This window comes from Ixodes scapularis, unplaced genomic scaffold (genome assembly GCF_016920785.2).
Source record: "Ixodes scapularis isolate PalLabHiFi unplaced genomic scaffold, ASM1692078v2 ptg000178l_1__unscaffolded, whole genome shotgun sequence".
NCBI classification, from domain to species: Eukaryota; Metazoa; Arthropoda; class Arachnida; order Ixodida; family Ixodidae; genus Ixodes; species Ixodes scapularis.
In genome coordinates this window covers 460,910-532,998 of record NW_024609927.1, presented here as the reverse complement: position 1 = coordinate 532,998, position 72,089 = coordinate 460,910, and the positions used below count along the sequence as shown (strand labels likewise).

The following is a 72,089-nucleotide window of genomic DNA, read 5'->3' as shown; positions in this document are numbered from 1 at the left end:
CTGAAAGCTTTTCTGACTCAGTGGCAGTTGTAATAGACGCATATTATTGTTACCATGAAACACAAGTGTGATTAAGCCCAAATTCAGTTGAAGGTTATTCAAACAATCAGGCAGAAAACTTTAGGTATTTTGTGTACTCACTCAGGGGGGGTCCTCCGCACCACCTCATTGGTTGTTGCGTTGAAATTTATACTTCGCTTCCAATAAGATCAGCGATATCAGAACCCTCGGCGCTAGCATTGTAGCATCTGGAAACATGTGAGAAATGAGCTCCGTCAACCGACGCTCATGCCTTTAAGTGTTGGCGCTTCCGGAAAGGCGTGCAGCTGCGAAAACACGTAGCTGCACGGCTTTCCGATAGGAGGCTGAATCTACTGGCAGTCATGTGCCACGGGTGTGGAACTGAAATGATCTCCGGTGAGTTATTACAAATTCGGTACTGCATATTTTCGCACCTTTACATTTCCGCGTTTTCACAAAAGAGAGAACACAGATTTGAAAGCTGCCAAATGTGCTCATATCTTGGCATCGCGACAGAAATTATATATATATATAGACTGCAGGTGCCCCTGTGTTTCATGTTTGACAGGTTTCTTCAGTGTAACAATGGCGTATCCTAGAAAATAAATCTTCGGTACCTTGTGGTGTCCTGCTTACAAGCGAATGTCACAATTAATGTGATGTACACACTGTTGAATACTCTGCTGCGCATAGACCACATATTTCTACAAACCACACAAAATCACACTTGACAGAGACGTCCTCCACCGTTGTTTAAAATTTATTACTGTAGGAAAACACATTCAAATGTTTCCTAGTTCTTTTTCACTGTCCCGCAGCTCTCCCCACAAACCAGCACGAGATCCTCAATTTTGCAGATAAAGAAAGCGGCACACAAGCACAGTAGAATCTTCGATGCGGAGGGCTTGGCTGAGGGAGAAAGACGGTCCACTAAAGCTATTTATACAGGGTGTGCAGGCCACTTCTGTCCACCATAGGAAGAGGGCATATATACTTCCGTTTCTGATGTGTTTACCTCGTGTTCGAATGGGCGCGCGACTACGCCTGGTTTATTGGAGATCAATTTCACGAGAGCTACGTTCTAGAAATGACAGTGTGTCGTTCTTTTAAGTGGCCGATCGGTACCGGCACCATCAAATGCCACAATTGAAGTTAGTTTGATTATCTCGAAGCGAGGGACGCAACAAATGCCGACCGGGCTAGATGATCTAAGAACAGCGGCTTTGACAGATTGTGCTAGCCTGCTTCGATGTCATACCGAAGAAGCCACAACAGACAGTGATGTCCATACACACCCCCGAGGGGTGTGTACCCCCCCCCCCCCTTGTTTTCCTGAAGGCACCTCCTTTATTCGCAGCGACTCCTCTATTCTCAATGCCGCTCCTCCACCCCCCCCCCCCCCCCCCCCCCCCGCCCTAAAATTTGAGACACATCCCTTCCTTAATTTAAATTTCTGGGGAAGCCCCTGGAACCAGACAAGCTCGAAATTGCGGCGCACCGACGGGCCCACCTCCGTACAACGCTGGGCAATTACGGCACGTACAAATGCAGTGTCACCGTGATTTGGGAAAGAAACTTTGAATACTAAAGCTACCAAGTCAAAACACTCAATGTGCATTACAGAGGGAGGCGTCGCGCCAGAGGAAGCGTAATAAAAAGAAGAAAAGAATTTCGTAACATTGCTTGCTAAAATTTATTCACTGCTCGGTCAGCCCTACGGGGAAGCTGCGAGCGTATCTTCGGCACTTGCGGGAGGTAAGTGCCCGCCACCAATATCTTGCCATTTATAAAGTAATTGAACGATTCTCAATTGTCTAGGTTTCTAGTCGTTCACAGATATATGAACAAGGGTAGTCGATCAGGTACACCAAAGATGCGCCCACAATACCTTCGGCAGACTGTACGAAAAAAAAAAATCAGGCGCTCTTCGTTCTTACGAAATTGATCAAGAAGGCACGTCGATCCCGGAAAAGTAAATTTTAGAAAGTACAGGACTTAGTGCTCGTGGGCTAGATTTTTAACAACGTTCTTGCCACTTCCTGCGTCTCCTCAAAAACAAAAATAATAACCAATTTCAAATACGATACCCTCAAAAGTAATAAAAATTACAGGAGGACACTCAATACGGCTTACATATATGAAGGCGAAAGCCCGCGGGCGGAACGTTTTTGCGTAACGTTCTACATGTATTAATCTTTAGGACCACGTCAATGATGACGTCGAGGACGACGTCCTGGAGATCGCCGCCAAGTACGGCGCCTAGGACGACCCCCACCACGACGTCGAGAACGACGCTAAGGACGGCGCTTAGGACGATGTCGTGGATGAAATGCTAGAGGACGACATCAAGAACGACGTATAGGACGACCTTTAGGACGACCCCAAGGACAACGTCTATAAATACCTTAAGGACAACGTCTAGTACGACGTAGAGAAAGACGCCTAGAGGACGACCTCTGGAAAGTCGTCTAGGAGGACGTTGAGAATTATGCCTATAGGAGAACACTAAAGGAGCTGTGGCGAATTTGCGTATAGGCGGCCACGTGTGTCTGCGGAAGCCACCGTAGATGGAGACGCTGCGTCCGATGTCGAGGCCGTAGGTGTAGACGCGGTCGCCTCACAGTCCATCGCACGAGGCACACAGCGAGCATTGATAAAGTCCGAAGCGCACCTTTAGTCCATGGTGGTGACGTCACGCTCCCACACTTGAGCGTGAGCATCGGCAGCGCGCGCTTGATGACGTATATTTATAGCCATCGTTAGGAAACAACCACCCCGCTTTTTCTCGTGATGGGACCAAAAAGTCCTCCTAGAAGTCAAGGACGGCCTCTAGGACGACCTGAAGGACGACGCCAAGGGCAGCCTCGTACTTGAGCATACGATTGAGCGGCGTGTGCCGCTCAATCATATTTTATGGCCATATACGCCGCTTTTTCGCTCAATGGGACAAGTGAGACAAGTGAGGCTGCCATGTAAGACAAACACAAGGCGCACTCTTATCTGTAGTTCACTTGAAAATAACTCTTACTATATATAAATCTCATCGGCCAGTCTAGTCATCATGACATTGGAGCGCAGGAGATTTGATAAAATCAAACCCTTTGTTTGAAACGGCGATTGATGCCTCATTCACACAATTTTTACCCTTCACCCGAATTTCAATTGCCTCATACAGTTTTCTGCTTGTTTTATCTTTATATCTAGCAAAACTCTTAACATCATGCGACACAAGTAAACACGAGCATCTACGAGAGTGAAGGGTGAGAGGGTCACAAAGGCAAGCTCGCGTATAAACTGGGTGCTCAAGCGCACGGTTATTGATATATCTTCATGCCTATCCAATATACAACCCCCCTCCCACTTTCTCGAGGGACAAAGGTATCTGATACAAAAAGCTTGTTCCTCCCAGAACTTCCGGAAATTATTTGTTTTTGATTAGCTCCACACACCCTATATTATGCGTCATATCGGAGGGCGCTTCGTCACGGGATTCAGTGTTTAAAGAAAACGCGAAAGACAATACACCTGCTCGATTGTTTTTTGTTATATGGTAAGGTGTTTAAACCGTTGAACGTGGCTCGAACAGTTATTTACTATCTATTGTAATTATATGATTCATAATAAATTCATCGGCTTAAAAATGGGTTCCGTTTAATTTTCCGGAAAAAAACAAACGAAGCATATTCCGCTAAACGTAGCGAAGAAATATTCCGCGATTGAGCGGAGCACCACAACTCAGTGGTTTAAACTGTCGGGACAACAGCAAGCATTTTTTAATTTATTACTTTCAAAGCGAACGCAGACCTGCAGGCTCTTAACTTTCGTGTTAAAGGCCGCCGTACAGTTCGCGCTTTCCACTTTTTTTGCGTTTCCTCCTCTCCTGCCCTCTTTTCCTTCCTTCACCGCCCTCCCCCACCTGTTTACCGCAATACCCCGAGGGGACAACACGGAGAATGGATTAGGAGACGCCTCCGTTAATCCGGCTTAACCCGCCGAAGAGGGGGCCTGCTGCTTGAATAAAAATTATTTCGCTCCTCGAAAAAAAAAAAAAAAAAAAAAAAAAAAAAACGCCGCGGGCAGCGACCGTGTGCGCTTTGCCGGATGCGCAACGCTCCTTCCGCCTTGAACAAGCTTGTATGCATTGGACTAACATTTTTTGAAGTGCGGCAGGTTTAGTGTAGGTCCTATCATATGGTCCTGCAAGACTTCCCTGTCCGGCACAAGCTAGCCAATAATTCAAGAACATAACAACGGCAGCGTAGTCAAACAGTGTAAAATAAAATGTATATAATATTTCTAAGAACACCGTTGTCTTCACTGCTTGGCTTTCAAATTCTTAGCGCTGCCAATAATCGTAATCAAACTATTTTTATGATTGCAGACAACTCGTCGTGCATCGACCCCAAGATTACGCTTACGTGAAACATGATTCGGCGCGGGAGCGGCTCGAGTCACCGTAAATATTTTTTTTTTTCAACGTGGATTTTGCTTTTTTAATTTAGCTGAGGCACCACTGGCAGAACACGAATCGCATACTTGGAAGGTATATACCGTCTGAAAACTCATATAGCTGGTTCAGTGAATGCAATACTATCGCATTCGTTGAAGCTTGATTTGTTGATTCGAACTTCAACAAATCACACGCACCCATTCTCCCTATTCCTGTTTACCCACTCATAGTCGTTCCCTCACGATGCAATACGAGTACAAGTAACTGCAGTTCATGCATTGTTGACGTTAATTCGACAGCCATGATCACACGGTTTTTAGAAGCGCTATAGAACGAGAACAAGCGTCGAATTCCGGTACACTGATTCATTTCTGTCTCACCGCCGTGACGCCACACGAGAAAAGCGATTTCGTTCTGTCTGTGAAATTAGGAACACAGAAATCAAGCTATAATCCCGGTAATAAAACAAAGCGAAATGGATCTCTGCAGCCAATACCCAACCGTTTGCGAGGTGACTAGGCGAAAGCATATATTACCTCCGTGCCTTTACCCTCTGCACACTGCCAGAGAGAGTCATACAAACTCCTTGGAGCTATTGTCAACACGATTGCGTTTGCAAGCCTCTAGTTTGACTCGGCTGGGATTCGTCCCTTTCATAGCTCTTTATGAAACGAGAAAGGTAGATACTTTTCTACATTGGGTGGGTTTTCCCGGGGCCTCCAGTTATTTACGGCCAAAATCACACTGGGGGCGCTTCAGCAATGTTCACTCTGGTCGACACACGTGCACACTAAAAATGCCAGTCGTCTGCCTTCCCAAAAGGTACTTGAAGAGCCAATCATAGAGACCGACGGATAACGAAGCCGAAATTATGCTTATACCACAAAAAAATTATAACACAAATTTGGCCTCGTCATTCCCAAACTGGTTGCCGGACGAAATTCTCTATGCGTATTGTAAGCCAGGGTTGGTAATAGTAACATAAGATACGTACGGCAGAATTCCCTGCCATAAATAAAATGATTTGGATAACGCTAATGTAACGCGGAATAGGTGCAAAGAGTTTTGCAAAAGAGAGCGTAAACCGAAAAAAAGAAAAAACAAAAAGGCAGAAGAAAAGGAGAAGTAATAATAATAAAAAAATCTCTGGCGACGTGGCCAAAAAAAAATTCTGTTCATGTGATTTTTATTGTCACGTGACCGAACAAAACAAAACAAACGATATAAAAAAGAACACGAGAAAAAATCATCCCCTGCCCGGTTTCGAAGCTAGGCTCTCTTGATCGTGAAACTAGCGCACTATTCGTTGCGCCTAGTTGCGCCGACATAACTTTTTTTTTTCTTTCTTTATTGCAAGTTGCGCCAACATAACTCTGCCTGTAATGCTCACGCATTCTCTCATCATAGGAGAAAGCTTAGGTGCCTTCGTAGTTTTCCATGTATGTGTTATGTTTATTTGTGGCAAGAGTTCACGTTCCAGAATGCTTTTAGAGTTTTGGAGCAAAACGAGTTTTCTTCTTCCGAGTCACCTTCTAGAGCCAGTAGACCGCACTGGGTCGACCAGCTAATCAAGCAGCTATTTTCAAATTCTCTGACGTGCCCGTCCTCGCATCCGAGGTCGCCGTTTGACAAGCTTATCTTCCACCTGGTAGCCGGAACCCCAACGGCAGCTTTGTTCCGTCCCCACTCTTTCTCGAGAGGATGGCCTCGCCCCGAGGCTAATCCCCTTCTCTAGACACCCTTTCCACCCAACGCTGGCCCTTTCCCTCCCCGTCTCCAGCTTCGGGAGAGAAGGTTCTTCCCTGCAGAACGTCCCGTTTGTACAGCGGCCTTTAAAGGTAGCGTCACTAATAAAAGCTAGCGGGGAAAAAAACTAATTTGGATGGAGACGAATATAATGACCTTACTAATGTTTTCAATCGGAACATTTAAACATATTTTCATTTATGTATTTTTCAAGGCAGGGAGTTTTGCGAGCAATCTCTTTAATAACTATTGTCTACAATATTAGACATTTTTAATAAAAATAACTTCTTCAAATAATATTCAAAACAAAAATGTGTTTGAGAGTGGAAAAGGAAATTGGTCCTTCAATGTGGCAAATAAAACCGCAAGTTTAGTTCTCTGCAACAGGGTGTATAGTTGGGCTAGTTTCTTGTTCATGTTTAAAATGTATTTAAAAAGCGTACTCGTCCATCAACGTTTTTGCGCCTTTTATTCCATTTAGATTTTTCTATGTTAAAAAAAGCGTTGACTTGGAAGATGTGATTGCTTTTCTTTTCTCTCTCGCTCAACATGTGAAAGCAAATTATTGAACATAGAAATTTCTTCAATGACACCGAAGTTTGTCTAGAAGTAATCCGCGTAATTTACCTAACCTCAACATTTATGCCAGGAAAAAGTTTCTCAGCTGGCCTATTGCAGTCAATAAAATTCCGGTCTTAGCAGATAAGAATGAGTAAATTCGACTCGCGAAGAAACAAACTTGGACACAATAGGCCACGCCTCGCGTTTGTTAAGTTTCATTGACTATAGCGAGCGCAAGTTCCGTCTGCTTTTTGCGCGTGGTTTGCGGTCACTTCAAAATGCCGATTTTTGATTGACTCCGGTTGGAAGAATAGGGGGTAGACATCAACGTTAGCTACGTTGAAGTGTACCTACTATCCTTCCGATCGGAGCCAAAGCTCGGCGTTCTCGCGTCACTGAAACCCCTGCGCATGAAGCCGACAAACTTGCGGCCCGCATAGCCTGGCCATTTGGATGGCTAGTGCCCTTAATGTACGAGAAATGCACAGTATCTATATCATTTAATAAAATTTATAGCTTAAAAAAAAATCTTAAATTCTCAAAAGCGAACGCCACGGAATCGCAAACCCCAAATATGGTGCAAATTCAATTGGCTTCCTAGATTTTTTTGGAAAAGAAAAACTACGCCGGGATAATTTCAAAGAATACAGTGATATTCGCTTGTTATCTATAGTGTTAACTCTTCAACCGCCACTACGGTCAAAGTTAATGCTGAATATGTACACGACATTCAAAAATGCCAGGGAATTTTTTTTTTTTTAAATGTAACACTTGCCCCGTGCGATTTTCGAAAATAGGTGAATGCAGGGCGCTAATTGCACAAATAGTTTCGTTAAAGTCTCATTTGTTATTGGTGTATAACCGTCCACAGTTTTCGCGCCGCCATTTTACCAAAGTTAATTTCACTGAAGGTGGAGATCCCGTTTCTGTCGGGATCTCCACCTTCAGTTCTTCAGGTTTGAAAGTTCAAGCCTGAACTTTCAAAATTACCCTTAGATAAACTTCAAACTTCAGTTTGAAACTTCAAACCTGAAGTTTCAAAGTTACCCTAGATAAACACAAATTTGTATTGCGCATACTCGTGAGCATCAAATATAGCGCAGGAGCTCTTGGTGTAACCTTGTAAGAAGGGGTCTTTTAGTTGTATTTTTTTGGAATATCCAACCTATAATCGAGCACACATGTTCTAAACCCAGACTCAAAAGATTGCATTCTCTTCTAGTTAGGAGCTTCGGGAATATTTTTGAGCCAACCACTAGTGTGAGCTTGAAAGCGTTGACAATTTCACTATTTCTTAAGAAGAAGTTGGAGAGTTTTTCGAAAGAAAATAAGTTAATGGTCGAATCTGACGTGTTTGTGCCTGCTGAGTCCAAATATCGCAACCGTTTGACCCAAAATAAAACATAAACGCGAAACAAAACGAAGAAACCTAAAGCGATCGCCGCAGCGGCACTCCATTGGCTAGTCACGCGTGACGCGCCACTACGTCATGAACGAACCATCTCGACTCTCGTTTGCTACGTCGCTTGCGGAAGTAGCCGGGCGCCAAGTCTTCTGGTCTTGTAAATCGGGTTCGGCTTCTGATTTTTCAAAATAGTCGGTGGATCCGAAAGAGGATTGTGTCCAGATGACTGTCGACGAGACAAAGTACGCGTTACAGCCGTTGGCAAAGCAGACAAATGAACCCCCGCAGTAATAAAGGCAGGCACGAGGAAGCATTTGCGCGGACGCGACATGGCCGGCTTCATAGCTTCAGGAACGTACTGACTGATACTTATTGTAACGTGAAACGTTGACAATAAACGGAGTGCCATTCACGGGACGCGTCGAGCCGGATTAGCGTGACCCTCCCCAAACGGTCGTCAGAGGACAAGAATTCTGCGCAAATCAGCCTTCGTGCTTGCCAGCTGCTGGACACGTGAGCATGCAGGCTGCATTGTTCATCAAGGCTGACGTGGTTTGAAGGGATAGTATTGGTGAGGAGGAGGGACCGTGACGCCCCAGACGGTTAACTTTAGAGCTACACAGATGAGGACAACAAATCCAATAAAAGACGGTGAGAGTGCAGGCGAGCTGGTGGTAGCTAATCATGTCGTATTACACCTGAGACTGCGGTGGAAGAAATCGGAAGAACTTTCAGTAGAAGGAACAGACACAGAGAACGTCACAGAGACGTTCTCTGTGTCTGTTCCTTCTACTGAAAGTTCTTTCGATTTCTTCCACCGCAGTCTCAGGTGTAATACGACATGATTAGCTACCACCAGCTCGCCTGCACTCTCACCGTCTTTTCACTAATAGTTCCGGAAGCAGGCTTATTTCCCTTCAACCATGGCCCCGCGGCTGTACCCCAACCAACCTCGCTTGAGACGTTCTCTGTGTCTGTTCCTTCTACTGAAAGTTCTTCCTATTTCTTCCACCGCAGTCTCAGGTGTAATACGACATGATTAAATCCAATGACTCAGCGCTCGGCCGACATAACCGAACACGGCGTCAGCGTTCGGCTGGAGTTCGTGTTCTCTGGTGAGGGGGAGGAGGGGCTCTTTTGTTTCCATTCCGGCCTGCATAAACAATGCAGCATGCACGGTCTCAGCTCAGCACAAAAGCCGAAGTGGGTCAAGCTCGCATTCTCTGAGGATAGATCCGGCACTTAACGTCGCTTTGTCGATTTTTAGTATTCTTTACTTTAAACTGCGCCCCGCGCTCTATTGTAGAAGATGACATGGACATGCCCACAAGGGCTGTGGGCATGTGCGCAGGCCTTGTGTTGAGTAAACATCGAGGTGTGGGGAAACAAACGGGTCAGAGCGCCCCCTATAGTTCGATCTCCTGCCCAATAATAGGCTTCGGGCGACGGAGAACGTCTCCTGAGATGAGACGGATGATGAGACAGGGTCGCCATTCTGCCACCGCCATGTCCTCGCGCACTATGCGAATAACTGCGCAGAAGGTCCATCCTTGTGATAGCTGTACCCTCTGTGGTGTTTAGTTAAAGGAGTCATGAAACGCTTTTTCAACTTTTTTCTGTTTAGCTTTCCTCCTCAACTCATAAATCGCGCAGTGTACCAAACAGTTCAAGAAGTCGGAAAGAAGGGAGTCCCCTCTTGCTTGGAATCTCGCTTGTGTAGCCCGGACACAGCCATTGTCCCCCTAGAAGATTAGCCCGTCGCTCAAAATTCCGACTAGTTTCTTTCCCCACCCCGTTCACCCCGAAGCTGACAGTGCTGTGGAAGCTACGTGTTCGTTGGGCCAGCCACACATTTTCCACGTGATCACGCCCTCTCGCGCATACCGACCCGCAGAGAATGAGGTCAGGTGATGAAAGGGAGGTGGCTGATTGGTCGGGCAAGCGCGTAGCTTCCACCGCAATGTCAGCTTAGGGGTAAAGGGATTAAGTGAGGTCCGGTGTCGTGTGACGTGCGCTTGGGCCCTGGCGACGCGCTGCGGGGGGCCGGTTATGGTGGCTAGTAGCCCGGTGACGCGCTGCGGGGTCGGCGGATGTATCACAGTGAAAAGGCGAAGAGTTTACGAAGGGAAGGAGGTACGAAATAGTCCGCTATGTTTTGAAAATTTTTGTAGCGAAAGTCAGGCTTCTGACTTTCTACCTTTGTTCTTTTGGCCCACTGAACGATGTGCTATTAGTAAAATCCCAATATAAATTGATTTACTCCAGCCCAAAATTCGTTTAATGGGTCCTCTAATTTGCCACCAACTATTACGCCATTGTAGCTTTACAAAAAGCGGAGATATTTGCCCGGCAGCCCTTAATTTGATGTTGAATTCGTGAAAGCTTTTTGGGCCTGTACATTCACATACTTCTACCAGGCACATAGCCGGGGAGGGAGGGGGGGGGGGGGCATGGGGCCCGCCCCCCCCCCCCCCCCCCCCGAAATCTTCTGCTTTGCTGGGACCTCCTCTCCCCCCCTCCCCCTCATACCGCATTTTGTCATGGGTAGGCCCCCACCGAAACAAAATCCTGGCTACATGCGTGACTTCCACCAAGATTTGTTGACTGCATCACACCATTACCAAGCATTATCATCGCCCGATCTCATTTTTGCGGCACAAAGAAGCATTCCATGACACGAACGTTATACGGAAAACACTGCGTAACTTGTAAAAAAAAACACTCAATTCAGAACAGAAGGTTACATGCTTTGTATTTCCAAAAAGTTCCCCTGAAGAAAATATGAAACTATGGAAAGAAAAGTTAACAAAAATTATATGTTTACATTAAAAAAAGTATGTGACCTCAAATAATATCAATAACTGTAATAGAGAAAAACGTTTACCCTAAAATAAGTTGCACCGTGAAAGTCGCATTAGGAATTGAATGACCACTTATTAGAGCAAGCCCTCCTCTCCCAAGCGCCGTTTGGCGCGCGGCTTGAAAAGCTGATGACGCCGGTTCACTCCTTGGGACAGTTAATGCTTTCGCATTAAAATATTCCCACACCATGCATATAAAATATAAATGATATTTAATCAGTTACATTTTTAAAGCAAATGATTGTGTTCAAAAGAATTACATGACATATTACAAAAAATACGGGTTACGATTCATCACTTCATTTTAAATCACGTGACTACTCTCCCTTTTTACCTTAAGTATCAGAAGTTGTGGAGTAAATGTTTAGTATCTACACACTATATTCTGATAAAGGTTAAAAAGTTCTGCAAATTTCTCAGATTTTATCTTTTAATCTCCAAGAATTTGTGAATTGAATAATACTCACAAATTTTAGCCAAGATGAAATGTTTTCCACAACCGTTAATTCAAAATGGAAAATTTAACTTTATTTACGAAGAAAGCTCCGCAAGTCGCCTCTATGGATTCGTTAGAAACACCTTACCGATACAAAGAGAGAAACAGAGCACTCATTTTTACTGCTATTCCCATGACCGGTGAACTTCCAGCGAAAAACCTTTTGAATTCTAAAGACACAGTAATCATTAAGCCTGTATTAAAGTTTATGTTTGATCTAAGTTGCTCGTATTATTGAAAAAAGCTTTAAGAAGGTGGAATAAGACGAGGGCAAAGAAACAAAGACAATAGGGCGGGCGCTAACTCTCCACTCCAAAAAAGAATAAGCCCTGTGTAGAAGAAATATGTTGCATTAAAAGACGGGCTCGTGTTAGTTGGTCTAGATTTGTTAAAATGTAAAAAAACACGAATAAAATGAGGACAGAGAGCACACAAAGACAAGACAGGCAATTAAGTTGTGAGTTGGGCTATATATAGCCGGACTCTCCGCTGAGTTGAGACTTGGCGCCCGCCCTTTTGTTGTCTTCGTATCTTCTTCGCCCTAGTTTTGTTCAAGCTTTTTAATTTTTTAGTTAAACTTGGTATGTATGATTTTTATATATATATATACATATATATATATATACTGTAAGGTATCGGGTTGGCCGACGAGACTCGTCGACCGTTGCCACGCACAGCCGAGCCACCGGGTTGAGGAGAAAGAAGTGGTAGCTCGGGGGCAGTTGGTTCTGGCGGTTGGAATGCGCGGCCATGATTTGCGGGTGTCTTAGAGCAAGTGTTTAAGAGACGTTGAAACCTGACAAGTGGGGGCTCGTCCGGGATAATAAGATGTCTCATCGACCGCTTTTCGTACCGCCAGACTTTCTCCGTACGATGATGCAGCAAACGGATGGTTCAGCGCTCCATCGGGAACAGATCGCCGCCCACATACGCGAGCTCTTGATTGCCGCGCCCATCGAGCTTGCAGAAGGTGAGCTCGACCCTGAGCTGCCTCAGCCCTTGCAACCTTTGTTGCCTCAGCCCTTGTCGCCTCAGCCCTTATCGCTTCAGCCCTTGCAGCCCTTGTTACCCTCTCCGTTGGTAACGCCAGCCGTCACTGCGACCAACGGAGCGCCCGATCAAGATCCCATGCATGCCCTGTGGATCTCCACCCAGCCTCCCAGGTTTTCTGGTTTTGGAGATCTACAGTCACCAGAAGGGTTCATAGAGAAGCTCGAGAGTTACTGCCTAATCCAGGGTGTCAAGCCAGAGGATCGCATCAGCCGTGTCGTACCCGCAGTTCTCGACGGAAGTGCCAAGCTGTGGTTTCGCTTCGCGGGGGAGTTTACAAGCTGGGGCAGCTTCGTCACCGCGTTCCATAGTCAGTTTGCGCCGGTGGACAAGAAGAAGCGACTGAAAGAGGAACTGCGGAAACGAACTCAACACCCCGAGGAAAACCTGAAGCAGTTCATATATGTCATCAGCAGTTACTACGACAGGATCGGCGAGCCTGTGACAGATGCGCAGAAGGTGGAGAGGGTACTCCGACAGATGCACCCGCAGTTCCGGGATCTCGTTGAAGGAAGGACCTTCGCCACGCTCAAGGAACTCGCCGACGCTGCCGATGGATTAATGGAGCGCGTGTGGCGACGTCTCCAATACGTACCCCCTCCCCAACTCTCAAACCAAGTGGCCCGGGACTTGGTGTTCCAAAGTCGAACAGTGACGCCAGTGCCTCGCCTAGTTCCGGTGACTCGAACGGCGACGCCAGTGACTCGTCCAGTTCCGGTGACGGATCAGAGTGTAGCAGCCTGGACCACGCCCACCCTCGCTGCTCCAAACGCGTACCCCTGGTGCCTGCATCCGGCGGCCCTGCAACCTTCGTACTACAGGGACCAACTCGGTGCTGTCGAGGCTCACAGCGTAGCACCGTCCCAGATGGGTTTCGGCAGTTTCGGCAGCCCAGTCCGACAGCAGGCCGTGCTCCAAGAAAACAGCTATGATCGCCAGCTACAGTGTCACCGGTGCGGGGGTGTGGGACACATGTCACGCCAGTGCCCTACGAGCGCGCGCCGGGGCCGGGGCCGGTCTCGCTGTTTTCGCTGCAACGAGCCCGGGCATATGCAAGCGAGTTGTCCGGGAAATGGCAGACAGTAGACGCCGCACCGGCAGGCGTCTACATGTCAGTGCAGGTAGCTGCAGCAGCCGGTGGAAAAGAGCCGCTTCTGGAGCTTCGCATAGGGGACAGAATCTTTTGCGCACTCCTGGACACCGGGTCAAGCGTCAGTCTAGCAGGAAATGCAGCTATTGCGACAGCGGTGGCTGGAGGAGCGACTGTTCGAGAAGAGCAGCACTGCCTTCGTCTTGCAGCCGGTTGGTCTCAGACAACAAGCTCCGTACGATGCCGAGTGCATTGGGCAGGGGGATCACGTAAGCAGCGATTCCTCTACATGCCAGGCCTTTGCAGGGACATAGTGCTAGGCAGAGACTTTCTTAACGCTACCGGCATCTCCATACACATTTCTTCGAGCGCTTGGACGATCGGGTCTGAACAACAGAAGCGTATTCCGTTTTCCAAGGGTGAAATCCAAAGAGAAGAGTCCGGTCAGGCCAATAACGAACAAGTCTATAGCTTAGAGCGATTGTTCGCCGAGTCAAGTGAAGGCCCTTGTGTGCAGAGAGAACAGCCTGCGGATGATCAGTCCCTACGAGAAAATGACTGGCGTCAGGCCTACCATAACAAGAAGATGCCTACAGATGATCGACATCTGCTGCACGCCGACAATCCTGACGTTGACTATGCAAAGCATCCGGATGTCTTAACCATGCTGGGAAAGTTCGGCACACTATTTGACAAACGTCCTGGCTGCACGGGACTGATGGAGCACACCATCAACACTGGAGATTCCGCGCCGATTCGCTGCAGGCTTCGCCCCGTCAATGCTCACAAAAGGCAGATTATGGATTCCTGTATCGAAGATCTGCTGCAGCAGGACTTGATACAACCCAGCTCGAGCCAGTGGTCCTGTGCCCCAGTCCTGGTTGCGAAGAAGTCGGGAGGATACCGACTAGCTGTTGATTACCGGCCGCTCAATGCTAAAACCCAAGTTCCGGTATACCCGATGCCACGGACAGACTGGGTACTGGCAGAGTTAGGCAGAGCTCAGTGGTTCACAAGCTTCGACCTGTCCCAAGGTTTCCTCCAGATTCCTGTCCACCACGAGGATATCCCCAAGACTGCATTCATATGCCACAAAGGTACATTTGAATTCAAAAGGATGCCCTTTGGCGTGGCTGGCGGACCAGCCACATTCCAAGCTCTCATGGACAAAGTACTTGTGGGGATCAAGCACAAATTTTGTATGGCCTTCTTGGATGATGTCTTGCTATACTCCAGTTCATTTGAAGATCACTTGTGGCATATTGAAGTGGTCTTGTCTAGGATCACCCACGCTGGGCTTACCATCAATCCGACGAAGACGCAAGCCTGTAGGCGGTCGCTGAAGTTTCTAGGGCACATAAATTCACCGGGAGAGTGCAGGCCTGACCCAGATAAAGTTGCAGCTGTACGCGACTTCCCAACCCCCCAAAGTGTCAAGGATATTCAAGCATTTCTTGGATTGGCCGGGTATTACCGGTCTTTCCTGCCAAAGTTCTCTGAAGTGGCCCGTCCTTTGACCATTCTTCTACAGAAGAATGTACCCTGGCGTTGGAGCAACCAGCAAGAAACGGCATTTCACCAGCTCAAAACCATGCTGGCAAACGAGGTGGTGGTTGCACTCCCTGATCTCAACCGACCGTTTGTGGTGGAGACCGATGCGAGCGGCACCGGCATCGCAGCAGTCCTCTTGCAGGACACGGAGGGACAACTGCGGCCAGTGTCATTTATTAGTCGATCTCTGAACGCAGCTGAAAGGAACTACACCGTGCAAGAATGGGAGTGTTTGGCCGTAGTCTGGGCCATTGACAAGTTCAGGCCGTATTTGGAACATACCAAGTTTGAGGTACACACCGACCACGCTTCTCTCAAGTGGATGTTCACCACCGAACAGACCTCAAGCAGGGTACGTCGATGGGTGCTACGCTTGCAAGGTTTCGATTGCCTCATCAGACACCGTCAAGGAGCAGCAAACATCCCAGCTGATAACTTGAGCAGGTTCCCTGCTCCAGTCACGGGACCGCCGTCGGAAGCACTGGACACCGAAACCGATGAGTGGTTCCCCATAGAGACGGTCTAGCCAGAGCACCGGCTTCGGTTCGAGGAAAATGCCACAGTGGAGGAGACGGACATATCACTGCTCCTCAATGCATCCCAGCTCGCTGATGAACAACAGAAAGATCCTGAAATCTCCGAGGTAATTCGCTACCTCCAAGACCGAACTCTGCCGACCGACGAAACAGAAGCACGTCGAATACAACATCTTTCTGATGATAGTGCAATCGATCATGACGGACAGCTACTAAAGGTTTCAGGGGAAAGAAAGCTCATCTGGGTTCCAAAACAAATACGCCAAACGGTACTGCAGTTGTCACACGATAACCCTTTAAACGGACACTTGGGGTACTTCAAGACTCTGAAGCGGGTCGCGGAGAGGTATTTTTGGACCGGTACGAGGTCTGACGTTTCCCGCTATGTGCGATCTTGCCCGTCCTGTCAGACTTTGAAGCCTCGTCGACAAAAGCCGGGGGGACTAATGGACAGTACCTGGGCAGAGGAACCTATGGCACACCTGAGCGTAGATATAATTGGGCCATTACCTATATCAAAACGCCACCACAGATATCTTCTCGTGGTCATCGACAAGTTCACGAAGTTTATTGAACTATTTCCCCTTCGAGCTCCGACCAGTAAGGCCATCCTGGAAAAAATGATTGGCGTGTTTTGTCGACATGGCTTCCCAAAAAGCATATCCAGTGACAATGGAAGAGTCTTCGTTTCTCGGCTGTGGAAGAACGTCATGAAGCACCTCGGCATCAAAGACCGCCACACGGTACCGTACCGCCCTGCAGGGCAGATGGTAGAGCGGCATAACGCAACAGTGAAGCAGTGCCTCGTGGCATACTGCCATGACCATTGTGACTGGGACCAACGTATCCCTGAAGTTTCATTCGCAATGAGAACTTGCGAAAGTGTGACCACAGGGTACACGCCAGCTTTTCTGTGCTATGGGCGCCAGCTCCGCAAACCATGGGAACAAAACCCCGGTCAACTTCCTACACCAGACAGCCGAGCTCCAGGCTTCGTGGCAGAGGTGACATCTAGGCTGCAAGACGCACACGAGTTTGCGCTAGAGAACCAGAGAAGAGCCCAAGAGCAGCAGCGCCGCTACTACGACAGAAATCGACGACAGTGTAACTTTAGGATCGGTGATCTAGTTCTCCGTGATCTGCACACTCTAAGCGATGCCAGCAAGGGCGTGGCGGCAAAATTGTCACCGAGACGCTCGGGGCCATTCGTGGTGGTGGGGAAAGTGGGGCTGAACGACTATCGCTTGAAGGACCGCAATACTGGACGACCAGCAGGACTGGCACATGCTGACCAGCTACTGAAGTTTTGTGAAGACCGGCTGAACATTTAATCTAAGGGGGGAGGATTGTAAGGTATCGGGTTGGCCGACGAGACTCGTCGACCGTTGCCACGCACAGCCGAGCCACCGGGTTGAGGAGAAAGAAGTGGTAGCTCGGGGGCAGTTGGTTCTGGCGGTTGGAATGAGCGGCCATGATTTGCGGGTGTCTTAGAGCAAGTGTTTAAGAGACGTTGAAACCTGACAATACATATATATATATATATATATATATATATATATATATATATATATATATATATATATATATATATATAATATTAGGACCTGATGAAGAGCGGTCCCCGCTCGGAACGTCGTCCAATAAATTCGTTTTAAAGCATTTGCCTCCTTTTTACCATATATATATATATATATATATATATTTAAGACGACGGAAGAAATGAAAAAAAAATGAGCAGTACTATGCTAATCTACACTACAGTAACAGCGATGACTGTATACATGTCACCGCGAAGGCGTTGCTTATTGCCGTTGTGTCCACGCATTGTGAGGTGCGTGAGAAAAATTGGTCGAAACAAATGACATATCTGATCATTTTGTTCCTAGCACTTTTGTTACAGAAGGCGTGAAAGCGCGTCTACCTGCACGAGATTTGGAAGTGACAGTGCTACGACAACATTTTTTATTGGCTATTTCTTTGTATTTTTCCATACAGCGCAAATAGTGAACGTCGGGTAGCAAAGAAACCCTAACAAGAAAGAGCCGGTGGGTGGGCTCAGACCGTGGACTATTTGCCGCCAATCTCGAGCTTTAGTCGGTGACAGGTCAAGAACGAAGTGGAAGCTCCTCCCACCTCTTTCCAGTTTAATAGTGTGAACGGTGGAGAGAGGCGGCCTCTCTCCTCCGTTCGCTTTACTGAAGTGGAAAGGGGTGGGATGAGCTTCCACTTCGTTCTTGACCTGTCACCGACTATAGATCTTCTTCGCCCTGCATTCGCCGCAGCCGGATGGGCCAACGGGTGGCGCGAGAAGCTAAACCTTCAAGACGTAGGTTAGGGTGGCTTACATAACACAGAACACGCTTCGATTTCCAACTGGACTCCATGTTTCAGCCACGTTCGAAATTATCGAAAGTACACGGTGCGGCGGTGCTGTAGTGAGGACCAGCACATTTGGCATGAGTAGATGTTAAGGGAAGGTTGTTTTTCGCGACCTCGATGGACCACCTTGAAGTTGCCGTCGAGGACTAAGGGATCATGGATGAAGGTAGTTGCTGGAGGGCTTGATGCATTGGTGGTGATGCAGAGGCGACCGACAACTCGCAGGGTTAACGAGTTGAACAAGACTTTACTTAGATAAAAAAAAAGAATCAAACAGTTACATAAAAGACAAGTACCAACAGATTCCGCGCGGTAGTAAACTGCCGCGCACGGCTTACAGACTGAGATGCCTCGGCGTCAGATGGCCCTACCGCGCACGGTAAGGACGGCGGCTACCTTGTTGCCGCGAAGACGAAGACGCTGTCGCGCACGACAGGTAACGCGGCGCACCGCGGGAGCTGAACATCGGTGGGGTCGCTCACGAGCCCGTTCCAAAACTCAAAGATTTCCCTGTCCGGCCAGGGTCTAAAACAGCGTGCTCGAATCCGTTTAGGCCAATCAGGGTTCGACCCTGGTCCCATTGGCTGAAGGGACCAAACTACCAGGCCAACACACGACGTACTTTCGACCAATCGGGTGAGAGGTCATTGCTTCGAGAGTGAACCAAAAGCCAAGCCTTGGTTCTCAGAAGCCGAGGATAAAATACGACTTTTGGCTTTTCTATCTGCCACAGAACATACACATTCGCGAACGGCGAGAACCACCGAGACATGTCGGCTGGGGCACGTCAATGCCACCACGAAGTGCGGTTGAAACAAAGTAAAGAGAAGGGCACGCCAGGCATATACAGAATATATGGGGAGCGCCTGGTCTACGGGCGTCACGGAAGAGTTTCGAGACACGACTCCGAGAGCTCTGAAGCACTTTGTTTCCCAGCAAACGACCTGGCGAACGGTGACGTGTTAATGTCTCGGCCGTGGGTTCCCCGGCAAACCTTTACGTCTGGCCCCGCCTCTCAAGGTCAATGGGTAGACGCACGCGACGCTGAGACAGCAGGCTCTCGTCGGCAAGTTAAGTGTTTTCACGTGGGTTCGAAAACCGTGGTTCCGCATAAAATGCGACGAAGAGGGCGACATGCCCGCGGCCATTTCCCCGATACCGGGAAAAGCTCATAAACAAGCAGACTTTCAAGTTGTAACGGCACGGGACCCCTTGAAACGAGACACTCGACTCCCTAAGCGCCTCCCCATTCCCGACCAAACGCCGTCAGACGGCTAAACAAAACAGAGCGGGGTATGCCGTCCTCTCGGTCAAAAAAAGTAATAAATAAAGGCGACCACCTCTACAGAAGGGATTTTGGTAGTGAACGCGGCTCAGTGTCGAAAGCAACAGCCAAGTGTGCGCTCAGGCGCTACTAAGTCGCTCCAACAGAATCTTCTGCGACGCCTCATCCGCGTTCAGAAAAGTTATGATCTGTGACTGATTCGAGGGGAGGCAAGAGAGTTATCGACCTAGGGAAATATTTTTATGAAATTCCAAGAAGGTCATGGCTTGCGAAAACCTGCAGATGTTTATTTGCAATTTGAACGGTCTTGGTGAGAATCAGTCAGCGCCACCACCGAATGCCGTAAGCCGTCACACACGCACAGGTTCGTGGCTCACTAAAGAACAGAAAAGAAAGATCTGGCGACCAGACGACCGGCCAACACCGCGGTGAGGTCTTGCCAATAAAGGGGATGTAACACAAGTTTTAAAACAACGGGAGCTTAATTAAACCAATAATTTAAATAGAAACATGAATATTATATTGAGATGCACAAGTACCGAAACGTGGCAAAAGATCATCTGAGCACTTCACACTGCCGGTGCGCGGGCGGCAAAATGCAAAAATACCTAGCGAATACACATAACAAAAACAACTACTAGACAATTGAAAGCTCAACTCCTAAAACCTTGATTTACTAACAACAAGATTGCAGTACTGAGTATCTAGCGGGTGGAGGAAGTGTCTAATCTGTCACTGTCCGGGAGTTACGGCCTCTCCCATTGCATTGTCCGAAGGGGGTGGTGCCGGTGGATTTCAAGGTGGGCTTGTGGGCAGCTCGATGAGGCCAGCCACACAGACGCACACACACACACTTCTTGCGAAGGCTTCCGCAGCACGGACATGGCCCGTTACCGACGCTTTTTCTAGGCTCGATCTGCTTTTAGAGCGCAGCTCATAGGGGCCCGTTTCCGGCTTGAGCGGCGTCGCCGTCGCCGTCGGCGTAACTGCGCGGTGCATTATAGGAAATGTCCCATAATTCACCGCGCGAGCCTCCCCGGGGTCACGTGACTCCCCTGAGGTCACGTGACCCCACCCTGAGGTCATGTGACCACCTCTCCCCGAGGTCACGTGACCCCCCCGATGACGTCATCATCACTGATGACGTCACCGGCATCCGCATCGTCATTGTCATCATCACTGATGACGTCATCAGCGACGTTACTGATTACGCCATCAATGCTCCATAGCAGAGTTGCTTCATAGCAGAGCTGCTATGGAGCAACTCTGATAACGCTGATCAAAGGACTTCCGCGAATTAACATGTGGTACTAGTTCATTGAACCTGGTTTCCAACAGCATTCTGTAACGAGCACTTTTTTTTAGAGCGCAGCTCTTAGGCGCCCGCTTCCGGCTTGAGCGGCGTCGCCGTCGGCGTCGGGGTCGGCGTCGCCCTCGGCGTAATCGCGTGGTGCATTATGGGAAATTTCCCATATTGCACCGCGCGAGCCTCCCCCCCCCCCCCCGGGGGTCACGTAACCTCGGGGGGAGGGGGGGGCCACATGACCCCCAGGTCACGTGACTCCCCTACAAGGTCACGTGACCCCCCTCCCCCAAGGTCATGTGACCTCCAAGAGGAGATTGAAGAATGAGGGGAGGAGGAAGTGAAAGAGGAGTAGGAGGGGTATACCCTCCCCTAAGTACCCTAAGTACCCTTCCCTCCTCCTCCTCAAGAGCTGCGCTCCAATTCGGTATTACAGGGAGTTGGAAGCGACCTTCACTTTTTCGCGAATCGAATCCCACGGCTTAGATAGAGTCCAGAGCAGACTTCGTGTTTAAACAGGTCGAATTTCGTGCGAGACGAGAAAAGAGTGGTTGGAACCGCGATATATCAAACAAGGTGCAGGAAGGCGTTCGAACCGTTTGTCGCGCGGAGTCTTCTTTATATTGAAGGGCATAGGTATTTGGAAAACTGTAATGTATGCCTGGGTCGGTCTCTGGGTAATTCGACGAGAGGAATCTCTGTTATGCAATCAATGCAATGCCTTCCACGTTCTCCTCCGCCGTCTGAAAACTGTCAAGTTGTAATGCTGACTGTTATCTGATGTTTTACGCGTCTACTCTAAGCCTTCGGAAGCAGTTCTGGCAAGAGAAATCGTTTTCATGCACTTCTACCTCGGAATTCAGCACTTTCCGGAAAGTGACAACGCCCAGTTCGCTGACAGGACGAAACTTTTGTTGGATTTTGATCTTCCGTTTATGCCAGTTTAAATAGTCCGCAAAAAAGTATCGTCTTGGAAAGGACGCCATGAAAACGGCTCACGCGCTGAGGACGACGCAAGTTATTCGTAGAATTCACAAGGGATTAAAATCAACGACAAACTGAAGTAAGCGTCCGTGGAATTGTGGGTGCCTGTCTTGCGCCAAGAAACTCGGCGAGCCGGAGCTCTCTCCTCAAAGTGGCTTGCCTTTGAGATGCGTCGTACGAGCAGCAGCTTTCCAGAGAAACTTCCTTTTTGTAGAGCTCAGATGCTCATTCTTCTGTCTGCTGACGTGCGGTGGAGTCGCGTGGGCGTTGGTGGTCCCAATGTGAGAAACTTGGAACGTCCTGAGCAGTGGCGTAGGCAGAGGGGGGGTTTGGGCCCCCCCCCCCCCCCCCCCCGTCCTTCGTTCTCCGGATTTGTTCAAAGATGGGGAGGGGCTGTTGTGCCACCGCACGAGGAATGACTCTGAGGACAGATTCACGAAGAGCTTCTTAGTTTACGACAACTTAGCGAAGAAGTTCGCAAGTTAAGAACATCGTAAGAAGAGGGGAAATCGGTATTCACGAACGCGTTCTTGAGTGAGAGAAGGAAAGAGACGTTGTCGTACGGAAAAACTAAAACATACCGGTGCTGTTGCTATGGCGACGGCGTCTTCGGCAGCACGAACAACCAATCGGAGAGCTCGGCATTTGTTCGGAGCCGTTCGGAGAACGTGGATTTTTCATAACAAACACAGGCGGTCTTTCTGCCACCGCTAGTCCGGGGTTCGTGTCCGTGCGGTGATATGTCGACGCTAACACGATTTAAACACGCCCGAATGCCGAGGCCGGGTTGCGTAACCGCCCCCATTGACTGCTACGAACACGATCGCTATGAAGTCAACACAACTGTCATCGTTGGTAAAAGACGGCCCGCAGTCGCTTGTAAAGCGACGGAGATGGAAACAAATTGCCGCGGCGTTTTTCGCGGCCACGGAGATAGAGGAGCGAGCCGACGTTAAAAACGATACGTTTGAACTACGAGAGTGTCAGCAAGAGCCACGCAATACCTGTCCACACTCGGAGCGGACGCGCGCGTTTGGTCGAAGAGCTGGATTCGCGCTCTTGGACAGCGAATCGATAAGCGCTTCGGAACCGATCCTTTACAATTGCAACTCGATGCTGACGTTACACCCGGCAAAGAGAGGTTGCACCGGCACTGCGGCCCACGAACTGTTATAGCGATAGACAGTGACGTGCAGTCGTGTCAGAATAAAAATTGAATATTGCCGCGCGCCCAGCTGGCCAAGTAGGCAGCGCACGCGTGGCCTAACGATTATCGTACCTGGCTCCCACGCGAAAAGCTAGGGTTCGATTCCTTAAGAATCCTGCATACATTCTCCATGCGGCAAGGGGTGCTGTACAAGGAGAACTTCGTCAACAACAAAACAGCATGGCTGTTGGTTGTTCCTGCCAGCCTTCGAGACGAAATATTCCAAGGATGCCATGACCACCCAAGGGCTGGACACCTTGGCTACAGCAGGACGCTCGCCAGGATTCGAGAAAAGTACTACTGGCCGAGGATACCGAAGACCGTTCACCTATACATTCGATCATGCCACGAGTGTCAGCGACGCAAGAAACCACCGTCGAAACAGTCAGGACTTCTGCATCCGATTTCTCCCCCGTCTATGCCGTTCCAGCAGATCGGAATGGATTTACTTGGCCCTTTCCCGCCGTCAACGTAGGGAAACCGCTGGATTATCGTCGCCACCGATTATCTCACACGGTACGCCGAGACGAAAGCCCTTGCAGCAGGCACGGCTGTTGAAGTCGCCAAGTTTTTCATCGGGTCCATTGTCTTCCAGCACGGCGCCCCGGAAGTTCTCGTCACAGACCGTGGATCTTCGTTAATGGCCCAGCTGACAAAAGAGACCCTTCGTCTCATCAGTGGCACCGGCCATCGTCGAACCACTGCATACCACCTGCAGACCAACTGGCTGAGCGATCGACTCAACAAGACAATCGCCGATATGATCTCTATGTACGTCGAAGTAGAGCACAAGACGCGGGACGAGGTGTTGTCTTACGTCACGTTCGCCTACAATACAGCGGTTCAGGAGACCACTGGATTCACCCCTTTCCAGCTTGTACATGGTCGGAAGGTAACGACCGTGCTGGACGCAATGCTGCCCCATGAGCCATCTGACAATGAGAGCGACCTCGCCCAGGCGATTGCTCAACGCGCCGAGGAAGTCCGCCAGCTCGCCCGACTCATGATTCGAGACCAGCAACGCTTCGACGCGGGCCGCTACAACCTTCGTCGCAGGGACGTTCACTTCCAGCCCGGAGACAGGGTGTGGGTGTGGACGCCGATCCGTCGCCGCGGCCTCAGTGAGAAACTGCTGAAACGGTACTTTGGACCATACAAGGTACTTCGTCGCTTCGGCGAGCTGAACTACGAGGTGATGCCCGACGGAACACGAACATAGTCATGCCGCCCACCACGACCTGAGGCCGTCCACGTCGTGCGCCTGAAGCCGTACTACGCTCGATAGGACTGCGGACCTTATGTGCTCCAAATGACTCTTTAGTTTATTGTTCTTCTTTATTTTGTTTTGTTTTGCGTTGCATCAGGGCGATGCACTTTTTAAAGGGGGGAGTAATGCCGCGCGCGCAGCTGGCCAAGTAAGCAGAGCGCGCGTGGCCTAACGGTTTTCGTACCTGGCTCCAACGCGAAAAGCTAGAGTTCGATTCCTCGAAGCGGGGCGTCTTTTTGTTTATTCCTGCAGACTAGTATTCTGGTAGATTCAAGAATCCTGTTGGGCGTGTTCAAAATTCAAATGTTCTACGTGTCGAACATTCTACGCCAATTATTCCAGAAGCTCACGCATGTATACATAAGGGGCTCCGCGTGGTGGACCGGACTCACTCTCGCCCGAGCGCTCGAACCTGCTGTTACGCCGGCTTCGACGCCCGCTACGCTCTGTTCTTCTTTGTGTTCTCTTTATTTTGGGCACGAGTTCGCCCCATTAAACGTTTAGTTTTCTTCAGTTATCAACGCCTCATCAATTGTCATTCGTGACAATATTAATAACAAAGTGTACATACCATATTGCGAAGGTAATCCATACGGCGTTGATTTGAGCTCGATATCACATAAAACAGAGATAGAATCGATGAGAACCCCCATTCGACGACAGCGTTCGTCACCGCTGCCTCGGAAAACAAGGAGATGACAAGAGGAAGAGGTTGACCTCTTAATCTAAAATTGAGGTCAGGGATAAAACTGTAATACGGGAAGGGTTCACAAGGGTCGCGCGGGCATATTCCATTCAGCACGCCAGCTGGTCGTGGGCAGACAGTCTTGGCGAAGTACCGTTGAAGCAACGCTGCGCCGAGTCGGAGTGTCTACTAGGCCTACAATCTCGCTTGGTCGGGGTCAGTGGATTCGTGGTCGTTGTAGCTTTTCTCGGGTGTTTGTGGATTTAGCGTTCTTGTTCGTTCGTCGTGGTCTGTTTCAAGTACTTTTTACTCTTTTCTTGCTTCTTGAAGTCGGGACGCGTGAAAAGCGCACGTAGAAAAATAAACGTTCGTTGGTTGTCGCGACCAACTGAGCGACGGTGTCGGCCATGCTGATTTGATCGTAAGAAGTGCATAAGACAGCTTCAGAGCTGTAGTAGCGTTTCGTCGTAACCTGCGCAAAACTTACAAAAATTTCGTTTCGTGAATACAAATTTGTTAAATTTTGTCTTACGCACATTTCTGGCGTAATATCGTTTCGTGAATCTGGCCTCTGGTGTTTATTTACCATCGCCACACGCCCGGCCGGTTATGTTTACATCGCGCAGGGGGCGCCGCCGGTGTCGCGTATCGCAGCCCCGAGTCGGTGAGATACGATCGCCTTAGCGTGCGCGGATGTAACCTTCGGCCTCACTTTCTGGCATAGGGGGCGGTGAGGGAAAAGGTGGTGGTGGGGGGGGGGGGGGGGCTGCAACTTATTTTGTTGGCAAGTCTGCATCAAGAAACACTTAGTTTCCTGCGGTGCCGTCCTCAGTGATGTCTCGGCTTGGAGTCCAGCTACGCCATGAGTTACAATGCAATAATATACACCCGGATATAACTTTCCGTTCACGCCCGGCCCTCTATCGGTTGGGCCAAAAGCTTCCGTAACACTGCTCGGTCCTAGCGGTGTCTTAAACGACAAATCAAATTATTTTGTCAGCCAAGTACTCATATTAAAGTACTAATTTGAAAATGTAGCACGATGAGCATCTATGCAGCTAAGCATACACCCTAATAAGAATCGGGCGCGCCGTAAAGTTCAGTATTCATTGGCAATATCAGCCGCATCAGCGATGAAAACAAGTTCACGTTTTATTTTCAGAATCCTGATCATTAATACGACGGAATAGGGATACTATCGTGCGTCGCTCGTGTACCACTAGTCGCTAAGCCAGAAATGCCCCAGCGGTAATTGATGCGACCACGACTTGGTTACACATTTTTGAGAGCGCAGCTCTTAGGGGCCCGTTTCCGGCTTGAGCGGCGTCGGCGTCGCCGTCGCCGTGGGCGTAACTGCGCGGTGCTTTATGGGTAAATTTCCCCGCTAAATCTAGCGGAAAAATTTCCCCGCTAGATTTAGCGGAAAACTTTCTCCGCTAAATCTAGCGTAAAAATTTTCCCCGCTAGCGGAAAAAATTCCCCGCTAAATCTAGCCGAAAAATTTCCCCGCTAAATCTAGCGGGAAAAATTCCCCGCTAAATGTAGCGGAAAAATTTCCCCGCTAAATCTAGCGGAAAAATTTCCCCGCTAAATCTAGCGGAAAATATTCCCCGCTAAATCTAGCGGAAACTTTCCCCACTGAATCAAGCAGAAAAATTTCCCCGCTAAATCTAGCGGAAAAATTTTCCCGCTAGATTTAGCGGAAAAAATTCCCCGCTAAGTCTAGCGGAAAAATGTTCCCGTTAAACCTAGCGGAAAATTTTCCCCGCTAAATCTAGCGTAAGAAATTCCCCGCTAAATCTAGCGGAAAATTTTTTTCTGGGGGTTCACGTGACCCCCCAAGTTCACATGACCCCCCCCCCCCCCCCCCGAGAACAGGTAGCACTCAGTGCCCTTCCCTCCTCCTCCTCCTCAAGAGCTGCCCCGAGAACAGGAAACCCTCAGTACCCTTCCCTCCTCCTCCTCAAGAGCTGCGCTCCAATTCGGTGTTACAGGGAGTTGTAAACGGCTTTTTTTTTTTTTTTCAAACAAAATAATGAAACATGTCTTTGCAGGTTAGCAATTACCACTCATCAAGGGCCCATCGGGTGAAACTTAAAGAAAATCGAAAATGGTTCTTTCTTTAATTGCCGCACAAAAATCGTAAAATTCTAACTTTTTCGATTTCGACGAAATTTCCGGGCGCAATGCAGAAAACACTTTCAACATTAGAACGCTAATTAATATGTTAGAAGTTCACAAAGTATTAAACACTCGAAACAAAAAGTTTCAGGTTTAGAACGAAAATTTAAGGCGACTTAAAAATTTGTCGAAAAATGCCTCATTATGTAAGATTTGCTCCTGAAGCCAAGTTTGGCATTTTATGTCGCTTGAAATATATCCTGATATAAGTTACCTTTAACTAATTCTGACAGAAAAGTATTCGTGCATTAAACATGAAAACGTCGATGGTGTAGAAAGCTTTATTCTTTATTCCTACGGCCTTCAAATCGGCGTCATCGCGCCGCTGAAAAAATCGTTTTTTCAACCTTCTCCAGAATGTGATTTTTTTCACGAATACAAAGAAGTATCTTGCAAAGGTAAGGTCTGTCCCGTTGTGTGGACAGGTTTTCCAACCTGATATACAAATTTAATTGAAAACAAAAAATACGCATGACACCACCATGACCGTCTTTATCTGATCACACCACGCAACGAAAGGTACGCTCGATCTAAACGGGCGTGGCTTCACGCTTGAAAGCGGGTAAACAGTACATTCTCCCGCTCTTCAAAGGTTCCCCGATATCGCCTAGGCCGGGTTTGCATCGAAGTTTCTTTGACGTTGTCGTGCCATCGCCTTCCACTTATCCTCGAGCTGGAGCAGCCAGCGTTCCTGGGCGGCCCCCGTGACGTATTCGAGCGGTCGTTTCCCAACACCCACCTCTACGTCTATCTTTTGTCCGGCTGGGCCCCCCTCGGGAACCGGAGTTGCGCCTGGCTCGACGTTGCCAGATGACGTCGCACTCTGCTGTACACTAGAGTTCCTTGATATGCTCCCCCGAAGGGGGAGCAGAGTGGCGCATTTGTTTTCCCCGCGCTGCCACGCCGCTATTCGCCGAGATCCATCACGTGAGGAGCAAAGCATCAGACGCCGTGCAAGAAAGCCACGTTTACGGTCGCTCCGCCGACGTTTCTCGCGCCCCGGCGTATGTTCCCCTGCTTTCGCCTCCTTCTCCTCTTTTCCTGTTTTCCACCCGCGGCGGCGCGCGCGGCGCCGCTATTCGCCAAATTTAGTCACGTGAGGAGCAAAGCATCCAGGGCGTGCAGAAAAGCCGGCGCTACGGCCACCCGCCGAGGCTGAATGCGCAACTCTGCTACCATAGGTAGCTATATAAAGGAACTCCAGACTTAGTCTCCAGTGTACACCTGCCAGTGGAGTGGCTGGAGCCGCGCTCGAAGGCTGCTCCAACAACGAGGCGTACGCCCCCTCGGATACGTTGTCGGACAACTTTTCCTTCCTGGGCTGTTTCGTCGGAAGCATCACGGAGGCTGCGGCTCTCCCGGCCTTATCCTCATCCTTGAGGCGATCGTCGGTCTTGTCTTGCGCACCTCGTCCTGCCACCTGGGCGTACGAGCGGACGCAGTCGGCCCGCTCATGGCCAACGGCCTGGTACTCGATGCACCTTGGGGCCCGGCAGGCACGACTGATGTGGCCCGTCATGCGGCACCGGAGGCAGATGGGGGCCTGCCAAGGCGCGACCACGAGCACCGAGATAGCGCAGAGCCGACGCTGGTGAGGCAGGCGGTCCAGGCTGACGCCCTGTCGCAGAACAAGGCTCACGATCCTGGTCGTCGACTCGGCACCTTCGATCTCCGGCACCTTCCAGCTCATGTGCGCCACCTCCTTGACTTCCCCGAGCTCGGAGAATTTTCGGTAGATGGCGACGACGGTGACGCCGAACGTCCCCCAGTGCAGCCCCATCTGCACCTCCTGCCGGAAAGGGTCGACGACGAGGCATGTGCGGCCCTTGACGGCGAGTCGCCCCGCCTCGAGAAGCTTCGGTCTTGGCCGCTTCGGTCTTGAGGTCGAGGAGACAGATATGGGATATCTGGCCCGCCCCAATCCTGGCAACCTCACCGAGCGCGCCTGCTTCACCGAGTGGTTGACAGAAGGCATCGATGTGATATGGGTGACAAGCTATGTCCACCATGGAGCACGACGGCACGCTTCATCGCATCTCTTGAAAGCAGCTAAGGCAAAAGATCCCTGCAATTGTCCGGGTCGGAAAAAGCCAAATCACCACGGCCGGCGGGGGCCGTATCGCCGCTTCGGAGGAGCTCATGATTCTGCGTCCAATCGCTTTTGATTTTGAGCACCATTGGGCCTTTGCAGCATTATTTTATGTGAAATGACCGAAAGCAATTACGACCTGAGAGAAGGCAAAGGTGCACTGCGCATTTCGCACAGTTGGGACCCTTGTAACTGAACTTGCAATACCTGCGCCTGTTTTTCTCCTTTGAGTATCGAGGTGACTGGTGCACGCCTTCATACCTCCCTGTCAGCTTTAGTTTTAAAGGACAGTGATCTCTTTTAAAAAGACAATTCAATTATCAACTACTAAGCGCAGGTATCATCGCCCTTGCGATAGTGTGACATTTATTGAGGCGCACATGGTGAGAGATAAATTCAATCATTCTTGAGTTGTTGCTGCTGAGCAATACTGGGCATCAAAGGGTTAATTAAGCGTCTTCCTGCAATTTTAGATTAACTGAAAGGCATAAACGTGTCAACAGCCTTTAAGCGCCGCAATGTAAAGTAGCGGCGCTTAGAGGTTGTTGTGGCAAACGCGCAACCGCGATTATTTACTTTCTGTGACGCTGCGGGAAATGAAATGCATCGGAATTTGTTTAACTAGGAAAACCTTTTCTGAACACGCAGTGTCGTCGTTGGAAAATAGTTTTTTTTTTTAAACAATATAGCTCCCTACCCGCAACATTTCCACGCATAAAATAAAAAAAATGTAAATAAAAGCTTGACTTTTTTAATTACATAAAAAGAAGCCCCTAAAGCAACATAATTTTTTAGCGTTATTGTTTACAAGCGCTTTGGGTTCTTAGGCACGTTGACCTCGTTTTAGTAACATAGTCAACCTCTACAGAGAAAGAGGAACGACAGTGAACTGCTAAATGCCCTTCAAGTGAACACAATCTTTTATTTCATCTTGAGCCTCTTTTATTAATTTTTGAAATGATATGTTTGAGCTAGTTGGTTGAGGAGCGTATTGGTTTAAAACAACACGGCAAACAAGGACAAAGTGAAGACGTCGTCTCTACGTCGGCTGTCTCGTCTTAGTTTGTCCTTGTTCGGTCCCGCTGTTTCAAACCAAGATCTCAATTTCTTTTCCCATCACACTAATTGCTACATTTGGCGGGAAAGTCACACTAGTTCCACCATTAATTCGGGGTTCATAAAAAAAAAAGTTATTACCCTCTGCGAAACACTACAACAGTAGCTGTAAATCGTGCTATGTTTATGGGAACACAATGAATTAGTTTTGATAATGCTCAAAAAAATCGATCAATCCGTATTTTAGACGAGTCAATGAAACTATTTGATATGGTTCATAAACATTCTGGTGATACCATACTAATCTCCCAAATCAAAGATATTGTACGGAATAAGTATCTGAATCAACCAGACATTATTAAATAAAAAATACGTAAATCTAAAAATGTTTCCGCTTGTTTCGGCTGCATTTTCCGCAGAGTCGATTTTGATCTAAGAAAGTGAGGCTCATGCACGGCTGCATGATTGTGGTATATAAGGATTCACTGATACTCATCACCGACGTCGCTGTCGACGCTGAGTGCATATGTGAGATCAGTTTTTGTCCCGTTATTTTACGCACAGCAGCGGAAACGCCACGAGAACCATGAAACGAAACGGAGGCGTGCCGGTATGTTTGAGGTTTGCCCACTTCCGATGACTTAATATTCCTGAACAGCTGACATTAAAATTGAACCGATTCAGAGAGATATCTTCGCTTCCCACAAATAAAACATATTTTAATTACTCTTGCTCTCTCGAACCGGACCCGGATGGCAAATATGGGGCACACTGATTGAGCGAAGCGCCCTGAAACACAAAAAGGAAATGTTGCCTATTTCAGGCATGCAGGATTCCAACGACCTGGGTTCAATAGGCAGCATAATATATTAAAAAGGTCGCAGTTCCTCTGGCTTCCATTGAAATAGAGTTGTTTGTCTCTTACCACCCAAGTTTTCCAAACACACCGAATGTAAACACTGGGCCTAATCATCGATCACACATCCACCTATTATTACCAAAGCCCGCCTAGGCCTTAGATCAAAGGTCAGTTTGAACCCATTCACGGAGGGGCCGTCACTCAAACCAACGCAGGTTATGTTAAAGATCCGGCTTGTTGAATGTAATGAGCATAATTCACGACACAAAAACAGTTGGCACAAGTCTTGAAATTCATCCCGACAGCAGTGCACGTGATTGTGACGATACCGGTTGATAAGGCACCATCCCAATGGCGTCCTTGTGAGCTATAGTTTCAGACCACAGCAATGTCCCCGTTGGTGATCGACTTTCCCGCGCCAATAGAGCCTATAGTCTTCAAGGGCTGTCCGGGAAAGCAGTCGCCCGAGGACGCTTCGAGAGCATACGTTGACGTGGTGAAGGCGTTGCCTCCCTTGCGCATCGTGGACTCGCGCTCAGGCCCAAGGTCGCTGCGTCTTCTGCACGCTCGAATGACGTCCCGCAGTCCGCGACGAATGTGGGCGTTGAAGAGGCCGTAGAAGACCGGGTTGACGGCGCTATTGAGCAGGGCGAGCGTCTCGGCGAACACGATAACCACCCGGGGGACCTTGACGCAGTAGTGACTGTGAATGCGGACATTGTGGACGGCGAAGTACGGGATCCAGCAGACCACGAAGCTGGCGATGCAGACCTGTTGGGGGGAGATATGATAAGAACGTGTTGGCAACCACACGTAATACCTTTGTTCCGCAGTCATACAGTTTATGCATCACAGAAAGGACACGGTGTTAGCTGCAGACATGCAACATGACTATCTGCGAAAAAAAAACAACTAAGGCATGTTGTAAGCATGTCTGCTTCGTACATTTGTATGATTCAAACATGTCTCCAGACAGTTTCTGTATGACCAAGCTGACAGGACCATCATACAAGGCAGAAAAATGTCTCAGGCAGTGTCTGCATACTGTGTTTTTTATGATATATGAGTAGAGTGCCCCCGGCTTTAGTGAGTTTATACGTATATTAGAAGGCTATTAGCAAATGAGGAGATCGCGGAATTGTTTATTCAGAATCGCACTGGGATTATTTCAAACACATGGTCAAGGACGTGGAACCCCGTCGCCAAAACTTCAGTGCACGTAAACCCACAAGTCGTGGGCACAAATGGGTTAAGTTTCCTAGAATTTCGGGTGAGTGCTTCTTTTGTGCAGCAGTATGCACATGCGTCTTCTTAATTTGTGTGTATGAGAAACCAGCTGTGGGTAACTGTTGCTTTAGTTATTGATGAGTTGTTTTAGGCTAGAACAACTAAATCAGACCATATGGTTGTTCTGTAAACTGTTGTCCTCTGCGCTGGCAGTCGTGCGGAGAAAGTACTTTACACGGTCAACGCTCAAACCCGTGTCTCCCAGTACACTATATGTTTATATATATATACGTATAGTACAACACTTGAGGAAGTAAAATAACTTTAACACTAGTCCCAGAAGCGAAACTACGCGAGTGACAAAAAATAAAGACCTTTTAATTTTCCGCAGCCTGTCTTATGGCTGAACGCGATAACTTATAGCATGAACATGTTATTCAAGTTCACCACACATAAATATGCCGAGAGAGGTCCTACTTTTGAAACAGAGCCCGCCTTCATTTTGAATTGTTTTGCTGTTTTATTTGAAACACCGATAAATATTTCACGTCTAGTAATCGTATAGTGCTCGGCTCAGTGATTGCCTCGACGTAAATGAGTTTGGTAAGCTATTGATAGATATAAGCACATTGATGACTGTGATGAATAGCCATCTTTGCTTCTTTGCCCCTCGCCGCAATAGCAAGTTTGGCAGGGGTACATGATCTAAAAGGAGCATCTTTCAACTTTCCTTCTTGCGCATTGAAATTTACCGCATCCCTTATTTTCATTCAATGTTTTCTTGATTTTATTGGGGCTGTCTCTGGGGGCTTTACTTAGTTGGATTATTATTTGCAGTCAAATTTAACAAGTAGACGAGCAAGGTTTGGAATGCTACTTCTGAAATAATAAAAAAAACATCCCTATTTAGTTTATTGTAAAATAGTATGAGGAGCTTGTTTCAATTAAAGGTTTCTACAAAGAAGAAGAAGAAGAAGAGGAAGAAGAAGAAAATAAAAAAAGAAGAAGGAGAAGGAAAAGGAGAAGAAGAAGAAGAAGAAGAAGAAGAAGACTTTGGAGCGAGCAAGTCCATAAGTCTGAAAATGTAGGTCTCGGTTTGCCGAATCTCATGTTTCATAATACTCCGGAAACTAAAAATAAAAGGCGCTCCGGGGAGACGTATGCATGTTTATCAGAACACGAGGCATCGCGCATGTGCAATGAATATTAATCATGCTGGTTTTCTAGTTCAAGAAGTGATTCGGAAATTTGAAAGCATCACATGACTGTGCAGGCGTCGGGTTTCTGTGCGATGCACGCATGTCGTGCCGTGAAGCCGAACGCGAACGGCGCAGAGACGGAGCGCATTCATGTTGTTCATAAAGCGCGAGACACATGCGCGCAAAATCCATCCAATCTGACGTCCGATCCGGCAGTACGACTGCCTGATTCGAAAAATTTGGTCGCTGCAGACGTCGGATCGGCGATCCGGCGTGCGTCCAACGTGCCGGATAGTTTCGCGCGGCAGACGGGCTGTCGGAAGCGTTCAGCGAATGACAGCACAGCTAGCGCGAACGTCATGATGGCGTACTGGGTCTGGCGGAACGAATAAGAATACGTTGCGGGCGACGAGAAGCCGGACGCCGTGGATCCCGCGGATCCATTCGAAAAAAGATGGCACCGGCAAAGAATGCACAAGCTAGCAAGAACGAGCTCCTAACTTCGCTTGTGCGAGCTAAACCGTCAATCTGGGACCAGAGATCTATGAACGCGGACCTAAGCTGGAGCGCTTGAATCTCCTGGGCGGAGCCGAACGGATCGTCGTGTCGTCTGCAAGGTCGGAAGCGTGTGTCTCAAACTGTCGCGTGCGGCAATTCGGAGCGGTGTTCGGACTGTCGGATCGGACGTCGGATCGGACGATTCTGCCGTCCATGTGTCTCGCGCTTACTGCGGAAGGTACGGCATCACTAGATGGATGAAAATCTGAACAACCAGAAACTCCTTTCCAATTTACAGAAGAATGCAACGTAATATTTCCCGCTACTATATGAAATTAGAAAACCTAGATTTTCCTACTTGAGCCTGTTGTATGCTGTCGCGAACACATTATTCGTGAAGGCTCGATTCTCTAAAAAAAGGTTTTAATAAATATCACAACGTTGAAATCCATCTCTTTTTAGAGAAGAAAGCCAATGAACAACCTCCATGGAGTCGCGACCACTGCAGATTATTTATATCGCTTAATGCAACTATTCTTTGTTTCACCTTAAGTCCAGACGGTGCCGACGCTACCTGCTGAAGAAACCAATCAGACAGCGTCAAAAGTGCACCATCATGGTGTTAGCCAAGTGTCTCTACGTATTTTATTATAGTTGAACAAACAATAAGCATGGTCAAAGTCCTAGCGACTTGCGTTTATGACGCTGCTAGATTTTTACCATTATTTCGAAACGTGGCTGTGTCATAGGATGTCACGTGATAAAGGTGCAGCGATTAACTACGACCCCACTAAGAATGTAGAGTAATCTTATCTCGTTACCGGCCTGGAGGTCTTACTTGAACATTAGACAGAATTACGAAACAGGATAAGCTGGGAAAAGCCAACCTATCAAACTTCTTTAATCGACAAAGCAGAAAAAAAAGGAACGTGAGAATCTATACTTTGTTTCATCTTGCATCGAGCGCAGCCGACACTGCGAACCGATGGGATTGGTCAAACAGCTTCAAATGCACAAAGTCAGTGCGTGCGTTTGTGATCTATCCATTACGTGTTATATTGTCCGCTAAACCAGTCAAGCGCAGAGAATGCGCGGTGACTTGCACCTTTAGTATGTTTGTTCGTGTTTGTATGCGCTCCACGCTTGGACTGCATTCGAACTGACAATAAACTGAAGTGAATTAAGTGAATAGCCGTATATTTCTGGTTTGGTTTATCGTCAGATAATCCTTTCAAAAATAGTCCAAGCAGGCGCCCGCCTAGAGCAGCGCCTCATTATATCTAGGTTCTACATTTCATTACAAACTTTTTTTTTACGATATACCCCACGTGCAAAAAGATCACGCGAAGCTCCAACTATTAAAATGAACCCCGGAATTTATGTTCTTTCGCTATACAATCCGAGTAAGCGCGAAATGACACAATTTACAAGTTTGCTCGTCTCATACTTGGTACAAAGTCCCTTGTTCTTGAAGGAGTATATAACTTAAGTGGGCGCACATCCAGCGAGAAGGATTCAGCTTGAGAACGTTTCATTCTTTGTTTGGTGTCCGCGCACATTAAGGTGCGTAACAATGCAGCTGTTTCTGTGTCGACACTGGGATGAACCGCGCGTTTAACACGAAGTGCTCTCGTCAACTTGTCCAGTTGTATCCCAATTCATACGGCCAGCACAAAGGTACCTTTAATGGGCACTCTGCAGATCTAACTCAGTGCCGATACGCGCGCCTCTCACGGCGGCGTCGCGCGTACTCATCGGGAAGCGATCTCGGCATTCGCAGCTTAACTGCAGTGGTACACCGATTGGTTTTGCAAGGTTGACATGGGCCTGCCTGCCTGGGCTACCACGTTGGCGGAAGCGCGGGAGCAGCGTGAGTGGCGGCGGAGCACTTTCCCTACGCTGACTCAAAAGTGACCGCGCGCGGCTGCTGTTCGCTGGGCGATCGGTATCGGATCCTAGCAGACGCAGGGTGCCCAACTAGGTCCTTTGCCATCGGAAAATCAGCACGCACTGTTGGGTCGCGAGCAGATGCCACGACCCAGCATGCGAATTGATTTGCCGCCGACAATAAAGGCCACTGAGATAAATATACATTTGTGATCGTGTGAATAAAGTATAAGGTTGTCCCCTCCGCAAACGGGTTGGGTACTGCACCATGACGAAGCCCACAAATTAGAAATTTGCGTAGGCTTGGCTCACGTGCGAACCCCCTGCTCACTCTCAAACACTTCTTTCTGCAGCAACGAAACGTAAGGAAATAGGCAAAAAGGCATCCCAGTCTTTTGATATTGCAGTATTGCTAAGAGGCCGTAAAGTAGTGTTTGTGTTGCTCTTAGCATTTTGATAGTTCCCCGGCTTACCGTCTGGCCAGTGGTAATCGCCTGTGCAGAACTTTCGATAATTGGGACGACCAGAAGATTGCCTTCTACTTTCGTGTTGAGCCAAGACAAACTGAGAAGGCCAGGCCAGTGAATGACGTCATTTTAGAGGACATCGAAGCTACTACAAGTGGTTAACATTCTGAATCTCGACAAGAATATGGCACGAAGCGCCAGACGCCTCTATCTTGGCACCGCAGAGCTCCGGCATTGGCCTCTATGTGGCACGCCGTCAACGCGTCCTTGAGGCGAAATAGGCGGTATTACCGAGATCCACTGGTGATTACTTCAGAAGAGCAAAGGTGAAAGCCTCAACTTCTACGTGGCATTCACTTATCTAACCCCACCTATAGACTGGTCTGTACTCCATTCAGCCTTATGATGTGACACATTAGTGTTTAAGAGCCTATGTTAGCCAATCCAGTGCCCCACACGCATAGCACGGCCTCATGCTTTGCGCGTTGCTTTGTTTGACAGGAAGGTCCCGTGACACAACCTGAGCTATGCATGGGTTCTGGTGGCTTGTAATGTCTGTCACACACGTCTTACCGTCAGTTTGAGCGTCTTGGCTCGCGCACGCGACAGCACAGACTCTGCTCGGGTACAGCGTCGCAGCGTCGTTGCCCCGTTGCCACTGTCCTTAGCCGGCGTCACCGCGATGGCGTCGGATGCCGCCCACACGGCCTTTAGCAGGCTCAGGTAGAAGGCGGAGATGAGCAGGCCCGGCACGACCAGGATGTAGATTGTGAGCCAGCTGAAGTAGAGCTGCCGCTGCCAGTGGTGCGTGTAGCCCACGCTCAGGCATTCCAGGTGGGGCCGACCGGACGCCGTCACGCCAGTCTGAACCTGGGAACCATCGCCGTACTGGACGTCATTTCAGGGTCATGCGTGTGTTTGCTTTGCTCTCGTGAATGTTTTGTGAAATAAGTTATATGATAATCAACTAATCAGGTGGTCCTCAGAGCAGCTTTGGAAACGCGAAACATTAAATGCCGCACAACGTGCACTTCCATACCCACACTATTCATTGCTTGGAAGTTCACAATATGCCTGTTTTAAACTTGACATCTCGATGGCGTCTTTTGCGCAAGTCAGTGTGAAGTATTTTCGCATCTACCAAAAAAAAAAAAGCACATTTTTCCTCTACTGAACTTTCTGGTAAGGAGGCCGATGCGAAGGACGTGTATGCCTGGGAATTCTCTCTGGATTACTATAGCACGGTATCCCGGTAAGGATGCAGATGTGAATGACGTGTATACCTCGGGGATGTCTCTGCATTACTATGGCACACACCATATACCAGAGTAGATGTTTGCACCTCTACGTTCCCCACAGCACACGAGGTACAGTCAAAACACGTACAATAAACCGCAGAGTAGAAATAAAAAGACTGCTTGGTGCCACTCTGTTGAAAGTAGGAAATCATTCACAGTGTGCTCTGCACTAAATGAAACGTGAAATTAGTTTTGTTTGTTTAATGAACATGTGCATGTAGTTGTTTATCACAGCTTGGGAGAGCTCTACCGCGGGTTCCAAGAAGTGATCACATTTTAATAGCGATATGAGCTCTGACTGTAGCTCGAGGAACTTTTTTCAAACCTTATTGGGCCATGTGGGTTATTGAAGATTATAAACCACCCTTCAAGATTAACACACACCTTATGTGCTTTGCTTCATTTGTTCATGACCAACTACGAGGAATCGGTGATAACATCAGGAGTTCTCTCAACTGATATAAGCAATCATCATCCCATTTATTTGTGCTTGCAAATGAACGCTCCCAGAAAAACCGCATTTACTCTTTCCCGGGTGTTAAAGTTTAGTCTATCACTCCTGATAAGTTCGGGAAGAAATTGAAAGTACATTTTGACAAAAATTTTGTCAACAAATTCAGTTAATTCCTCATAAATTTATTTTTAGATGCATTTATTGTTATCCATACGAAACGTTTCACCTTTTGTAAACCTGAAAGCCTAAAAAAAATCACGTAGGTCTTGGATCACACCTAGACTATTGTCAAGGATATGGAATAAGAATAATGTATATCAACCACTTTTACAAACGAGAGAAGTGAGTAAGCCTTTAAAAAGTACCGAAGTAAGCTAACCAGTCATCTAAGGACAGCTAAGCGTGACTACTACAACAGGTTTTTTGATCCATTAGAAACTAAAAAAACAAATGCTATGTGGAAGAGAATACGGTCATTTCTAAACCATAAGCCACCCAAAGCATGCCTCATGAAATCAGCGTCAACTACGCTAAAGTAATGGAGGTCACCATGGCAAATGCGTTTATTCTTTTTTTTGTGTAAATGTTGGGTCATCTACTTGTGTGCCATCTTCCTTTATAAATAAAGCTTTAGAGTTCATGCCGTTGTCGCGTACAAATGAAAATTTTTTTTAACATGATTGTGAACCTGAGACTAGGGCAGAAAACAGCAATTTTTTTGTTCCCCACTGGTAAGTCGGAAGTGTGCTCAACTATCATGAATCTTAAAAATATTAAAATCATTGACACCTAAAACATGCAAATAAGACCTATAAATTACGTTATTGACATACGTACACAATATTTAACATATATATCTAACCTTGCATTTGAAACTGGCGTTTTTTCACTTGAGAATGCAGGTGTCAAAAGTTAGTATCCTACACAAAGGCGGGGATACGCTTTAGATGAGCAACTATAGGCAAACTTCAATTATTCTTGCCTTTTCCAAGCCACCCAAAAAACTTTTTCTTCAAAGGCTTCTACCGTATCTTGATAAACAATCTTTTTTTCTAATTCACAATTTGGATTTTGCTAACCATCGCTCTACTGAAATAGCGTTATTGAAACAAAAAAGACTAATTGTAAAGGCATTCGACGACAAAAATAGAACTTTAGACGTTCTTCTTGATTACTCAAAGGTATTCGGTTCCATATATCATAGCATTTTATTGAAAAACTTGCTCTTTTTTTTGTTGGGGGGGGGGGGGGGGGGGAATAGGAGGCATAGCGCTTGATATTTTCAAATCCTTCTTACGAAATAGAAATCAGTACGTGTCCTTTTCAAAATCTCATTCAGATAGGCTAGCCATATCATCGGGAGTTCCTCAGGGCAGCATTTTAGGCCCATTGTTATTTATTCTGTACATTACCGACATCGTAAACGTGGCTCAAAACAGTGGTGTGAAACTGATCATTTACGCGGATGATACGAGTCTTTTTTCTTTCCGTGACTATGTTACTACTTCTATTGTCACAATTCAAGAATCGCTAAAGAAGATTACAGCCTCGACACCCAACAACAAATTAACGCTAAACAGTAAAAAGACGAAAGCCATTCTTTTTAGAACTTGAAATTAAAAGGATAAATGTTCCACTTTACCTTTGAATAAACAAATGGAATTCGTAAATTAATTTAAAATACAGGGTGTATTCTTTTCAAATTATATGAGCTGGAATGCTCATAGATTATGTTCAATCAATATTATCTAAAAGCGTTGGGCTAATAACAAAATTTAAAAATAAACTTCCGCCTCATATCAAATGAACTGTTTAGAATTCGTTAGTTTGTTTAAATTTGAAATACTGCAACCTTATTTGGGGCACCACGACCATAACAAACTTTACAAAGTTGCGCCTTTTACACAAAAGGGCAATGCGTGCAATTTCTCGTGTTCCGTTCCTTCATCCTACAGCATCATTGTTTAAAGCCCTAAACGTAAAAACAAGTCAACAAATTTATGCGTTCAAACTTTTAACAACGTATAGTAGGGCTCTTTAGTATTACAATGTTCAATTCACTGAATTAGCTACCCAGAAACATCGCGTCATCATGCGCGACCTACGACATAATTAGCCCTGAATAATTCGTCCATCGCGCGCTAATTGCATTGATCTGACGCTTCATTTCAATTTGTTCACCATGCTAAATAGTTTGTCTAGAAAGCGCTTCAGTTTAAAAACCCTCTCAAATAAAGAGTTATCAAGTTTGATTATGTCTCGGTGACTTTTGAATACTGTTGTTTTTGTTGCGTAATTCTGGTGTGTTATGTGTTATCTAATACGCTATATTTTCGTGTTCAAACGTCTGGTGCCTTTAGATATTTTCTGTGCTTAAATTATTCATTACATTTAATACTCGCATATTAGTATAACATCATTATACTATATGTATTTTTAAAATTTTTTTCTTGCTGTCACGAACTTCGCGGGGCCCGGTACCTTCGTCAAGCTGCTACTCTGCAAATTCTTGTTTAGGTCCCCTGTTGTCATGTAAGATGATGTGACAAAAAATAAATTAGATTTAATTTGATTTTTTTTTGTTATCGCTTCTTTTGGTTGATCAGTGGAAGTGACTGTCGGTGAGACGCAACCTCAGCTGCAGACCTGAACAAAGATGAAGAGCTGCGGAGTGGCAAAGAGGAATGCCGTGGCCCAGGAGGCGGCGACCATGCAGCGGGCGCGCCTAAGGCCCGACCTGGACTCGAGGGGCTTGCAGATGGCCATGTACCGGTCGTAGCTCATCGAGGTCAGGATGAACGTGGTCGAGGCCAGGGTCACGATCTGCAGGTACACGATGACCTTGCAGGCCACACCACCCAGCACCCAGCTGCCGAAGACCTGAGTGTTTCGTTATATAGGTAACAACTTAAACGTAAGGTCGGTTAGACATCGTTACTTCTGTCGCTTACTGTTTCTTTTTTTTGTGCTACTTTTTTGTGTTTTTTGATGGGGAATGATTTCAAACTGCACCATTTTGATACAGCTGAGAATGACGAACGCAAAGGGTCAGAGCTGACGTAGCGCCTTTGCCTTCCAGTTATAAAACATTTTTAAGGTACCTATTGACCTTAGTTGCCTTTCGTTATTGGGGAAAGCCTGCTCATAAAAACTAAGAACGTTTGATATCATTCTCGTGCAAACTGAAACAACAAGGGAAGAGAAGGAAGAGGGCAGAAGAACCTTATGCCAAATGATTAAAATATGGTTCATTAAGGTTTTGAACCTTGATGACATTCATGCTGCGAGGGGGTGGTTTCGATCAACTTTTATAGCCGTTCCTTTTGTTCGTTTTTGTCTTCCAGTTAGGTCCTGCAGCAAGTTCGCGTATCCTTGTTTGTTCTGATACATACTGGACAAAGTAGAGACATAACACGGTCGGACACTGAGGTTCGACGCTCATGTCGCACTAGCAATAAGGTTGCATGCCCGCCCTTGTTACCGTCATCACATCGACTTGCATTCCAAGTCGAGAAGAAACCCCGCGAGAGAGCCCCTGTCGAAGTGAAGGTGTCTTCTGAAAGGGAAAGCCGTACCTGTGGCATTTCTACTCAACAATCAAGAGCGCAGGGAACGTCGAGGAGGAACGTGCGTAGCGTTTCTGATTGGGGAGGCTTTTCAAGAGTATTCGGGCCTATTGGGAATCAGGCTTCGAATGTCATCCTCACAAAGGTTTTCCCAGTTTTGTATTGTCGTACTTTTTTTCAGCCTCTCGGAAATCTGACCGGACAGGTAAGACACACCAACACCAAGTAAAAGGACTACTCCGAAATTCTTCTTCTGTAATGGCATGCCCGCAGACAATAGCTGACAGCGACGACCTAGGGGTCGTTGTAGTTGGCACTATATATACAGGAAGTTCCAGAGAAAAACGAACCGTGCTTTTTGGTCGAGTAAATGAACTATGCATCGCAGAAAACTCAAACTCCGTGAGAATGTGAAGCTAGCGGTTGGGATGAAACGCGAAAAAAAACGAGACGATGACGGTGCATGGATACAAAGATAATTCACAAGAAACAAATGTCTCTATGAGCCGACGTCCACCGAAGCATAATATCGTCAAAACAAGGAATGATATTGTGAACGCTCGTGGGATTCATATCATTCAATAACCATTGTAAACAAGAAACAAAATGTTGTTTTCTTTTTTTCTGACAAGTTTGTTTAAATCAGACTTGTGCCTCTCACAAATACTCTACTCAAGATACTGTATTTCAAATACTCTTGAGGTTTCTTGGTATCTTGCAAATAATTTTGATCTAGAGTATTTGATACTCTATTTTAATTACATTTCTGAGTATCTTGTACTTATTATCTGAAATACATTTTTCACATTCCGCCGTTTTCTGACTTTTTCGGTATGAAGTGTCGTGGGCGTGGCACGAGTAAACGTGAACGTGAAGCTAGCAACCAAATCCTGTTGCTAGCTCCAATTAGCTGCGGTGACTTTGATTGAGCTCGTGAAAAATACATCGTTCTTTGCTTATTGTGATTCATATTTCAGCCCAAAGTTCCTACAATGAAGGTTTTCTCCACGCTTTCCCAAAGGCGCCTTTTGTTTCTTAGAGATTCCCCCAAAAAATCCTCAAATAAAAGTTGTGATTTTACGGAAGTAAAGATTGCCACACTGAGGCGCAACGCAGACCGGGAAACGACCTATGACAACAATGAAGACTTGAGTGTCAAAAAAATAACAAATAAAAAAAAACGACATGCTGACAAAAAAAAATGTTTTTGCTTTTTGTGCATTTAACCCTGATACGGCAAAACGTTAAGGTTTTCTACCATTTCGTCGTTTACACTGAGACTGGCGTTTTTTTTTTTTTGAAGAGCAGAAGTAACAGAAAAAACAGACAGGTCTCAAACTCAGCTACACGTTTATTTCAACAACTTCCTCTTATATGGTTCGTTTTCGTCGTCTACAACCAATCACAAACGACTTGTCCTTTGCACCGTGACTTTACAGGTTCCAAAATATCACAAAAGAAGCGGACATTCCCAACGTTTCCAAGTGAAAAGGTTCTAGCAGAACTAGACTTGACTTCCACCAGCTAGCCTGTACTTTGACTCTTTTCTCGTTAAAGGTTTTCTGTTGTTTATTTTCTTTTTGTGGTCAATCCGTCACCCATTGATCTCGCGAACACTATCTGTAAGCGACCATTGGTAACCAGAGAACAGGACAGGAAACGGACAACGAGCCGGATGGCCTCTCAAAATGCCAACAAAGCGTTCCCAAACGTTGAGTGCCTTTCTGAACAACAGCTACTTGAAGAAGGTGGGACCACTGCCGTGGCTATTATGTGGGTTATCTTTGCTATCTATTCACTCATTTCCGTATCCCAAGTTCGCTTATAATTGTAGTTAAACGATCCGTCTAACGTGCGCCGCAGGACATTATATTCAGTGATGTCACTATTGGCGAGGAGCTCTTCCCCGTTTGTTGCCCCCACACCTCGGTGTATAGCTAACACAAGGTCTCTGCACATGCCCACAGGCCTTGTGGCCATGTTCGTGTCATCTTCTTTAGTAGAGCGCGGGGCACAGTGTAATATAAGAATACTAACAATTAGTGAAGTGTCTGTAAGAGCCGGATCTCTCCCGAAAGTAGTCCTAAGAGGATGCGAGCTTGACCCACTTGGGTTTTTGTGCTGAGCTGGGCACGTTGCATTGTTCATGCAGGCCGGGGTGGTAACAAAAGTCCCTCTTCCCACTTACCGGAGAACACGATCTCCGAATCCAGCTGACGCCGCGTTCGGTTATGTCAGACGAGCGGTGAGTCATTATATTCGTTGTCCCCATCCGTGTAGTCTTAAAGTTAACCACTTGGGGTGCCACGGTCTGATCTCCTCCCCTTCTTGTTGTCCCGGAACTATTTTGTAACTTTTATCAGTGATATTCCCAGGCGCGTTGTCGAGCGAGCACGTGGCCGAATGGTTACTGCGCTTGGCTCTCGCGCAGAGGATCCGGGTTAGGTTCCGGGGAGCGGACCCCTCTTTTATTTAATCTCTCAGCTTGACATTCTTGTTACTTCAAAAACCTTGTCGTCTTATCGAGTAACAAATGTTCTACGCGCCGAACATTCTAAGCCGAATGTTCCAGAAACCCACGCGGGTACAAAAGGTGCTCCGAGTAGCAGTCCTTAGTCACTTTCGCCCCAGCGCTCGATCCTGCTCTTTCGCCAACATCGACGCCTGCGACGCTAGCCTTTCTCTAATTTGTTTTGGGTACAAGTTCGCACCATTAAGCGTTGAGTTTATTCAGTTATTCGCCGTCTCATCATTTGTGATTCGTGACAATACTCTGCTCCTTACAGTTGGACTGCATAAAATAGCCCTATGATACTTTTTTTTCCTGTTTCGTGTAGCTCCGTGTTATAAACCATTTGGGTAAACTAGGTTTGCGCAACCGTATAATTGTCGTTGTGTCTGACGTCGATAAAAATAACACAATACGGAAGTATCTTCAAAAGTGATTGAAATATATTTCTAAGTAGTCTACTTAAGTACAGTGAAAGTAACTTGAGTAGTATTTTAAATACTTTATGGGGCAGGTATTTAGTAACTTAACTTAAATACTTTTATTGAGTATTTTATCCAACACTGGTTTCAATGAAATAGCTGATGCAGGTGTCCACAATGAAATTTTTTTTTTACACAATTAGGCATTAGGTAAGCGTCAGCTCATTGAAAAATATGTTTTTATCATTGATCTTTTGATTCATGTAAAGTCGTGTTCTGAAACTTTCGCATTCCATCCCAACTGCTAGAGCCACATTTAGACGGAGTTTGGGCACTTTGGGACGCCTAGTTTATTTGCTCTGTCCAGAAAACGCGGTGCTATTTTCTCAGGAACTTCGTGCACATTAAATAGTAGTTTCGGGGAGTAAAGAAAAAAAAACTTATATTATTTGTTATCATCTTCCTGTACGACGTCGCCACGCAATGCGGAGGATATCAGTGTGTTGCAACTGTTCTATGATACTAGGGCATACGACTTATTCGATGCACGCAGGTCCAGCTGTCACAGAGGTAGAGCATGGGGCTGTGGGCCGAGAGGTCCCAGGTGTTTGTGTACTCAGTTTTTTTGTAAGTTGCCATGGCAATTACACCGATTGCACTGACGTGCCCTACCACCTAGGCACCGCGGGTAAGGGGAGGGGGTATGCACCAACTGACACACATTTCTTGGAGTAAGGGGTGTTCTGTTTTGGTAAGGACGTATATTTTCAGGCGTTTATGATAATCGGCAGATGTATTTAGGTCTTTAGTAATTAAAAATATCTATAGGTTTATTTCGGTTATCCATTGCTGTCGAAATCTAAAAAAGGTGACTATTGGTGAAAAAAAAGATATCTAACGGAAATATCAGAGTTTAAGTCTAAGAATGGGAGGATTTTGACTCAAACAGTCCTAGCTAGAGCAAAAATATCCAGAAATCAGTGCTTTTTATTTTAATTGATTTCGTAATTTTGATACCAACTGTTATTTATCGGTGTTTTTCGGTTTTCATGGACTCTGCATTTTTGACACCGATGGAAGTTTATCGATGTTTTCGGTTAAAACCGAAAGTCGACCGCCTCATAGAAAAAACACACCATAATAAAAAAAAAAGCTGGAAAAGAGTTTGTTTTGCACGAACGCCCAAACACTGGCTCATCATCGCCAAACTGAAGCCATCCACCTCAGCAAGAAGGGCATTCACACGCGAGGGAGGATTTCTATCGGACCGCGCACCCTACACACTTGTCCCCAATGACTCTACACGATGACAAGCTAAATCGGAGAAGGGCAGGGGCCGCAGGGCACACAAAAAGGCAAAGGTTTCTAATTGGACCTGTCGTTCTAAGAACTCTGGCCCAACGGGTGTACACGTGCAACGGCTTCCAAAGATGATGACAGAAATGTATGTGGGGGTACCTTGTCACGGCCCTGCATCGGCGGCAGAAAATAGTCCGCGTTCACGACATTGACAAAAATAACTTTTTCGGGGCGAACCTATATGGTAAAGGAGGCAATTACTCTGAACGAATAGACAACGGGCTGTGTCGTACATGCTTCGCACGGATCTGACCGAACCTCCCTTGTTTTGAAGTAGCTCCGAGCGCTTCCAACTCTAATGGCAAGGAGCGCAGTGCAAAGTGCCTTCTGTATTTACAACGGCGATTGACAAGATGGCCGTCAATGCATTTCCCGCGCAGTAAGGGATGACTATTTTTTGGAACATGATGGCGATTGCTGGTCAATCAGGCTCAAAGAAAAGAACTCAAGGCTCATCATTTTAATGCTTCTTCTCTAAACTTTCATGCGTTGAGTGCGCGTGAATCTTTCCGAAAAAGTTTGTCACATATTCTTTGACTCTAAATTTCGGCTCGCACACTTAAGATTGCTTTATCCTTTGTAGAATGCCGGAAGACGTTTACAAAGCTGGTGCATTAAAGTTTAAAAAAATCTGCAGTTTGTGACAAAAGTTATTTAAAAAAGAACAAAAAAAAAACCTTGAAATTTATGGTTTTATTTTTTTTGAAACAGCAGAAAGACTGTCACTATGATGTCACTGCCGCGCGACTACTTTAGAGAGCTCTCCGGAATTAACTAGCTCGTGGAAAACAATACTACTTTTTTTAATCAAGACTAGAATTGCGATAAATGCACTCATCAAAGCTTGCTTATTTGTGCCTGTACGTGTGTCGGAGTAAGAGGCGGCTTCGTTCTAAAAAAAAGCGACCTTTTCAAGAACCAAAATTCCGCGCTTGCTTTCCCCCATAATTTGCATAAAGGCATGTGCGTGAAATTTTGGGAAGGAAATACATACGTTCATGATGATGGAGCTCAGGGAAGGACGTTTCTGGTGACTGACGGTTTTATTGAACTCGTGATGGAATGAGTGGGAACCTAAGCAGCAACCTTCTTCGGAAAAAGCATCGGGAAAACCTTTACCACGTCATAACAACTGTCTTAATTTATGCGATAATTATCTGCCCAAGTAGCTAGGGGATGTGTCTATATTTTGTGTAGATTATTATTTTTTTATGGCCTTTGTTCTATTCAGTTCTTGTAAAAACTGAGAACCCCAGCGGCAACCTTCTTTGAGGAGGGCATACAAAAGGTTGTATACCACGTCATAATAAGTGCCTTAATTTGTGTGTCGGTGATTATGAGAAGTAGGTAGTTTGCATCTACATTTGGTGCATATTAAAATATTTTTATCACCCTCGTTTTTTTAATCAATTCATCGGAAGTTGTAGAAAAACAGTCCTCGTATTATATAAACTTTATGGTTTCAGTGAAATGTTTTACCATCTGTATCTTTGGCGAAAAATAAAGTTAATATAGTAAGTACGGAGGATTAATTAATACTTTTTGACGTGCATCCTAGACCTCATGATGTTCGACGTAACAGCGTACCCGAAAGACTATCACTCGAAGGACGGAAACACACACACAAGTAAAGGAACACTCACTCAACACTAACCGCTAAGCGAGTTTTTTTTTTTTGCGAATAAATGGGACAGCTTGTCGCGCTGTTTGAGTGTTCCTTTTTTGTGTGTGTCTGTATCCTTAAAGTGAGAGTCATCTAGTTGCACTGTTACGGCAAACATCAAAAACTATCACCTCGCCCAAACAAAAATTTGCCCCTAAACTCAGTTGCAAATAAAATGAATCCACCGAGTTCAAATGTCAAATTGTGCCTCTTCTTTATTTGCATCTCCTGCCTCGCGTTCTGCAGGAAAATTAGACATACAATTTTTGTGCACTGATAATAATATTTAAAAAAAAACAGAAATCCGTACAATAAAACGCGTCTGACATGTACTGTACAAAGACATACAATTCGTACAAAGACATAAATCTTTCTTAAATGATCATAAAAAAAAAGAAACCTAGACAATATTTTGTGCGTCCGACATGATCGAAATGCGAGCGTTGAATTATTCTGAGACGTTGACACGACGATGCTCGAATTCATTCGGGCGCGGGATTTGACAGCGTCGAGTAGCAAATTTGGAAGTACACATTCTGTATGCAAACACTCAACTGTATGCAAACACTCAACCAAGCACACACACATACAAACACATTTCCCGACACGATGCTTGCCGAAAGTTTACGCGCTTCTACTACGGGCGTGAAAGAATACCCGAATGAAAATAACAAATCTTCAATGGCAGGGCGATGGGATAATGCCAAAGAGAACTTTGAGAGTCTTTGTATTTGCAATGGGAGAAAAAACATGACTCACGTGAGGGCGCTCAGGAAAGAAACACGAGGACTAACACATTTAGCCATTTCTTTTGTCACCTCAGATCCAGTTATTATGTATTGTTTTATTGAATTGAAGTTGCAGCTCAAATATACGGCATATAACGAAATAAAGCGAAGCTAGAACGCATTCGTCAGGGGAACATAAAAAATAAGTATGTGCGAAAAAATATATAATAGTAAGATAAATTAGCGTTCCTAAAAACCTGAACGCAGTAGTCCTCAGTAATAGTGATAATAATAAATAGATTCGCATATTTCAAGTTTATTTTTATTTGGGCTTAGAAAAAAAACAATATTTAAAACACTTTTGATGCAGTCTCGATCAAATGGGACTCATTAATCGGCACAAGCGAGATTCCACTTTTTATGACAGATTTGTTGCTGCTGCTACAGAAAGCGAAGGCAGCTATGTGTAGATTCAATCAGTGGCTCCTGAACATCTCTGATGAAGTCGTTGTCGCTCAGAATTACAAAGGATTGCGGCCAAGCTAAACAAGCCCTCCCTAAGAAGGGTGCAGAAGCGGGGAACTTGAATGACTTGAGGGCTATAAAATTGACAAAACAAATGACCTCTTGGGTAAGTGACGCAAGAAGAAAAGGAGACTAGAAAGAAAGAAAAAAAAACATGAGAACAGAGAGATAGAGAGAGGGACAAAGAGAAACTAAATGAAGGTTAAAAAGAGGTAATTATATAGAGACAAGAAGAAATTTTACTGCTCATATTAAAAAGTGCGGAAACACGAGCCTTGTCTAAACTAAGAACAAATCTTTGAACGTCCTCCATCTATTTCAATATCTTCTTTCTCAAATAATTTTAAAGAATCTTTTTTTTCTTCTAATTTGACGAACACGCAAGGCGTATAGGTGAAGCTAAATTCAAAAATTTCGGGCGAAGTTTTTTTTAAATTTAATACTGCCCCAGCTAATAAATTACTTTCGGAATCTCTTACGAGTGTTTTTATTTATTGGCTACTTGTAAAATTTTCGTTTATCTTACCTGCAACTTAAACATAGCCGAGATGCTTTTATGGTGAACCTGACTTGTGCTTTTGATGCTCTCTCGAGTGATTTTTCGAGCGTGCGCGAGGCACACACACAATACACACATGCACACATATACATACATGCATATTTACTTCAAATCCAACCATTACGAGGGGTTTCCTATTTCTCAGGGAAGTATATCTTTAAAACCACATTGCGGTCATGTGGTTTTGTTGTCAATGGCTCTAATACTGTCGCAAATGTTAGCTGCAGTGCTTGCGGCAAAGCAGCGGGAGGGTGCAGTTCTGCGACGTGCTTATCCGTTCAACGGTGCCTCGATTACGGGACAACGTTTGCCTGGTCCGGTAATAATTTGGAGCTCTTAGGTCGTGGCTCGCGACAGTGACGGTCAATAAATGACTGCGTCTTCTTGAAGCAGTGCGCCCTAGCTGTCCTCTCCGAGGCGGGTAACCACAAGGGAAATCCAAGACTGGCGCCCAACGTGGGGGACGAATTTAGGATCTAGAAATTAAAAGATTTTACTTCAGGGCCTGAGCTAGTCAGACCAATGCGTCCCTCATCGCACCAAATTCAAGGTGATGACCTCTGGTGAGCAGGGAGGAGCCCTGTGCAGCCCAAAGTACGATACTCTGTCAGAAGTTGCCACTGAGGCTGGTAGAAGAGAGCGCAAACAACACCGGGGCTATCGGAGAGTTTGGCTCGTACTTGCTGAGAAGCGACGGCACTTTGTTGCGTTACATCCACCAGGCGAATGATGGAGCCTGCGGCTCGCTATCCCAAACTGTTTTACTTAGTGAACTCCATAAGTCCTTCATCAGAAAATTGCGTGATTCCAATTTGGTAGGACACAGCAGTGGGAGCAAATCTTGCTTAACGGTTATCCGAAATTGCTGCGTGACCAGGTGTGAGACAGGACGTAATGAGACTCGCACGTGACTGTACGGTGTATCAGAAGGCGAAACCACGAGGTGGCCCACTGCCAGGTTTGATGCAGCTGGTCGAGAGCAAGTATGCTTGGGTGTGAGTTGCGTATCACATTTTCGGTGCTCTACCCCGTAGTGTTCGCTGCAACCAGTATTTGCTTATATAGGTCAAACAGTTTTTTTTTTTTTTTGCTTTTTTTGCGCAAGCATGATTTTAAGACCATTTGGGATGGTCTTCTTGAGACGACAGCTCGCCTTGACTTCACCGCTGTGCTCATTTCGGATAATTTTTGGTTTGTCTTGTTAGCAAGGGTATTGTAGATGCCTCTAAGGCACTAAAATGCTGTACAAAACGACTTTGCTGTACTACTCAAAAACAAACATAAGAAAGGGGAACTGAAACACGAAGATAACGCTTGTAGCAAACACAGAACGGAACAAAGACGGGGATGCAAAACTTGGGAAAATGGCTTTGTCTACGCTCGCAACAATTAACCGGATCACAGCTTATATTGTGGCACAACTAAACTCCGGGAAAGAGCTCAGGCTTCCAATGTGAAGTTATTTTCTTTGCGCGGACCCAGCAAGCATGCATCGCACCACTACGCAGCTTACAGAGGACCTCCGTAAGCACTTCACGTAGAACTTGCGAAAAGCTCGCGTGAGCCCTGTCCTCTCGGGACTGATACACACCGACCAATACAACAAAGAGAGACAAAAAATAGTTCATAGTAGGACATCTGGTGCAATTGCGAACTCACACACCAAGTGACGCGACTCGGGGCTTCACGGCTTCTCTAGCCAAAAGCTGGAAAAGCTTCTGCAACGTGAGCAAGACGCTCCTACATGCCTCATGGTGCATTGCGAGCCTGGCGAAGTGTGCGGGTCGATTTATGTCGCCGACTCAAAGTTTTTCTATCAATCTAAAATGTAAGCAGGTTTTTGGCTGATGGCAACGTCTACGACGATCCTTCGGAGGCACCATCCTTATCACGGTACAAGCTGCGACAGCGATAACAACAGCGGACGCAGAAGTTTTGTCTGGTTCATGGCCTCTTCTACTTTCACGGTAGGAGCGTGTGGTTTATGTCGCCCCCGCTCCTCCCTCTTTTTTAGAGGAGTCATCTTGCGAATGACCTCCAGTACTAATGTACTTGGAAAGACGTCATTCTGGGGCACAGCCACTTATTTCTGCCGCCGTATGGCCTCGTTTTACTTTCAATTTTTTTAACGCCTCATATGTTAACCAGAGAAGCAGCAGCAGCGACGCAGACTCCTTCATCGAACCCACCACGGCTGAATCAGTTTCAGCTTGAAATGCTGGTGTCGATTCAAATACCGAATCTGGACCTTGGTATATTCATCTGCGAGGACTCAACCGCCGAAGATGCAGAAGACTGCAACAAAGCGCCCTGAACTGTTCCCTATGTGTTGCTTTGAAGCGGCGATAAATGGGGGTAACCTTACTGACAACCTAAAGAAGCTACTTTTTGGTATTTCTACGTTGTCTGAGCATAAGTTAGACCAAAGGCTAAGGAGGAATGTCTTCTTCTCCACGTGACGACGAACTATCATTTTGTGTTATTTGGTTACAAAATATTCAGATGCTCATTTGGAAGTGTACCCATCCTCACGATGTCCTGGGTTCCAGGTTATTCGCGAGAAATAACTTGTTCGAAGAGTGGGTTTGCCGTTTGCAGCGACCCCTTATCAAACGACGTCCCGATATGGCGAACGATGGAATTTGCCAGTAGTCCCCTCTATTACTTTATGGAAGTATGATGTCAACAACGACGAACGTCCAGCGCTATACACTTGGAAAGATGGTTCTTCCTGAGAACAGGAAAAGGGATAGGAGAAAAAGGGGTGGTTACTAAGAGGCCATGATGGAGTACTTCGCTAGCCTGACAGGGAAACAGAAAGCACAGGCACTTCGTTAAAGTAACATCGTCGTCAAAGTAGGTAATTACAGAGGAAATGTCAGAGCTATTCCGATATATTTTTTGTCTGGAATACTTTCATCCGCAGAGAACCACCGGAATAGTGTTTGAGGAGCAGGCTGTCCAATCAAGGGACCTGCATTGCTTTCTTTTCTTCATTCACGCACAACAACGAGTAATTAACACTGACCATGGAATGCGAGGTCCTCAGTATTTCACTGCAGGCAATATTTCAGGAGGAATACAAATAAAAATGAAAGACGTTTCCAAATATCTGTAATGTGAAACTAGAGCCCAACTCTTGAGGAGGAGAAGGGGAGGGTACGGAGTAGAGGGTATTCCCCTCCTCCTCGTACTTTGCTCCCCCTTTCCTCCTGCCACTGAATTTGTTTATGAGTAGCATGACACGAAGTCGTGACGCCATTTCCCCACTACATTTAGCGGGGAAACTGGATTGGTGCTCAGGTCACTTGACGTCGACTTCCCCGCTAAATTTAGCGGGGAAACTTAACGCGCTAAACTTAGCGGGGTAATGTTTTCGCTAAATTTAGGGGGGAATTATTCCGCTAAATTAAGCGCGAACATTTTCCGGTTAGCTTTAGATGGAAAATTTCCCCGCTAACTTTAGCGGGGAAACGTTCCATAATGCAACGCGTGCGGTTACGCCGACGCCTCTCAACCCGGAAACGGGCGCCTAAGTGCTGCGCTTTAAAAATAAAATTAATAAATGCTCACGTCATATATTATGGACATGGCACCCTTAGGAGAACGTGTCCCTAAATAATTCCTGGACCCTGAGCACAAAGAAATGCTCTGATAAGTTTAACTATATAAACTAGAAAAAACAACAACAACAACAACATTTATTATAACTTTCTACATAGAATCTCATACATACGCAAGAGAGTTTACGTCAATGCTGCGATTGCCTACGAAAGCTGAAGGCTCTGCTTTTACGGTGGAGACGCCACATGCACATTGGGCTGACTAACCTCCCGCTCATACAGACAACACCATTTCGGCACGTGATTGTTTACGTTCATCACCACTTAAATAATAAATGCCCACGCAGTAGAATGTTTACGTCATCAGAGTTAGATTCAGCGTAGACATAGATTGGGCACGTCAGTGTTTGTCTGGGTATCAGGTCCAATGAACTCGTCGAAGGACGATGGACATCGGGCTTGGGTTTACTCGTGGAGTTGATGCACACCGACGATGATGACGTTCCATATAGGAAGAGGAGGTTGTTCGAGGCTTCAGGTATTCTAGGGGGTGTTGCCACGGTGCTTCTACACTGTCCTTTTAGAACCTTCGCGGCGGTTGAACGGACGGGTGCCTCGGGAAAGCGCTCAAGGCACGGAGTCATTAGTAATGCGTGCACCCCGAGCGGAAATAAATGAACTAATTGGACCATCAAACGATTAGTTACTGGGTGATTTCAGATAAGATCGACCAAAGGGTGGCTGGTCGACATTTTTAAATCAACTGATGTTTTTATATGACATTGTCTAGTGTCTGGTATAAACGAATCCACGCTTAGTTTTGACCAGAAAAAAAATTTGGAGACAAGAAAAATCGTAAGGCAGGGAGAGGTGGACAGTTGCAATAACGCGCACTGATGGAGGGGGCAAGTTTGAAAGTGAATAATTAAAACAATAAAATTAGGAGAATTTTAAAACTTTTTACAAACAAACTATGGGTACAACTTGCTTGTAATATAAAGTAATATTATTTATTAAAAATTTATTTAGTTTTCTAAAAATTGCCAAACATGCCTGCTCGAACGACAAATGGCAAAGTTTGGAAATCTGTATCTTATGAAATAATTTAATCATTATTACATAACTTGCAGACATTATTTTACTAATATATGGCTATTATTGAAAAAATAAATAAGGTATCTGAGTGACACAATAGTTACAATATATTTAGGCAAACATGGGAAAAAAATCAAACGAAGAAAAATTCCAATGCGAATAAAAAAAACACCACCTTCGATTTTTTTTTAAATTTGGGTACCCTGTTATACTCTATTTCGGCATTCATTTCTATTAAAAACATGTTGCATCATTGCGCTGTGAAAGAAGAAACAACTCCCCAAAGTAGGGTCCTTTTTCAAAGCCTACACTTAGCAGTGTCCTATACAAGAAGTGACTCTGAGTTCCAGTTTCATGAAACTTGCACAAATCTTTTATACACATTTATTCAGATGAGGTCATTGATAAAAAGAGCGATCGGTCACACAGTAAAAGGGAGGAGAAACTATATACAGCATTTTACATAAGCGTACAAAGTGGTATCATATTAGAGACTAATGATTTGAGAAAAGATGACGCAGTGTGAAGTTGTACCTTCCGGTATATTTTACATCTAGACTAAAATAAATAACTTTACTTCTACACACAAAAACAAAGATATAATAGTAAGATATTTAGGTTGGCTGTGTATTTACGATTACAAACAATTTCAGGTGACGGATGCCATAGTGCCTAACTGGAGCAGCTTCGATGCTCTCGGTGTATGAATGAATCGTGGCAAGCCGATATATTTTATCCTCCTCGAGGATAACATTTTGGGATTTTTTTTATAGTGATCAGATAAAAATTATTAGTAACCACCAACAAAAACAGTAGGTTAAATACCCCGTGAAGAAAAATGTGATAAATAAGATGTCCCTGCATTCAAAATGAGCAGTCCTTGGGAAATCAAATTCGGCACTTTACGCTAAGGTTTTCCTCGCTGTACCCATTTAATAAAGTTGCTTCCAAGCAGATCCGACTGCCCGTGCTACATATACGTCACAGGTCCCTTCTGTTGATGACTTGCTGAGCCGCCACGCGTGCCAAGACTGAATGCCAGGGAAGGCGCGCACCGTCAGCCACTCTTCTTTTTTTTTGTTCACGATACCGAACAACCTCATTTTCGTCCAGATATACAAGATGCACGCCTTTCAGTTTCTTTGATAGAACGCTCACCATTGTCCTGGCCGTCTGAATTGCGCTTACTGAACGTTCTCTCAGGTTGTTCAGCGTGGCCTGGTGCTTCACGAGTCCGCCAACTCCGTCACATGCATTTTTCCCATGTCCAGATGCAGAAAATAACCACTGGGCTTGTGGGCAATCGTCCTTTGCAAATTGGTGAAGCTGGTAGCGATTCTTGAAATGACTGGCGGCGCCGTCACTTACGTACGTCACGTACGAGTATACCGCAACGTTGTCTTCAACCCACTCCTTCACTTTTTCTAGAGCCAAGCAAGCGTGAGCGGCGTCGTGACACAGGTCCTCACTGATGATGGCAAAGCTGTTTGTAGATTTTCTTGTCGTCACTACACATGTAAATATCGAAACTTGTTTTTTTTTTTTTTCCAGTGATATGCTTGCACTTCGTCAGGAAGCACGATGGTTCAGTTTTCAGCAAAGTCAAAATGAAAGACAATGCTCCCGCGTTGCATGCACTGTTTTTCATCGTAGATCGCTTTACCTTGCGTTTGCCGGATATGGTTGTGAAGTACCCAACTTCCAACCGTCACTTGGATGACTTTTAGGAAAGTCTCAGGTTCCAAAGTTTTTTTCACAAGGTCGCCGGACTCCCATGTTGCAAGCACAATCTCTTCATCCTCCGGGATATCAAGTTCCTGGAGTGTAAGAAACTGGCCTTTTGGGCAGTGATCACAGTCTCCTTGAAGGCACAGTTCTGTTGCTGGGTCGCACAGAAATGCCGAATTCATTTCACCAGTGTTGAATGTTGAGCCTGTAACGTTCTCTAGAGCGGCACTACAAAGATAACAATTGGCGCAGCGCACACAAACGCACACTTCCTGGTGTGGAATACATTGGACCCATCTAGGGCGCAACGAATAAAATTTCGTTAGCCCAACGCCGGAATCGGGATGCTTGTCTTTGTATATACGGAAGGCCTCTCGTATTGAGCGTGTCATGAAGCGCTTTGGCACGAACGTTTTCTCTCCGTTGAGCATGACAGAGATGACGTCCTTCTGGTTGGGACTTTGGCGCGAACATTGTATCTCGTCTTTCGTGAAGTACTCTAGGGCAGCAGACAGGTTCTCAGGGCTCACCTTGCACCTCGTGTAAGGATCCGGCTCATACCACACGCCATGCTTTTCCTTGAGTTTTCGGGATTTACTGATGAGGTACATTGAGGCCTGTGGAATCATCTTTTGAACCTCATTATTCGTCAGTGTTGACGGCAGGAGTGTAAGCAGTTGACAACGTTCCCGGAGAGAGGTGGCGGTTTCAAAGGCCTGCCGAAAGTTGTCCACCCACTCAGTGCATGTGGAGCATGTTGGTTCGGACGACCCCGATGGTGCGTCCCTGTCGTACGCAATACGTAGCCTTGAGCGTATATTCTTGACAGCAGCCTGCTCCAGTTCTGTCTGCTTTCTCTTGACATAGGCAGGCCTGTCCCGACTTCTTACGACGCTTGGTTGTCTCAGCGGCGACACATCTGTAGGTAGTATGCTGCGATTTAGATCTTCAATTGCTTCTTCAGCTGGCACAAATATGTCAGGGCACTGCTCTGAGCTTCGCATCGAGATCTCCTTAGTGATGTGCATGAAGCAATGGTAGCACAGGTAGTCCGTCGCACTCACTTTGGTGGAACAGTCAGGCGGAAGAATTTGCTTCAACGAGTTTAGGTCCAACTCGCCAACACTTCGAAAATTCCGCTGCTTTGGTATAGTCTTTTTGTGTTTGCAAAAGTAATCTGCACAAAACACTCGTTCGGAGCTCCAGGACGTCTTTATAATGTATACATAAATAATAGAAATTAAACCCCAACTGATGGCATATAATTGCCAAGTGAAAGAACTACTGGGTGCACAAGTGACAAGTCCGAGGCTGAGGAGCTCACTCACTGCAAACGTACATTTGAAAAGAGAGGTCACAACCGAGGCTGTCGGCAAAGCTTGATCCACGTCAAAGGAAGAAAGACGGGAAGTCTCCAGACAAAAAATTGTGGTCAGCGGCCTTCGAAAAAGACTTTCCGGAATCGCACTGTCGTCCCTCCACGCGCTGATATGAAAGCACCCGAGCTTCTACCACGTGGTTCATGACACAGCCTGAGCCATGTCGGCGACCTGTTCGCGAGGGGTTGGCGGTGGGGTTACGTTGATGGTCACTCGGATTAGCCCTTGCTGTACTGAGCTACCGCCTGCAGTGCCTTATCGCCGGCTGGTGTCAACAACGAGAACACACACACCCTGTCTACACCAAAATTACAAGCGTTCACCGCACACGCGTCGCCGCCGCTTTTAAGCTTTTGTGAAATTGCTTTCTTTTGCCGCGGAGAACCGCCTTATCTTAACTACGCGCCTGAAATCCTTTCAGGCGGGCGTACACAATATCAAGCGTTTCGAGAAATGCCCGTGGAGTAGAACTATGGGAAAATTCGGAGCCCGCGATGTCGATATCGTCGCCGTTGTGTTAGTACGCCGTCGCGTACTGCAGTCCCCCGTTGGGGGAGGGGGGGGGGGGGGCGGTCTTACTACGATAACATGGCGACAGCGTTTACACTCTATGTATTTACGCGAGGCTCGAGTATTTGGGGATAATGCTGTCGGTTGGTGTGCCCCTTTGTGCCTGATATTATCGCCCGTGACGCCAGCGAGTGAGATGGCGACAGGCATGACTGCTCAGTAAACAGGCGTCTGCGGCCATGTTTTGCTGGTTGAAGCGAACCCCCTTGTCCTTGACAGCGAGCGGGGAAGTGCGAAAAAAAGATTGTATCGGCCGTTTTGCCACAACTAGCGACGAGTGTCGACTGCGGTTTCCGGCAACTATTTTGCCATAATCTTGAGCTTAGCGAGGAAATGATTTTTGCTAGCCGCAGAACACTACCACGCAGAAAGGGAATGCTTGAACATGTTTTTGTTCTGGATATATATCAGGGATATATATGAGACAGAGAGAGAGAGATGAAGGTAGAGCGGAAGAGGGAATAGCATATAGTGTCGCAGGAGAATAAAGTAAACAAAGTTCCTAGTGGCCGATGGCTGCATGATCTTTTCTCGGATCACTAGTCCGTAATATGATACCTCTTTGTACACAGTAGTTTCTCCTTAACTTAAGTGTGTGAACGATTTCTTTAGTTATCATTGGCCTCATCTGAATAAAAATATATAAAAGATGTGTGTTGGTTTCATGAAACTGGAACTCAGATTCAGTTCTTGTATAAAACACTGCTATGTGTAGGCTTTGAAAAAGGACCCTACTTTGGGGAGTTGTATCTTCTTTCTCAATAAAATGATGCAACATGTTTTTAATGGAAATGAATGCCGAAATAGAATATAACAGGTTACCTAAATTTAAAAAAAAATCGAGGGTGGTGTTTTTTTTTATTCGCATCGGAATTTTTTTTTGTTTGATTTTTTTTGCATGTTTGACTAAATATATCCTAACTATTGTGTCACACAGATACCTTAGTTATTTTTTAAATATGAGCTATATATTAGTAGAATAATATCTGCAAATTATATCATAATGATTAAATTATTTCATGAGATGCAGACCTCCAAAGTTTGCCATTTGTCGTTCGAGCAGGCATGTTTGTCAATTTTTAGAAAAATAAATAAATTTTAAATAAATATGATTACTTTATATTACAAGCAAGCTATACCCATAGTTTGCGCCTAAAACGTATTAGAGTTCTCCTAATGTTATCGCTTTAGTTATTCACTCTCAAACGGGCCCCCTCCATCAGTGTGCTCCATCAACTGTCCACCACCTCTTGCCTTACGATTTTTCCTGTCCCCAAGTATTTTTTCTAGTCAAAACTAAGTTTGGATTCGTTCATACCAGACACTAGACAATAACATATAAAAACATCAGTTGATTTGAAAATGTCGACTAGCCATCCTTTGGTCGATCTTATCTGAAATCACCCTACTATAACGTTCGTTTATATAACTAATTAATTAACCTAATACCTTTTCATCTGCTGTCAATAAAACGAACAACCAAAATGACATGCAACCAACCAATTCATCAATCAAACATACGGGTTAGCAAACATAAACCAGAGTTTATGCTCGAGCGTTTGTTTTTTTAATTATTCCTCTTCCCTTGTTTTAACAAGAAATCTAGTCATAATCTGTTTTCTTTTTAACTCCTGATACTGTTTCTATTTGCACTCAAAAGTAAGCTTCGATGCGGCAGCGCAAGTCCGCGATATCAATATTATTCTGCGAAAACACAACCTTCAAATAATATTTTCAACACTACACCTAGCCTCAAGGAGAGAAAGAAGAAAACACACACACACGCACGCACACACACACTTTGCGGTTTTATGGTTCACTTGCCTGATTGGTGCACCCGGTAAAATCCTGAGGTGACACCTCCCATCCCCCGCCTATAATTGGTTAAACCGGTCGATTAGCGCTTTGATCAGAAGTGTCAATATCCCGTGGTTAGATCAGCCTCCCCTTTGTAACTTTCAGCTAAAAATTTGTTCCCAAAGCAATAGTGTCAGGAATGACAAATTATGAGTCGGCGAATAACTGAGGAACCTAAACGTTTAAGGGGGCGAATCTGTGCCCAAAACAAAATAGAGAAAGGCTAGCGTCGCAGGCGTCGATATCGGCGAAACAGCAGGATCGAGCGCTGGGTGGGGCGAGACTCACACCGGCTTGCCACGCGGAGCACCTTTTGTAAACGCGTGGGTTTTGGAACATTCGGCCTAGAACGTTCGGCGCGTCGAACATTCGTAACTCGATCAGACAAGAAGGTTCCCGAACTTACGAGAACGCCAAGCTGAAAGGAGAAATAAAAGAACATTCCGCTTACTGCGGTCGAACTTGGATCCTCCGGGCGACAGCTAAGCACGGTCACTATTCGGCCGCGCAAGCCTTTTCTTTTTTATTCAGCGCGTATTTCCAAGTTTGCACTAAAACCCACTACCAGATCCTTTCGGGCAGCTATAGATTTAAAATTATTTTATCTTGCACAGGCTCTCTAAAGTATTTGCCCACTGGGGCAGTGTCTGGCTGTACTTATTTAGACTCTTAACTTGCGTAATCAACTCAATGAAAAACAGGCGTGCGGATTTCGGGGGCTGTTCAGCATGCCTCACAGACCTACAAGACTTCCATGGACTGAAGAGCGCAAGAACCATATTCGTATCATATGAAACAACACGAAAATGCTCAGAAGGAATGAATCGTATTCTATATGACATTATTAATATTTCCTTTTTAGGGTCGCTCCTTACGGTCTAGCCTTGTCCATCCGGCGTCCGTGCTCACATCGATTACCATCTCATCTGTCTGCTTAAAAAAAGAAAAAAATGTTTGCGCAGTCGACAGGATTCGAACCTGTGCGGAGAGACCCCAATGGATTTCTAGTCCATCGCCTTCACCACTCGGCCACGACTGCGGGACGAGTAGGGGGCTCTGAGATGTGGTAGTAACTCAAGAGCTGGGGATGTCATGGATGAAACCTTGCATGTAGCCGCTCAACGCCAATACAAGAGAGGGTGCTGCGGTCAAATGCGTATATAATCGCGTTAAACTTTGCATGCATTGGCTCAACGTTTGCAGACGAGAGGGCGCCGCGGTCAAATGCTCAAATGCGTATATAAAAACGTTCCATACCACACATTCTGTTTCTGACATGGACCGTTGACTTAAGCGGTGGAGATGCGTTCCCACGGCTTCTAGTGGATCCAAGCTGATCCGCTCGAAGAACCACTGGCTCTGTATTTCACCGACCATAAAGTGGTAATAATTAAGTCGAAACGCAACCCGGAACTCAGCACTACCTATGAGCAATAAAAAAAAATCGGCACCACCAGAGCTTCGCCCCAATCAACATCATTCACCACGTGGAGATGCGGTCAGTTTTTTAAATATTCTTTCCAAAGTTCGCAAAAAAAAAAATGGCATCCCAGCAGTACAGAAAGGCATGCTCAATTGTTTAGGGTTCCTTACACAGTGGGCTGTTGACTCCGCCAGGCACGATTAAACTCCTTTCACCAAGTCACAGCTTCGAAGGCAAAGTCTCGCTGTGCAAGCGAAAGAACGACTTTGCTGCTGGAGGTATGGCCATTCTCTTAACGCAAGCCAAGACGGCCTGTCCTGGGTTTATCTTCGAAATACTTCACATACAGCGGTACATGAAAAAGATTGTCAAGCAGGTCGCGATACAACTTTCTTCGGGGGACCGAAGCCAAATATTCGTAAGAATACCTAAAGCTTAAAAACTTAAAAGCCTCAATAACCTCTTTGACAAATCGAACCATCTTTGCAGGGAGGCCAATGTCCGAACATACAATGAAAGACGGGATGACGTTTGTTAGCCTTTTTTGAAACATAACCTACAGAAACGGTGCCTCTGATTTCGCAAATAAAGAAAACGTGAAACAAATTGTCGGATAAACAGGTGTGATAACCCAAGTCTTCCTTCGGAAGGACGCAGAAAAAGATTATCTCTTCACATCGGCTCCCCTGCACTCTTCCAAATAAACAAAGCAAACACCCTATGCACCGTTTGAATGCAGCTGAGCGTGCAGTATAATACATGTAACACGTACCAAAGTTTTGCGACAAAAAATATTACACTTCGTAGCTCTTGTAAAAATTGACGTGTTGGGACAACCCCCCTTAACCGGTACGTTTTTTAGATCATTTGTAATACCATCCCGATATGGCGTGCTTTTATTCAAGTGATCTAGCGGAGCTCTAAGGTACTTGTTTGGAGAGCCGCTCCGCTGAATGCCATAAAAAAAAGTCGGTGTTGTGGCCCAGTCCCCCAACCATACGCTAAGACACTTCTGCTTATTGATCTTGGCTCCTGTAAAATCATAGGACTTTTTACGTAACTCAAAAGCATAAGTGACACTGATTTTGTCTTTACAAAACACAGTAATATCGCCGGCGTATGCTAAAATGTTTACTTCTGCGTTACCCATCGTAAAGCCTTCCACGTGCTCGTTCTCTATAATGCTCAAACATAGCGGCTCAAGATAAAAACTGAACAACAGTGGTGACTTGGGGCACCCCTGCTGCACAGAAGAACATACATTTATCTTTTCATTAACGGTGTCATTTATAACCAATCGTGTGGTGCACCCAGTGTACGCCATCTTAACGCCTTCACAAATAACTTTCCTAACATTAGCTTTAGGTAAATTATGCAATAATGTGCCATGACACACTCTGTCAAAAGCCTTCTCCAAATCGATTTGTATCATTGCAACCTGACTTCCCTCGGAATCGGCACTTTTGATAATAGTTCGACCTACATGCATGAATGTTTGTCGGGATAGTTCTGCCTTTAAACCCACAAGTCTGGTGTTCCCCCACCAGATCAGTCACTACGTGTTGGATTCGTCTAAACGAAACCCTTCCAAACACTTTGTAATCAACAGTACTGAACGCTATTGGGCGGTAGCCCGACGGCTGTCTTCTTTTAAGACTGTCATTTGATTTCGGTATTCGTATCGTGTGCGACTGTAAAAACGAAGGTGGTAACGCCTGGAGTTCATAAGCTTCTCGTACAACTTCAGGGTAAAAAGGCCAAAGCTGGGCGCGGAAGTGCTTGTAAAACTCTGCGCAGAGACGGTCAAAACCAAGCGTTTTGTGGGCGCCCAGTCCCTCGATAGCTCTATGTTGATATCAGTCCCCAGTGTGATAGGTTCTTCCATACTCTATTTCGCTTCTTGCGAGAGTTCTTGTGGAGTCCGGAGCAGATCACCGACGGCTATCATGTCCTTGGACATGTTCTTTCCATCCAAACAGTTCGACATGGAAAACGACAAATACCTTTTTAATGTAGTCATTATCAGAGCTGACAACACCGTTTTGGTCCACAGAGGTTACCTCCTTTGCAAGCGCAAACTTCCGTTCATCAGCAAGCGCACGTACGCTTTGTGGGCTGTTCCCCCAGAAGAAACGTTTCAGCCCACGCCGTCACAACCGCTCCACTATTAGCCCCGAGAGCGAGCACAAGCGTCGCTGCGGTCGCCGCGCCCTGATTGGGTGAGGTGTACCGTGACGTCAGGGAAAGAACACCGCTTCGTTAATTAACGAATTTAATTAATTAGCCGACTTGTCCCGAAGAATAGCCACCCACATAATGTCCGCCTGGCCGTATAACCCACCTGCACAAACCGCATAAGTGTAGCTCTCACGGTTTGTTTTAAAGAAATGTGTAAGAATAAAAAAACACCCCCTGTATATACATATATATATATATATATATATATATATATATATATATATATATATGGAGCTGGAAACGGTGTAACCATGAGTGTAGGTTTCCAAAGCACCCTTTTTACATTGACAAATTTGTTAGTGCGTGTGAATCCTTGACTGTAATATCGAGCCCATATCCTAAACACGGCGCGCGTGTCCAGAGAGGCGATGACAAATACGCGCGCAACCACCCGTCTCCGATTTCACCGCATACGCCTCCCCCAAAGTTAATAAGAAGTCCGGGCTTAGATCACGAATGAAGAGCATTTCCATAATTGACAAAGAGGGGCGATTTTAACCCGCTGCTCACGAGCTGTCCCGATCGACCGCTGTTCTTCCGCCTCTGGTAATCCCCAAGCCGATTAACTCTGAAGCCACCTGCTATTGCGCGAACCCGAAATAACTCGCTACGTCTACGCCTACCCAGCGCGTACCATCCAGGAGAAAAAATGCCGAGTCATTGGGCTGTAGACGCATGCACAGCGTTTGACGCTCCGCAGGAGACAGCTACTGCGCAAGCTCAGAATGCGGACAACCCAGTGCACAAACAAAGCAGCGCGCAAAGACCGATATTAGAATAGTTAAAGGTGAATCGAAAAATGAAGGTACGCTCTTAAGAGAAAGGCAAACTCGCTTCTCGACCAAGGCAGGAACGCTCCTGCTGAAAAAGTTTGTCAAATCCAGGCGTTTAGTTTTTCTGTAGGTTCGTGGCCTCCAAATAAACATTTAAAAAAAAAAAACATAAAAAAAAAACAGTGGGGTCGGTGACAAAGCGCGTGGCAACGCCGGTTGACAGGATAGGCTGATTTAACGCAGCGCGTGCCGATAGGATACTATACTCCGTGTCACCCGGCGATGAACTGGATGAACTGGGTGCCAAAGCAACGGGTCGTCAGACCCAGTCAGGAGCTAGTTGTAAAGCACGCGTTGTTTCGACGCGGGCACTGACATGCACGTTAAAGCAACATACGACGTGGTTTCCGACTTGCCCGTGATTAGACCTGATGGACCGCATGCTTTGACCTTTAGTTCGTAGCGAGGTGAGACGAAGTATATTGGAATTGAGATTTGTTTCCATTTCAAGTAGGGTGTGCTAAGGACGTTTGCTGCCGAGCCGATTTTGAGTTTCTATGAGGGGAGAAAACGCGCAGCCGCCCATCAGACCCCTCCCTGGGGCCGGAGTAAGGCTTGCGAAACTGCGGTAGTCTCCCCGTGGTCCGTTCTGACACTAGAGGCCTGCCACTGCCGACTCCACCCCAGTCTAATACCAAATACTTATTTTTGTTAAATTGTTGTCTTACAATGTAGTATGGCAATTCTTTGTTTGGATAAATGTAAAAAAGGTGTCACACGGTGTCAAGGCGCGTGAACAATAAATATGGCATGCCAGGTGTGTTTGAATTTGAATGCAACGACAATATGTTCCTTTCACCCAAAGATGAGAATAGTATAAATAAATGGGCTAACCCTGCGCATGTCTGTACACACTGCATGACACTTCTGGGGCGAGAACACAACATGGAAGCTGTTTTTCCATCTTGCTTCGGCAGATTGTACCGCCCGGGTGTGTGCGGTGTGAATGTTACTTTTTCGCTACTTCTTCTGACCATGAATTTACGTTGTCTGACGACATAATGCCGTGGGCGCCTCACGACGTTCAACAATGCACCGCAAGCTTTGCGCTCAGCGTCGCAAAGCTTGCCCATGTTTTTGATATTGAAATACGTTGGATGGTTGTGGATGTATGTTTTTTTGTTTTGTTTTTTCTAACATGGGGGCGCTGCATTTGAGTTTAGCCGGACGAGCGTGTATCCAATGCACAAGCTATTTCAAGCACCCAGAGAAATGTTCGCTCTGAAATAGCTCGAATGCTCTTTTCTTTTTTGCACTTATTGAAAGTGTCTGTACAATATATTTTGATTGTTAATATTAAAGTCACTGACAAGGTGATGATTGCAGGGCGCCTCTTTCACACACCCGGCTTCCAGCACGTGGTCGTGGCCTTTCACCGTGCTTTGCCTGCGCGAGCACACACGAAGCCGACGAGATGCCGAAGTGCTATCGAAGGTCGGAAGTTAGCAATAGAGGCGGGACGACAGAAAGACCTCTTTGCCGTACTCATCTTACCAGTGACTAATGTTGTTTTATCGGTACCACAGTTCTTCGAAAAAGTTACTCATTCGTGAAATGCATTCGAGGTTCGACATATACACGCCCGAAAAATACTTCCTGGGCCGATGTCTAAAGCGTGCGAGGCAACGCAGTGGTGTCGCCCGCACGCACCTACCTCGAAGAGCATCTCGGAGGACTGCGTGAAGAGGCAGACGGCGAGGTCCCCCAGCGCCAGGTTGAAGATGAAGAGGTTGACCCGTGAGGCCCTCTTGGCGACACGCGGCCTGGAAAGGACCACCAGGATGGTCGAGTTGCCGGCCAGCGTGAAGAGCATGATGACGGACAGCGTTGCCACGCGCTGGATCAGCGGCCCATCCCACACCACGCCGTCCGGGTAGACCCGGGTTCCGTTAAGAGAGGACGAGCCCATGGAGGAGGGGACGCCCGCCGGCACGCCGCCCACGCCGCGCTGGACGCAGTCGGCCATTGAGATCTTAGCCGAGCCCCGGGGAATCCGGAGTGCAGGCGGGTTGGAGACTCGCCTTCATGACGGGTTTAGAGGAGGCTGCGGACATAGCTTCTGCGAGAGAGTAGTAACGTGGTATTATATAAGTTCTGGGCACGTAGGAAGCTCGTGTCTGAGGCATTGTTTTACAAATGTCTTCCAAGCGTATTACAAGTGCCTCAATAAAGAAGAGCGTGCAACATGAAACGTACAGTCGCCGATCACATGCTCCGCTTGCAATCGGCCTCTTCTTGCATGCAGCGGTGACTTTCCTCGGTGTGGGGTCGGTACTAAAACGGACTGCGCCCACATACCATGAAATATGTTGCTTTCGGGCTTTGCTTACCACCAAAGCGGTGCAAGAGCGACAACTAAATGGCGCAGAGATGTAAAGAAGGAGAAGTAAGGCACGCGGCTGCAAGAGAAGAACGCCGGACCAAGAAGCGGCAGGAACCCGGTTGCCTGTAGTCATGTGCCAGTGGCATCCGGGAGCAAATAGATACAAAACAAAAAGAATACTTTCTTGATGAAAATCATCCCAAAAATGCAAGACCAAAGAGGAGTTAATTTTTCCAATCTAAATTGCAAGGACAAAGATCTTTGGTTTTGTAAAATACAAGGACAAAGGGGAAAATCTCTGTGCGCTTTTTTCACCGTGAATGTATCCCAACTAGCCCATCTGCTTCTTCTAGTAAGACTACTTTCTACAGCAGATTGCCCCAAGAAGGTTAAACAAAATCACCACGTAAACGTAAAAAAAGCGAATTTTACCGGATCATGGGACTTCCTTTAGGCCTGCCATTAAAACGCCCGCAGCCTTTCCTTAGACGCGAAGCTACTCAACATATCACCGCTTGCCTCCCGTGCCACGCAATTCTGGAGACGCTATCGTTTCGCTTCCTGTAGGAACGAGAACAAAGCTTCCCCAAAATAACCTGTCTGCTCAGCCACGGTCTTCCGTTAAATGATTTCGTGCAATCATTGTCTTCGTTGCCAACTGCCGTTGAAACGAGGACCAACCGTTTGGGTCCCATCGCATAAATTACGGGGGCCTTTTGTGGAATACCGCATTTGCAGACGACTAGACATCGCTAATAAGCTGGTCCTAAAACAGATAGAAGGAGCTGTAGAGGACCACCCTAGCAAAAAAAAAAAAAAAACAGGCACTGTCGCGACTCTAGCGGTAAGTTGAGAAACGAGAAGAGTGGGGAACATCTAATATTTTTCATGGCCGTTTCAAAAGACGCCACACCACAGCTTTGTGGCGTGTTATCACCAAGTTGTCGTCACAGCTGTGTGTTTTGCTCATCGTGCCGTGTCGATTCAGTGTATTTTGATGATGCCATAAAGTGTTTGACTAAAATTTCACTTTTCGATGCATTAACTAAACCGTTAATTACTCAAAAGTACACAATAACCTAATTAAACAGAAGGTTATTAATTTTCGTAAATACACCACTTGGTAAAGACCAATGCCATGTTAACCTTTTTTTGTTTTGTTTTTTCGTGCGATGCGTACTTTTCTCAGGAACGATTTAGCCGGTGTTCCTTGAAACACCCCGTGCAATGCCCAATGCCCACCAGTCACGCTGACTTTTCAGACGACCGTGGCGTGAGCCCCTTACAGATTGTGCTAGGCGTATAGAAGTCTAACCTAAAATTATTTTTTTTAACATCAACATTAACGAAAAAGACCAGGTTGGCGAGCGGCAAAGTTTTTAACGTTAAAGGTCTGACTGAGATTGCAACGCCTAATGTACACGCCAGACGACGTACTAATCAATCTTGTTAAGATCTGGCGCAGTCCACCATTCACCTTTATAACGTGGGACGGATACTCTTCGATTTACGTCATCAAATATGTCAGCACACCGGTACTTCGCAGCGGAAGTACTACGTTTTACTTGTAATAAATAGAAAAGTTACAAAAAACGGAAAACAAAAACAGGAAAGCGGTTTATTGTATTGCTTGATCATATTGGGGATTCCTTTTAAGCGATTTTTTTTACGTAATACATATTAATGTCTGCAGTGTACTTTATAAACGTATTAATATTTTGTATTGTTGTAAGGGGGGCTGGCAGAATTTAATTTTCTAGGAGCTCTTTGGTAATGTGAAGTGAAGACTTTGTTATAGACTAAAATCCTCAGACTACATTACACACATTTCTATGTCGCGTCGTCCAGTTTCGGGGTTCTATTATATTATCTTCAACCATCACCAGCTCCTTTTTGCCGTAAATTTTTGCACTTCTTGTTAGTTTATTAATATGTATGTTACCATTAAAATATATAAATCATTAAAAACATGTATGCTGTACTATTGCACTCGAAGTAAAAGTTTAGCTTAATTATAATGTATTATTAATATAACTTAGTTCTCATAAAATGAAGAGCTCTGTGCTCGCTGTTCTTAGCGTACACTCTATACAGACTGGCAAATTCATAAATTTCGTGTAATTCCAGTCTACTTCTGGCACACACAAAAAAAAAAAAAGAAAGAAAGAATCAAAATCTCTTGTAGGGCGTTTCAGATGGCAGTCAGCGTATTGCTAATTTTTCTCAAGGTATGGTAAAAAATAAGCCGTGCTTTTAGGACTATTTAACAAAATAGTTCATCTGCCTAACTTAATAAAAACATATTTTGCTACACCGGTGTTGCGACGGCGATCTACATGGGACTATTTGCACCAGCAAAGTGGCCTTCTCACAAGAAAGCCACATAGGACAAACACACTCCGGAGAACAAACCTTGCAAGCAACACGTTTTACAAAGTACAGTCTTAATATATATATATATATATATATATATATATATATATATATATATATATATATATATATATATATGCTTTTATTTTATATTTATTTATTTTTTATTTTTTTGTAAAGCGGCATTGACACCCCCAAATGAATTTAAATCAAGTTTCGGTTCTGTCCGTCCTTTTTTCTCCCGTCGCTACAGGGTTACCATGTCTACCCCCAATGCATCGTTTAGATTTACCAAACGATTGACATGATACTTAGACATCATTCTCAAAATTTGAGCCCTAGAAGCAACCTATTTGTAGCTTTTGAAAAGTTTATTTCACAAAACCGATTTTGAAGTTTTTGCTCTCCTCGGTAACGTCAAGAATGGGCTACCGCTCTGGCGCATTTTTTTTTTTTCTGCTTCCCTTTATATTGAAATGTCATCGTCGATTAGGCGCTAACTCTCGAATTTCTCCTGTGCGCCGAATGCGTACGTAAGCAGATGACGCCAACGACGCGTCAGTTTCAACTTGCGACTGTTCTGCTTATGCGTTCCGAAACGCACTCTAAAGCGGTGCAGTTGAAGACGAAGTGCAGCGTATACTTCGATGATCAACGTAAGAGGCAATGTCGCGTCGGCGCCGGGCCAGGGACTGTCTCAGCCCTGGCCCATCCTAAAGTACCCCCCTCTACACAAGCTTCTAAACAATGAAGCGGAGAAGAAAGCGTGGGTGAAGGCTATTCCTGTAGGATAACCGTCCGGTGCATGCAACGCGATCTCTCCAGTATGTGTTTTCGAGGCGCCACAGATCGGAAGCAGGCGAAAGTACCGACCACTAGGTGATGTCCTCATCGTGTCCTTCCGGCTCTTAATCAGGCGTCTCGTACGGCATCCGATCCAACCTCTGCGAACGTTCAACTAATTCCTTCTTGAAGTACGAAAGGTCGCCGGAGCCATGTTGACGGACTTACGCCGAATGTCTTTTTATGCACGCGGAGGCAATATTTCCAAACCCCGCCGAGTTTTTTTTTTTTTTTTTCGCGTAATGATTGAATGCGTTTTTCGAGTAGTCGGCGACACAAAGGATCACCATCTGGCTCTCGATTTGTATTGGTACCGGTATTTATTCGGTCTTAAGACGAGCCAGCGATCGTGAAGTCGACATATCGGTGGCCATAAAGGCCCCAGTGTACGTGCAACACTCCCGAGCGAATCCGAAAAAAAAAAGATCAGATTAAACTGTGAGTTATGCGAATGAAATACGTCCCCAATCATACTTATATTTCTATCGTTGGCGGAGTCACTTGCCATGCTTCATGGTTTCAGAAACGCCGAAAACGACGCTAATAATTAAACGTCTGCGCAAACGAAATGGCGATGATGGCGGATGTTGTTTATTAGCCTGGCAGAACGCGGCTTACCGGAAAAGCAAAAGGTGTTTTGTGAAACCGTCATATAGAAGTTCTTAACAAGATAACAAACAACCTTTGGCGAAAGAGGGAGAAGGGTGTCAAAAAGGAGGAAAGAGAAAAAGGAGACGCCACACCTCGATGCGTACTGGGCTTCTTGCGGAGGCTGGCATGAGAATATTGTGATCTCGGATCTGGGTAGCCAAATTCACGATGGTACAGGGGAGGGTCTTTTCCCTCTGTGGACAGTCAGTGGAGATGACGGAGACCTTAGTGCTACGAAATCAGCGCCTCATTGTGCCAGAGCCTCTGACGAAGACTTTCTTCATCGCACTGGAACTCCGGAACGGCGGTCAAGGGGAGGCGCCAGAGAGACTAGATAAGCCCGGGAGCGGCGGCGCTGGACATTCGCTTGACGATGGAAGTGGTGAAGAGGCGACTAAAGGCCTGTTGGCAGAAGACGAGACAGCGAAGGGAGGGAACGCTGGAACGCGTGGAACGGAACGGAGGGAAGCGACAACGGAAGTGAAAGTGGCAGCGGAGACAACTGGCTGGATCCAGAGTTCAAAGTTATGTGACCACACGTCACAAAGGGAAAGTCGAAGGAATCTTATTCATTCCAACCCAAAGGCGTGTCAGCACGTAACTTGCAATTTGGGAGCGGATCGGAGAAATAACACCGAAACCGACATGTCCGACATGGAATGCGAAGCATCGAGGAGGACTCCAACAAGTTACGTCACCTGTCTGACAGCAGAGAAAGAATCTAGCGAAGTGCGATAATCATACGAACGACAAGCTGTCCCGTGTGGATAGCCCGGGTGGCGTTTAGGCACTCCCTTTGCACATGGGTACGGGCGATTCCAGATAGTCATTCTTCAAAGGTACGCGCGATGGAATCGCGCGTGGGTGGGCATATGCACCCACGCGCGATGTCTGACTTTCATCTCATAAAATATGTAATTCCAAATTCGCATTTTTTTTTTGGTGGGGGAGGGGGAAGTGTAGAAAACGGGAAGCTAACTACCTTGGAAAGGGCGACTGATGTTAACGCTGTGGAAGAACACTTTACAGTAATCAGAGGCAACAACAGGACGCGTGAGGTAAGTGTTGGGTAAAGTACATCGAAAAAAGTACTTGAAGTCAAGTACAAAGTAAATGAGGGGCTATGTACTTAAGGTAAATTAGTGAGTAGACCGGGCAAATTATATTTGTGGTAAAATACTGTAAATACAATCTACAGTCAGCAGCGAATGACAGCCGAACGCCGGAACGCGTGGCCATCGACAGAGACTGCTCCACCTGGAGGGCCCCTGAGAACTAATGAAAATGCACTGGTGTGCGAAGGTGCGGGTCGTACTAAGATGTGCTTGACCCTTGCGCGGCGCGTCTGGAACTTCCGCGTTTCGCCGGTGGCGCGCTGTAAACGCCCTTAATCGGGATTTTTTTTTGTGTCGCCGCACTGTCGCTTGGTCGACACCTGCGGCTTGCCCGTTGCGCAAGAAGGTCGACGCAGCAGCAAGCTGTTTGCGGCCGCGCCAGCGGAGCACGCCCATGGTGTCTTCTCCTGGCGTTCGCAGTTTTTATCGTTTGTTATACGTATCGTAATTTTATAATTAGCAGTACTTATAACAAAACAGCGCGACATACGAGACAGAAGAACAAGCAGGGACATATGACGAGTGCTGACACTTAACTGGAGGTTTCTACAACAAATATTTAGTATATAATACATGAGCACATCCATACGTCCACTCCCAGAGCTCGTCCGTTAACCTTTCTTGTTCTTCAGGCTCGCATGCCTCACTGCGAATGCCATAATGCAGGTCTACTAA

At 46.1% G+C, this 72,089-nt stretch overlaps 1 protein-coding gene across 1 annotated transcript; it reads right to left on the bottom strand.

Moving 5' to 3' along the window:
* Positions 1-31,437: 31,437 nt before the first annotated feature.
* LOC120842849 (cardioacceleratory peptide receptor-like) lies at positions 31,438-66,112 on the bottom strand. The gene is made up of 4 exons (XM_040214034.3): positions 65,764-66,112; positions 40,739-40,972; positions 36,914-37,210; positions 31,438-31,833 (listed from the first exon to the last, which is right to left on the bottom strand). Exons 1-4 carry the CDS (start codon positions 66,073-66,075, stop codon positions 31,438-31,440), a joined length of 1,239 nt encoding a protein of 412 aa, XP_040069968.1. The 5' UTR covers positions 66,076-66,112.
* Positions 66,113-72,089: the final 5,977 nt, after the last annotated feature.

Coding starts and splice junctions, on each gene's coding strand:
- LOC120842849 (XM_040214034.3), bottom strand. CDS start 66,075: ATGGCCGACTGCGTCCAGCGCGGCGTGGGCGGCGTGCCGGCGGGCGTC. Junction 40,973..65,763: donor CCTCCGAGATGCTCTTCGAG/GTAGGTGCGTGC, acceptor CGAAACACTCAG/GTCTTCGGCAGCTGGGTGCT. Junction 37,211..40,738: donor AGCTCTTCATCTTTGTTCAG/GTCTGCAGCTGA, acceptor GATGGTTCCCAG/GTTCAGACTGGCGTGACGGC.